Consider the following 65,395-nt stretch of genomic DNA (forward strand, 5'->3'; position numbering starts at 1 on the left):
TTACAGGTTGTGGCTCGCATCGTTCAAGACATTGAAGCTTGCATATAGAACAGCCACAGGCTCAGCACCCACCTACTTCCACTCACTATTATGACTCTACATCCCCTCCAGAAGTCTGAGATCCGCAAGTGAACGACGCCTCATGGTACAATCACACAGAGGCTCAGAATCACTTTCCAGAACATTCTCGTTCCCCATTCTTGGCTGGTGGAATGATCTTCCCACCCCTATCTGGAATTTCAACGCTAATTGACTTATTCTTAAATATTAATTTAGTAAAAAAAAAAAAAAAACTAATAATAAAAAAAAAAAATATTCCTTCCCTTTCTAGCTTGTTCAAGCACTTCCTGTCTCTGTTTGCTTCTTTAAGAAGAATCACTTTATGTATTCCCCAACTGTAAGTCGCTGTGGATAAAAGTGTCTGCAAAATGACTAAATGTAAATGTGTAAATGTAAGGCAGTTTTTACAAAAATGTAAGTAGAAAAATTATGTTTATATGCTACTCCAGTTAGTTGTTAAATTATAATCATTTACACAGTGGCTGTCATAACTTGTTTTCATGACAGATTTGTTTAAACATATGCCTATATTAAATAATTAAGTCCTCACTAACAGGTTAACGGTACACATGCGTACAGAACCAAAAGTTTTCGGTACGTTACACCGCTAATACTAAACATATGAAGTACTGTATACAATGTTTTACCTTACTGCAGTCTATTTGGAGTTTCTTCAGGCTTTGAAAAACTTTTTTTCTCCTTTTGACAACAGACTCTTCCTCCTTCATATGTAGAGAGTGTGCGATTCTCATCTCACTGCTCCAATGGAGATATAGACAGACATACTAATATTTCATATATATATATTTTTTTTATGTTAGATTTGAATACAGTTAACTTAATTATGAACAGATCACAGGATGATCCAGTTTGTAATAGACATTAACTGTGTTTATGCAGTACTAATGTACAATTGAAATCGAAATTATTCAACCCCCTGGAGACCTGTTTATTTTTATATTTTGCCTTGTTTCATGTTCCTGTCTTGTGTTTTCCTACCCTGTCATGTGATCCCTTGTCTGTGTGTTATGTTCTGACGGTTCTTTGGTTCATGTGTCTTGTTACCTTACCGGTTGGTTTGTGTTATGTGACCCTTTTTGTTTGGTATATATATAGCTCTCATGTTCCCATCGTTCTTTGTCGTGTATTAATGCTGTAACCTGCTGTCTGTGAGTCTAGTCTGGTTTTGTCAAGTCTATTCAAGCCTAGTCAAGTCTTTTGGGATTTTGCTTTGTCTTTATGTTAAAAAAACTGCACTTGGGTTCATCACAACGCTCGCCTCAGTGGACTATTCATTACAAGACCATAATAATTTACAAATGTAAGCTTTTCTAAAGATTCAGATATTTATTTATTAATTTATTTTTTAAATTGCAACTATAACAGTTTAGTAGCAAATTAAAAGTGATAATGTAAATATATATAACGTAATGGTTTTGAGGTTTGGGATTTATTATTATTTTATTTATTTTTTGTAATACAGCTATGTCATAATTATTCAACCTCTATTCAAAAGTTGCTTATTTGTACAGTGTGGTACAAAATTGTGTTAAAGCACAATTAAGCATTATGGACATTCTGGATTCTAAGTATCAGGCTATTTTGGCAAGAATTGTGATTTTATTTTATTTTATTTTTAATTACTTTATTTTATTTTATTTTATTTTATTTTATTGTTATTATCAATGGACTGTCTTGCAGGACAGCCTTCCAGAACTACAAATCCAAATCTACTTATGCTTAGTTCAGGGATCCGTCTTAGAATTTAAATCTCAATGAAAATATTTGGTAGCAATGTGTAAACCAAAGATCATCAGTGATCTGGATGCTTTTTCAAGTGAGGAATGGGTCAAGAATACAGTCGAGAGGTGGCAGAAGCTTCTAAGCTCTTACAGGCAGTGTTTATTTGACTTTTGGTGGTTGAGTAATTCTGTACATGAATGTTTAGAGCCAGTTAGATTTTTTTTTTTTTTTTCATCAGCTTTACGTTCACAGAATCACTCAAATGTGTGTTAATAAACTTTCTCAAACAGTTTACTGATGCTTTGGTTAAATTGTTTTCATAAAACTCTGCAGGCGGCAGCAAAATATCTTGCAGCTCAAGGGGGTTGAATAATTATAATGAAGTGCACAGAGTTTATCATTGCTGGAATATGAGCAGGATTACAGACCTTTCCTGGAGTTTGGATGCACTCATCTGTAAAACAAGGGTCAACATTCAAGTTACACATTTCTATCTAAAATATAAATTATTAAACCAGTGTTTTTTTTTTTTTTTTTTTTTTTTTTCTTTAAATGTAAGTTGCTAACAGTGGTAGTTCTAGACTTAACTAAAAACTAAAGCAATAATCCCCAAGAAGCATTTGTTTTAGTTGATTTTATAATAGATAAATAAGCCCTGTGATAGCGTGGTTTACAGTTATTTTTTAACTGTTAAGGATTGCTTTACGGGGCTTATTGCATTTATAAAACAGTTGTTCCATATATGTTTCAAGGTTTCACAAAATAAAACAAAGCAAATAAAATTTAATGATATTAATAAAAACATTATTCTTCCGCCAAACAATGTAGTTCCTCAGAAACGGTTGTGGTTACAACAAAATGGTTGCCAAGCAACACACAGATGCAGAAACAAAGATAGTTTGTAGAATAATTTACACCAGCTTTGAGCGCGGCTCAACCAATCAGAATCCAGGACCAGAACTAACCATTTTGTAAATCGTGTAAGTCATTGGTATTGGCCAAGTTTTATTTAGAATTAAAGCTCATTATTGAAAAATACATTACATTTACATTTAGTCATTTAGCAGTCGCTTTTATCCAGAGCGACTTACAAATGAGGACAAAAGAAGCAACCAAAACCAACATCATTTACGCTATTGTTGTCACTTAGAAATATTAAGACATCAAGACTTTTAATTGCCTGTTGTTAAAGCTTTAAAACATATACTCACTATTCTTGTCTAGTCTTGAAAATTCCAGAGGTTCACCAATAACAACAGCAGCTGTTTTCTCTCGGATCAGGCAGAAGATGCTCTTTTATAGGACTCTAGATCTCACCATGAGGGGTGGAGATGATGAAAGTGGACTTCAGACAACAGGAAAAAAAAAGTTCTTCCATGGAATTTCTTTGTAACTGGAGGGTAGGGTGGAGCAAAAAAGCTTCATGTGAAAATGAGGTAAATGTTAAGGTCTAGGTGGTATTTACTTGTCTCCCTTAGGAGAAATAAAGAGAACTGGTGCACATCAGCACACACACAAAAAAAGAACATTAACAGCCAGTAATCCTACATCATAAAAACAGTACTGTGTAAATAATTATTTACTTTACAACACAACCCTCAGTTATCTGATATACCAACTATTTTATAAAAACATTCTTTATCTTTCCTTTTAAACATCCTGACGTAATTGGATAATTAATTTAACAGAGATTGGGACAAATTAATATTTATATTGATTATTCCTACATAATGGAACCCTGTATCCTCTGCCAGAATTCATCAGCACATACTCAGGGTACAACACATGCGAAAAGTAGAATCCAGTAAAATCTTGTTGGTCTGCTGGATCGTACACAACTCAAAAATGTCTTGTAAAGAACTGAGTGTCTGTATCCCCATAGTTTTTCCTGCCACTGACTGAATGAAAATATTAGTGTGCTGTCACTGGAACACAAAAGATTTTCAAAAAGGTATTTTTCAGCATAGAATGACATTATGCTTGGTGTATTGTTGTTTTTATTATAATTGTTAATATGGAAAATAATTTATAGATTGTGTCATGGTTAGTGATCGTCCTAATGATTTACATGAAGTAGGCTATGCTCCAAGTAAATGAGCCTACAACTATTAAGGATTTTTTTAATATTCTTATTTTACCTGGAAACTCCCTAAAATGTGTCATTTAATAACTTTGCCAAAATCTATCTTTTGTGCCATAATAAAATTTGTATGATGATTATTCTATGCCATTCCAAATCGTTTGCTCAATCATTTAAAAACGTTTTTAATAAGTAAGCGAAAACTGATTTTTTATTTTTTTTACACACATGAACTGGAATATAAACATTCTTAATCCTTTTTTTGTTTTTTGTTTTTGCCCAAAATGATACATTTAATAGACAAAATGCACTACATAGCTAAAAAAACGTGATTTCTTTCTTTAATCATAAACTGCATTGTGGTGAACTTTGAGATGAATTTGAGATTCAGATGAAAATCATTTTGACTCAAATGTGTGTTGGTCAAGTTGTGAAATCAGCAACCTTGCAGTGCTTTAACAGTGTTTTACTTATATTCTTCAGACTTATAACAATTAAAATGTTTTATAGTTTAATAACAAATGGCTAAATCAAACCATACAGTAATTTGTATATTTTCATTTTAAAGATAAATGTAGATTCCTTTTGCAGAATAAAGACAGCAACTGACTTTGTGTTTAAAGTTTTATCCAGATGTGGTGAAGGCATTACATAAAAGAATTTTACAACAAACCTGTATAAATATAAAATACATGGTAATGTTAAAAAAAAAAAAAAAAAACTGTTAAAGCTACACAAATGTCTACTTTGTATAGGTGTTTAGGGACAGGCCTACTGATCAACACAAGCAAGCACATGTCATAGGATTTCTGTAGTAAGTAATCTCTTATGGATCTAAAAACTACAAAATAGAGATTTATACATCACGAACAAACTCAATGAAATCAGTCTAAATGTTGGGAGAAGAAACATACTTCCAAATCAATGGGACCAGATTGTTTATACCCATTGCAGAATAAGTCATTCAAGAATGACCCACATGTTTTTAATAATAGTAGACCAATAATAGACCAACATGTTCTTTTTTTTCGAAAACACTTTATCCATTAAACATGTTTAATTAGGTCGTGCTTGGTTTGATTACCTTTGATTATGTTGATTCCAAAAGTGTGGATTTCAGGAACAATTTGCAGTGAAACTTTAAATAATGCAACATTTGTATCAAATAGTATGTGTTTTTTTTTATATTTTGCATTTGATTTGTTTTACTACTCTATTACAGTGATAAACACAATCTGTTCGTCATCATCCATCATCTCCTGCATCGGATAAAAATAAAATAAAAAATTCTGAGAATGTTTACATTATAATACTGCATTACTGATGTTCTCACTCTTACTTCCTGATTTTATGGTATTGCTTTGGGAATTTTTTCTTTATTATAGCTTGACTTATGCAGTGTGTCTGATTAATGCAGTGAAGCTTTCTGAAATATTAAGAGGAAGGTCAAACTGAATATTCACATTGAAACTTGGTGTGGAACGTCCAGAGAGAGAGAGGAAAAGTGAAAAAGACCAGATTAAACCAGTGCACTTTTAATGTAGTCTAGAATTGGGAAAATCTGCACTAGGGAAAATGTATCTGCTTAGCCATAGAAGGGTGTGTATTCAATATTTTAAACAGGCGCTGCTTATTTTACTTGCCTGTTTTGATGTTGATTTATCTGAAGATTCTCAGACTATGTGAAGGTTTTAAATTGGTGGTAAAAGTCTTTTTTGAAATGCATATCAGCAATTAAATCAGTTTCCTTGGAACTCACACATAATAAACTCATGGACTGTATATTAACTCAGCATTTTGATTTTTGTTAATCATTATATGTAGTATTGAGTTAATTTACGATTACCAGTGTTCATGTGCTACTTTTAACACCAAGGCTTTTCTTGCTAAATGCAATAAAGTTTTAATGCAGCCCAAACACTTTAAGATCGAAGTTCAATGAGGAATTGCCTAATAAAAAAATAATCTTCCTGTTTCCACAATCACACAGATTTATGTAACAGAACATGTACTAACCTGAATTCAGTGTAAATTCATAAAAGGTCTATAATTAATGTCACAATTGTATATTATTCACATTAAATTAACAATTACCTCAATTTTAAACAATAAAGACATTTTAAATAAATGTTTCCCTTTGTTATTGTATTTTGTCTTGGTTTTGTAAAATGTTGTTTGTAAAAATTTATTGGAAAATACATTATGTACTAAATGTTATGTGATGTGACTTATCCAAAAAAGTAATTATAAAAAACAAAATAAAATAAAAACAAAAACAGGCACAAATAAATGAATCAAATTCAAATCCTAGATAAATAAATAACCAACCAACCAAGTGGCACAGATATTATCACTAAACGTTAAATTGTAAGTATATGTAATTTATATGTAAAATGTATATATTTACAGTGCATTTATATATGTATTGTTATATTTATATTCATTGTTTTTATTCAATATTTATATTTAAATTGTTTTAATTTTAATATATTTTTAAATTTATGAAAGCGTAAATTGTATTTTTTGTTTTAATTTTAATATATTTTTAAATTTAAAAGATGACTCTACATCAAAGTCCATCTGTACAATAAAATAATGGAATTTGATTATTTTCATAACTTTTTTTTTTATTTTATTTTTTGTAATGTTCAGTGAAAATTTTAATATATTTTTAAATTTATGAAAGCGTAAATTGTATACAGTATAATGAAATCATTTTTAAAAAATGTATAAAATGAAAACATTTTAAATTATTTACACACACACACAGAAAGATTTTTATGTGTGTATGGAAGTTTTTTTTTTTTTGTGATAGGTGTAAATACACCGTTGGAAAAATGAATGAAACAATAGTGAGAGTGCAGGTTTATTTTTACAGAAACATCTGTAAATCTATTTACACATCATGTTATATAATTGTCACGAATTCGGTCTACTAACTTCAGTTCACTCACCACCAGAAGTCACCCGCACACTACATGGTCTCTCACACTACACAGACTGTTCCACTATACCCTGGACTACTGTACATTTCCCATCATCCATTGCACTGATTGCACAGTGCTGTAACCAATCACATGCTCACCTGAAAGCTATTGCACACACTATATAACATCCACCCAGATTCTGCTCAAGTTGCCGAGATTTGTTTTGCATGTTTCACTCTCGTAGTGTTAGCTACTTTACCGAGCCATTCCGTGTTTTCTGAATATTGCCTGTTTATCTTGGATTAACCCTTTGCCTTTCTGTTTTGGTCTGTATTTGCACCTCGCCATGACTATTGCTCTTGTTATTGGATTCCCCTTGTGTCTAGCCCTCTGGATATTGTTCACCAATCATTGAACCACGCTTGTCCTAGGAATACTCTATGTCTTGCCTGTTATGTACATGCTTGCCACTGTTTGACCCAAGCCTCTTATGACCACGTCTCTGCTGAATAAAAAGCTTGCAAATATATATGCACGTCTCTCGTCTCGTCAGCCCCGTTACAATAATACTAAAATTCTACATTATATTTTAGATATAATAATGTATTTTCTATATTATACTCTATTTTCTTACATAGTTTCTTACATACATTATTCTTGTTTTCTTATTCACTACATCTTACAAAATTCACAACACTGCTCCCAAAAAAATATTTTACAGTTTTTGTGTATTTGGTGTAATGCAATGTGTTTATGTGGTTTAAGGTTAAAAAAATACATTATTTTCCACATACTGTACATTAATTTTTCTCCTCTATGCTCCGCCTTCTGAAACGCGTCGATTTTTACAAAGCTCATCGTTCTGAAAAGCGAGGTGTGCTGTGATTGGCCAGCTATCCAGTGCGTTGTGATTGGCTGAATACCTCAAGCGTGTGACGGAAATGTTACGCCCCTTAACATATTGTGATGCCCTGTCCGACCAGAGCGACGAGACATAAACATAAAACCTATTAACCTGATATAAACATGATTTCTAGTCGTGTCCTCTTTTGGAAGGCCAAACAAAGTAGTTTCACTTTCTTATCGAAACCGCGTCACACACCGCGGCCTTGTGTGAGCAGAGGCCGGCTTGAGAACGGCACGGCTGGCGGATTCTACGAAGGAGCCTCCATTGGCCTTTCAGCAACCACATGTGACACCCCCAGGCTGGACTCTGCTTCGTCCACGGTAAAAGCCGATTCCGGTGATCCACAGTGCAAAGTTGATGTATTTACTCAGCGACCAGCAAGGATCAGCTCCAGGGATGATGAAGTGGATATCGTCCTCTTTTGGAAGGCCAAACACAGTAGTTTCGCTTTCACAAACAAACACACAGCGTCTATACGACATGACAGCGGCAACAACAATACTACAATGAGAATAAAAGGTAAGCGTTCTTTCTTTGCGTGAAAATCTGCTATGCAAATCTTTCCACATAGTGATGTAGAGATGTGGGGGCGTGTTTGAACGAGCCGTTTTAGGGGGTGTGGACGAGTCTTAACTTTTATAAATAATATCTCTTTGGATTTGAGACTTTAGTCTTTGCAACTTTACAGATCTTCTTTATGCACCAAGAGCTTGGAACACTCCAAAGAGAAAGCATAAACAGCATAAACACATTTCATTACACCAAATACACAAAATAATGTTCTTTTTAGCATCATCATATGAGGCCTTTAAACAAAAATAAAAAAGAAAAATTAAAAAAAATTCTTATCCCAAACTTTTGACTGGTAGTCTATACTAAGCAAGAAAATAACATTTTTATGTCTATTTTACTTTAATTTAATTAGAATTTCCTATTATTGCACTATTAACACATACATTAGACGTTTCTAGTCATTTCTAGTTGCACATAATCAACACTTAATGTGTTAAAATTACGTTTCAGTGTGTTAAAACTTTTGCATATATTGATGCGGTTTTATCTTTATATTTTTATTTCATATAAACATTTAAAATATTTAAACTTTACTGTATTTTTGCATTTGGATTTGATTATATGGTTTACTGAACATTAACAAAATAGTGAACTGAATTGAACGCCTTTATTGTCATTATATTTTTCTGCATACAACAAAATTAGGAGCACTGCTCCTGACTGGTGTTAGAAAAACAAACATATAACCACAGACAATAAACTAGACAATAAGACTGTACAGTAAAATAAGTGACTGAGTCATGATATTCACATTGTGCAATCTGAGTAGAGTGACCATTTATAGTATTGCACGTTGTCCTTCACATTGATATGCACAGTATGTTTATACAAAAGTACAATTTAAATGGAATGAGTAGCTGTAGAGATTAAGTGACTAGATATAGTATTGCTAATTGACATATAGTGTATATTATTGCACATTTACTGCAGATATTGTGTTTCACATTTAGTAACCAGATATGGTCATTTCACCATGACATACTATTTTTTTTTTTTTTTTGCATCTGTTTGAAGTTTCGATAAGTGTCCAGACAGTGGTATTGCAGATTGACAAACACTGCATTTTGTACAATATTGTATATTGCATGTTGTATAGCAGCAGTATAGACAATAGAGATTTGAATGAAATAAGTGACTGCAGTTAAAAGAATAACATGGTGGAAATAGTATTTTGGCATAAGTGCATTTATGAGTTTAAGGTCCTGATAGCAACTGAGAAGAAACTGTTCTGTAACCGAGTGGTTTTTGCTTTTAAGGATCTGTACCGCCTACCTGAGGGCAGAAGATTAAACAGGTGGCGTCCTGGATGGGATTTGTGCCTTGAAGTTGTTTTTGGCCCTTGAGAGATAATGGTAGTGAGCAATGTTTTCCAGAGCAGCCAGTGATTTTTTTGGGGCTGTGTTGATTATTCTTTGGAGGGTTTTCTTGTCTGGTGCAGTGCAGCTGCAGTCAAGGGCATTGCACAAGACCCACCCCCCCCCATGAAAATATCCAGGTAAAATAAAATATATTCCAGACATTTTAAGGGCCATGTTTTCCTTTGGGGCCCTGGTAATCAGTACTGGTTTTACCCCCAGTCCCCCTGGCTGGAGTACCACAGTGAAATGCAGTACACTAATACACTCTCTAAGGTAGAGCAGTAAAAGGAAACCAACTACTCAAATACTATGAATGGATGGCTTATAAATGACTTCTGCATGATTTGTAATGCCACTTTTTTTAGGTTTATAGTTAAGGCAACTTCACATTGATGATAATGTAAAAATGTTAAAGAAACAGGATGAAATATAACTTAACCTGTGCAACATTTGACTTTGTGTTTTACAGCAAACATGCATGAAGCTTTTTCCTTTTTAACATTTCAGAGAGAAGACAGTCTATGAATGAAAATGTTCAGTGAGAGCAACCTTATGCCTGCGACTCAAACTCCTCATTTTTAACACTTATTTTTAACTCAGATTTTAAATTTTTAACCCTCACCCACACACTTATCTGATGGCTTGGCCATGCTTTGGTTTTCATCATGTGAAAGTTGATTTGTGCATCTCATTTGTAGTACATAAATTTCCAGACACTGTCCATAGCTGAAGTCGGCTGACAGCAAATGAATGATCCAACCCTGTGTAATGAAAACAAGCCAGAGCTCTCAAACACCAGACTCTTCCTAACTAGGAACAATCCATGGTCTCACGTCAAAAATACCTTTAAATCCTATTGAAACTGGACCATGATGTGGTGACCTCACCAATAAAGAGTCCTTCAAAAATGCATACAAATACACCGCCTTAAACTCTTAGCAACAACCCAAACATAGTCCATTAATATATGTACCTTCTCTGCAAAAAACATCAGCAATGTACACTTTTTAAGCAGAAAAATAAAAATAAAAACTCATTTAGACTGGGCTTGAAATGACACATTTCTCAAGAAGGACACAGCACAATGTTTTCAGCAGGTGAGCCATGGTGTCTATGGCTGCTTGCTATTACTAACTCTCTCTACCACATGTGTTTACTTAAAGAAACCTAAAACACCCTAGCGGTAAGGAAGAAAACTGCCCACAAAATTCATATTAACAGGCTCAAATCTGGCCCACACTGGGCCATTCTTGGATTAATGTGGGCAGTCCCATAGTGTTGCCTGCTCACAGAGAGCCTGTGGTGAGCCCAAAGCTATGGGCCTTGCCTGTTTAGGTTTGGTGTGGACTGGCCCTAGCCCTCTGTGTATATTATATATGGGGAAGTCATGGCCTAACGGTCAGAGTGTTGGACTTGCAACCCAAGGGTTGTGAGTTCGAGTCTCGGGCCGACAGGAATTGTAGGTGGGGGGAGTGAATGTACAGTGCTCTCTCCCCCTTCAATACCACGACTGAGGTGCCCTTGAACAAGGCACCGAACCTCCAACTGCTCCCCGAGCCCGCCCTTATAAATGATACCCACTGCTCCGGGTGTGTGTTCACGGCGTGTGTGCACTTTGGATGGGTTAAAAGCAGAGCACGAATTCCAAGTATGGGTCACCATACTTGGCTGTATGTCACGTCACTTTCACTTTCATATACATAACAGGCATGGGTCAAACAATGGAAAAACAGGTATATAGAGGGCAAGACACAAGAATAATCCTCAGGCAAGCGTGGGTCTTTGATGAGCGAACAATATCAAGACAGGGTAATCCAAAGGGTAAATCCAAAAATACGAAAGCAAGAATCAAAACCAGGTAAACAATCCAAACCAGAACACGCAGGCAAGACAAGGCAGGAAACAAGACAACAGGCGCTAAACAATACTCAGCAGCGAATGGGTGGTGTGAGACTGAGTTATATACTGACAAGATAATGAGGTAACGAGGAGGGAGGAGCTAATCAATTACTATAGAAACTAACAAGATGGGCAAAGGAACGAGGGAACACAGAAACAATGGGGAAAAAGAACATTTCAAAATAAGAGTCCACAAAACCAAAGACAGGGGAACATAGACTGGGATCATCTTAACTAGCTCAAGCTTAACTATTTTATTCATTTAATCTAATGTCAATAAAACACAAACAAAACATATTTATGAAGACCTTTTTTTTTAATTCACAGTGAATTCGGATTAGTATGTGTTCAAGTGACATACATTTTTGGCTAAGCATATACATTTTACCTAGTGCAGATATTTCCCAATTCTAGACTACTACATTAACATTGTGCTGGTTTTATCTGGTCTTGACCTTCCTCTTAATATGTCAGAAAACTTCTCTGCATTTATCACACACACTGCATAAGGCAGGCTCCATAAATGAAAGGATGTTACCACACAATCATGAAGTGAAAGTATTAAGTGAGATAAAGTGTGGTATTATAATGAGACTCCCGGAGAGACTGGTTGAGAGGAATGCTGTAGCTCTGCAGAAATAACTTGTTGTAACATGCAGAAATAAACATATTAACATTATATATCTCACTATAGGAAACAACACATAGAAGTATGTTTTGAAAAAAAAATTATGGACTTTCATGGGCTTTAGTTTGTATAAAATAATATCATGGGTTTTTGTTTGTGGTGTTTAAATAAAATGTTTTAAAATGATTGTTTTTATGGATGTTTGGCTTTATTTTTTTATTAAAATTTTAAATTAGATTTAATTTTTATATTTTCCATTTTAACTTGTTAGTTCTATAATTTCTTATTTCAGTTTTAGTTTAGTATTTTTGTACATCAAGTTAAGTTAATTCAAAATAAGAAATGTCAGAGACATATATTAAAATGAGAAATGTTGTCAGCTAAAATGAGAAATAAATAAGCTTTTTGTCGCAATTTTTACTTGTGTAACAACCCTCGGCTGGATTCATGAAAATCTCCCTAATTAAGAAGTTCATTTTAAAGTTACATTTTCCATATAAATTTAAATTATATTTTTACATTCACGCAACAAAAATTATTTTAATCATCTTCACATATTTTGTTTATTTTAATCTTTGTTTAGATTATCATGGTTTTCAAAATGCAGTAATAGCCTGTTTTTATGATGGATTTTCATAGTTTAAGATTGAAAGTCTGGAGCAAATGAAAAACAATAAAAAATCTACACATGAAAGTATAAAATATCAGTAATAACTGAGTGCATAAAGGCATTACATTTTCAGGATAACAAGCTTTAAAGGGATAGTTCACCAAAAAATGAAAATTCTGTCATTAATTTCTCACCTTCATGTAATTTCAAACATATAAGACCTTCGTTCATCTTCGGTACACAAATGAAGATATTTTTGATGGAATCTGAGAACTGTCTGACCCTTCTTAGACAGCAATGCAACTGACATGTTTCCAAGTCCAGAAACATAGCAAGGAGACCTGTGAATGAAACCATGTGACATCAGTGACAAGAAAAAAAAATAAAGACTTTATTCAACAATTTGTCTCCTCTGCATCACCCTGGTGACATTTTTGAGAATATCCGCTGGATGTATGCTGGTCTGTGTCAGCTGCGTCACGCCGGATCTGTTTCCTACATTGTTGTGATTTGATCTTAATGGAAACAACGTATCGGTGTGTCGCACCGACACTTCAATTTCAATTTCTCTGAATTATTTTTTTTTCTCTTTGTGCACAAAAAGTAGCTTAGTATAATTGTGGATGAACCACTGATGTCACATGGATTATTTTACAGATCTCCTTGTTAGTTTTTCTGGACATTTCTGAACATTTCAGTTGCGTTGCTGACTATGCAAGGTCAGACAGCTCTCAGATTCCACCACAAATATCTTAATTTGTGTTCTGAAAATTAGGCCAGAATAATGCCAGAATTTAAATTTTTGGGTGAACTAACCCGTTTAATGTGATCTGAAGACAAAAGCTGAAATATGTTAAATCAAAATTAAACTGTGGGCCATAAAAGTTATTATTCTGTAAATTATAATGTACAGTCATGACTCTTAGATAAACACAATCATGGATAAAATGCTATTTAATCTGTGCAAGTCTAATGTGCAACAATTCACAACAAGTCCCCACATGATTTTTCACTCCTCCCATCGTCCTGTTATCAGATTTCTGTTTTTCATTCATGTTCATCCCCTCCACCCCCCATGATGATCGAGAGTCTATAAAAGATGTAACGTCTGATTTGAGAGACAAACTGCTGTTGTTATCATTTAACACAGTTTTTTACAAGACTACACAAAAACGGTGAGTATATGTTTTAAAGCTTTTATAAAAGAGCAACTAAAAAGCTTAATGTCATTTTATTTAGAGTGACGACAATAATATGAATTAATTTAATTCTAATTAAAACTTGGCCAATACCAATTACCTGCAAGCTAAAGACTATACTAAAAAAGTTGCCTAATAATTGACATTTGGAGTATGACTTGTGTAACTCTTTAAGAGTTTATAAAAGATTTTCCCTAATAATATTTGAATGATAGATTTTAACTTCAGTGTTAACTGTTGTTTTACAGATGAGTGCATCCAAACTTCAGGAAAGGTTTGTAACCCTGCTCAGATTTCTAGTACGATGGAAGCTGTGCACTTTATTATATATAAATACTGCCCTGCATAACCTACATAATGTCTATTACAAACTCGATCGCTCTGTTAATGACTTCAAAATAAACTTTAGTTAATTGTATTCAAATCTAACATCAAAAATATATTAAATAGCACAAGGTCATAACCAGGGGTGGATTTAGTGAATTGGGGGCCCAAGGCAAAATATGGAATTGGGGCCCCTACATTTGCACACATTTACCTGGATCAACCTTGAAGTTCCTTTTTTTGTTATTGTTGTGATGCTTGCTGCTGCACAATGGTGCCTCATAGTTGTGTCCAATGTTTCTACATTTTTCATGTGCATGTTATGATGGCTTCCTTTCATGTTGTAGTCCACGAAATAATAATAATAATAATAATAATTCCTTACATTTTATAAAGCACTTTTCTAAGCACTCAAAGCACTTTACATTGTCAGGGGGTATCTCCTCATCCACCACCGGATGTAGCCATTGATTTACAGTTTAGATGCAGGTTTTCACAAATAAATAAATAAATAAATAAATATTAAAATAATAAACCTCACAACTGAGCCTTTAAACCAGAAAAGGGATGAGTCATAAGTATAAATTATTCTATTAATTTAAAACGGGGTTATGTATGTGGATTTTCGTGCACATTCAGATTTTACTGAGTTACAGTAGATGTGTTCCTAGGTCAATATATTTTGTTGACCTTGAAACAACATTATTATCTAAAAATGTAGTCTTGACCATATCCCTACACCTAAACCTAACCTTAACCATTAGTATTCCCTAATATCTGAGGAAATGATAGATGAATGACACTAATGTACAAGCAACAAACACTGATTGTAAGCCTAAACTTCACAAAAACTATAAACTGGTTCTGATGAATGACACTAATGATCACAATGTTGTTCAAAAGTAAACAAAGATATTGATCCAGGAACATGTCATACTTGGTAAAATCAGGTTCTGCAGATTTTCGCATTGGTCTGAACAAAAACTGCAAACTGGATTATTGAAAATGCACATTCATTCTCTGCCAGTAGGAGGTGCTTTTTGGAATGTCAAAAAATATAGTGGTTTCCCCCGGTAACACAGCAGTGCTAGGCTCATAAAGGCTACTTTATCAGATCAAATGAAAATGCCATCAGAACTTTTTGAAGACAGTCGGTTCCCTTCAGAGATTCATTCATATAAAAACTTGAATTAGTGAGAATGAGAAAAGTGTGATAAATATAGCCTATATTGCGAGGAAAGTCCACTGATGAGTTAAGCCTGTGTGCATGGCTGTCTAATTCTAAACTTTAAAATAGCCTACATTTATTTTTAGTTATTTTGACTATTAATAAAAAAATTATGAAAAGGAAAGTATACATTTACATACCTAAGGATTATATCAACCACAAAAGTAACTGCTCATGCGTCCTCTAATTGGGTCCTTCTCATAAATGAGCAGCATTTGAAACAATAAACATTTAATACACACTGTTGCTCAGTATTTAATTACAGCTTCAGATGCATGATATTTTCATTTAATACAAGCAGGAAACACAAGAAGCACATTCAAACGCAGACACGCAGGAGGTTGCCATCATAATTAATACCTAAACAGCAATTGCTCGCATGTCCGCGCTTAATGAGCATCCCGTAGGCCTACTGTATATGAAAACCATTTCATCTGCCACTGAATAAAATTTAAAAGGTAATTATGAATTTTTATCTCACAGTTCTGAGTTTTTTCTCAGATTTTTTTCTCTAATGTGATTTTGGGATTGCAAGGTATAAATTCGCAACTGTGAGAAATAAAGTTAAAATAGTGATTTTACATCTTTTATGAGTTTATATCTTTATATCTATTGTGAGATATAAATTCGCAAATCTGACTTTTTTTCTCAAATTTTGACCTTTTTATCTTGCAATTGTGAGTTTATATCTTGCAATTCTGACTTATTTTCTCAGAATTGTGAGATATAAAATCGTTTTTGTGAGATATAATGTCCACTTCTGAGGGAATAAAAACTGACTGTTTTCTTACAATTGCATAAATGTGAGATAGACAGGTAAAAAGTCACAATTACCTTTTTTTCAAATGTTTTTTTTTTTTTCTTTCCATTATTAAGGGGGATTTGCCCCCCTCAATCTGGTGGTTGTGGCCCTAAAATAGTAAGTGATATTAAATTCAGCACTTATCTGTTTATCTGTCTTTATGCAGTGGTGAGGTGAGAATTGCACACTCTCTACATATGAATGAGGAGGAGTTTGTAGCCAGAAGGAGAGAAACTGTTTTTCAAAGCATGCAGAAACTCAAGATACACTGCAGTAAGGTAAAACCTCTTATACTTTATATTTCTGCCTGCTATTGTTTTCTACAATTACCTACAAATGTTTCTGTAGCTGATCAAGGATGTGCATTTCAGGATGAAGTGCCAAACATTGCATTACTGGGTTCTGGAGGAGGACAAAGAGCCATGGTGGGTTTGCTGGGATCCCTGGTTCAGCTTGATAAAGCGGGTCTTCTGGACTGTGTCCTTTATCTGAGCGGAGTCTCTGGATCCACCTGGTATGAACCCTGAGAAATAACAAACACACAGAGATTGAATTGGGTTGAATGTCAAAAATGAGAGCAGTATGTTCTTCTCTGAAGGTGCATGGCCTCCTTATACAAAGAACCAGACTGGTCCACTAAACTAGAGACTGTGAAGGACCAAATCATTGAGAGACTCAGCGGACCAGGAGTCAGCTGGGGAGACGCATTTGCCAAACTGAAGAAGTATCACAAGAAAGACTTTTTCAGCTTGACTGACGTCTGGGCAGCGATCGCCATCACAACATATGTGAAAGAGGTCTGTAAATATTCACAACACAACCCTGCATGATATACAGTAATTACAGTCTTAAAGTGCTGTATTTTTAATAGATTGTTGATCATGGAATGCTGAGGAACTTGAAACACATATAAACACAAGTAAAATTGATTTGTTTAACCCAAGCTAAAGAGTAATAATGTGCATTTGATCAGATATAACTGCAGTACAAGATTATGAGATGCATTATTTGAATGCTTGGCCCAAAAAGATAGTTTTTTTAATCTAGATTTAAATAGAGAAAGTGTGTCTGAACCCCAAACATTATCAGGAAGGCTATTCCAGAGTTTGGGAGCAAAATGAGAAAAAGCTCTACCTCCTTTAGTGAACTTTGCTATCCTAGGTACTACCAAAAGTCCAGCGTTTTGTGACTTTAGGGAGCGTGATGGGTTGTAGCATGGTAGAAGACTAGGTTAGGTACGCAGGAGCTAAACCATTAAGGGCCTTATAAGTAAGTAATAATAATTTGTAACTGATACGAAACTTAATAGGTAGCCAGTGCAGAGACTGTAAAATTGGGGTAATATGATCATATTTTCTTGACCTGGACTCTAGCCGCTGCATTTTGGACTACCTGTAGCAGTGCATTACAATAGTCCAGTCTAGAGGTCATGAATGCATGAACTAGCTTTTCTGCATCAGAAACAGGTAACATGTTTCGTAGCTTGGCAATGTTTCTAAGATGGAAGAATGCTGTTTTTGTAACATGGGAAATATGATTTTCAAAAGACAAGTTGCTGTCTAATATTACACCCATATTTTTGACAGTAGAGGAAGTAACAGTACAGCCGTCTAGTTGCAAATTGCAATCCAAGAGATTCTGTGTACTTTTGTACGTTTTTTGTACGTCTTATCTCACTAATGTACAAGCAACAAACACTGATTGTAAGCCTAAACTTCACAAAAACTATAAACTGGTTCTAAATTTGGAAGTTTCATCTGGTCTTGTTGAGATATATAGTTGAGTATCATCAGCATAACAGTGGAAACTAATCCCGTATTTTCTTATGATATTACCAAGGGGCAACATGTATATTGAAAATAGCAGAAAACCTAGGACAGAGCCTTGTGGCACTCCATATTTTACTGGTGATAATTAAGATGACTCTCCATTTAATGTTGTAGCGATAGGACAGGTAGGATCCAAACCATCTTAAAGCATGCCCTTGAATACCTGCATAGTAATCTATCTATGAGTATGTCGTGATCCATGGTGTCGAACGCAGCACTTAGATCAAGTAAAACTAGCAATGATATGCAGCCTTGGTCTGACGCAAGAAGCAAGTAATTTGTAATTTTAACAAGTGCAGTTTCTGTGCTTTGGTGGGGCCTGAAACCCGATTGAAATTCTTCTTTATGAAATAAACAGAAGATTTAAAATGGTTCTATAATTTGCCAGTTCACTCGGATCTAGTTGTGGTTTCTTAATAAGAGGCTTATAATAACCGTAATTATTAACTATTAATTAATAAACTATTAATTATTAATTAATAAACCGTAATTCCATATGAGCATAGGCCTATTTAATGCACTTCATGTTGTTAGTTACAATAAATTAAATATATTTTCTTTTCCTTTGTATTTTTTTTAATATCAATATGGTACAAGATCATCTTATTTAAATCAACAAGTTAGATCAAAGGTAATCTAAAAGTAATCAAAAGTTTTCCTAAAATGTGTAATGTAATTACGTTACTAGCTACAATTTTATCATGTAATGTAGAATCAGTAACAAACTACAATTTGTAAGTAATCTAGCCAGCTCTGCTTGTAAACATGATTTTTCTGACAGGAATTAAATACAAGCCCAGAGTTTTCAAGTTGGGGGAGTGTGGAGAAACATCTGTATTAATGGTAAATTTATAAAAAATAATTAAACTATTTTTTTTTTTTTTTTTTTTATTTTTTAAATTGGTTGTAAGATTAGTTTCGTTAACATATTACAGATTAACAGATTACATACATTACCTTTAGAAATTTAATAAAAACATAAAAAACACTGTTCGTATAACTGTAATGCGGAGTTTGGGTTTTGTTTGTGTTTCTTGTTCATTGCTTTCGTGTCTTTTATTTTGGAGTTTAGTCTTGGTCCTTGTTCTGTCATGTGATTCCCTTGTCTGTGTGTTATGTTCTGATTGGTTCCTTGGTTCATGTGTCATGTTCTGATTGTTTGTTTTAGTCATGTGTCTTGTGCTTATTGGTTTATGGTCTTGTCATGTGGTTCTCAGTTCTGTTTGTTCATTGGTTGGTTTGTGTCATGTTACCCTAATTGTTTGCCATAAGTAGCCATGTCATTGCCTTTGTTCCTTGTTGTGTATTAATGTTGTAACCCGCTGTCGATGAGTCAAGTCTGTTCTCGTCAAGTCTTTGTTTGGATCACTCTGTAAATAAACTGCACTTGGGTTCTCACTACCCTCACCTTCAGTGGACTCATTACAATAACTTACCGACTTGTAAATACAAACTTCCCAGAAAGACTTGAAACCATCTGAACTCGAGGCAGAGTTGATCAACTCTGACCTCGGTGAAGAGAGACGCATCATTTGGTGTCACTTCAGTGGTGGCTACCCTATGTCAAAATTAAAAACAGACTTTAACATTAGACTTTACATTCATTTAACTTGTTTATATAGGTAGAAAACATTTATATTACTTAGTCCTCATTTGCTCAACATGTGAACATGATGTGTAATCAACTGGAACCCGGTTAACCAATGCAGACTGAAAAACCCCAAGACTTGCTGTTTTGGATTCTGACCCCGTTGTCTATCCATAAGTATTTAGCCCTTGACAAAGTCACTCAGACCCTTTTTGCTTGTCCATTTTTTTCCTGTTTCCAAAAATTCAAAAACTGAATGTGTCCCAAAGCCTTTTCTTTATGATGGTGTTAGCAGAAAAACTGCTAACAGTTTTGTTCATCTTCAGATGTTTCCACCAGTGAGATGAAAAATTAAAAATATATATTCTCTACAGATTGACGAACTCACACTCACAGATCAGTGGGACCATCTCAGTAAAGACCCGTTTCCCATCTACACAGTGATTGACAAGCAATGCAAAAAGGAGAAGGAGAAGGGAGGAGGTCTGTGTTGGTTTGTGTAAGAGAAAGAAGCAGTGTTATTGTGATCATATCAGCTGTTATATGGTGGTGTTTTCTGTCTGCAGACCCCTGGTTTGAGATCAGTCCACTTGAGGCTGGTTATTCTCTCACTGGAGCGTTTGTGGAAACATCCAGCTTCGGCAGCAAGTTTGAAAATGGCTCAAAGAAAAAACCTCAGGATGAAATGGACATGCTGTACCTGCAAGGTAACAAACTCTGTCACAAGAGAGTTCATTAATATTTGCGATATCAATGTACACTGAACTTATAATGTGTGTGTCAAAGCTGAGATGCAAACAACATTACAATTAGAAATGTTAAAAATAATTTAAAGCAGTTTTAACAGCATATTGGTTTTTTTTTCAACATAAAACTTCTCAATAAACAGTGATGTAAATAAAAGATAATTTATGCTGAACAATTTAAGAGCTCAAATTTGACAAACCATCCATTAAGACTTCTATTATAGCCATTTTTTTTTTAATTATGTTTTTGTTTCATTTATTGTAAACACTTTTAAATGTATTTTCTACAGCTCTGTGTGGCAGCGCTTTAGCTGATCGAGGCGAGAACTTTAAATTCCTCTGGGAAATAATAAAAGGTGAAGCTGCATTTGAAGATTCAGTTCTGCCTAAAGTTAACAGTCATTTCATTATCATGTGAACTCTGACTGTATTGGATTTTCCCCCCAGGTCTCTTTGAAGATTTAACACCTGTAATAGAATCGGACACGTTTGAGGAAATGAGGAAAGGTACCGTATTCTTTGTATTTCAGCATTTATTTGTAGATAAGTTTTATCTTTTGTGTCTACTGATATTTTCATGCTTCCAGCAGAGAAATGAAATGTCAAAGTGAAAAATAAAAGATGAGCTATAATGAGGATAATCTTCATTCCGGTTTTAAAGACCAATAGTTATTTCTGTAGCACTTGCTAGGTATAAACATATTGTAACAATTTAAACTAACATTCTATTTTCTAAAGCATTTATTAATCTAAAGCTGTATACATTTACTTTTACATTAAAAACAAAAATATTAATATGCAAATAACTGACCTGAGCTAACAAAGATCTGCTGTTTTTAGCTGCTACATCAACAAAGATTAATAAATGCTGTAAAGTGTTACCAAACACAAAAAGATTTTTGTGTGTATGTTTGCTTACTCTTGTAGGAAACTCCTGATATCTGAACATTATGATTTTGGGGGTGTAAAGCACTTACATTCAAGACATTCTGCAGTGTGTTAATGTTTGTTTAATGTGTGTTTTCTTCAAAAGAACCAAAAGCCCCACCTGCATACAAGTGTTACCAGGTGCTCATAGATCTTGTGGAAGTGAATCTCGCTGTTTTAAATGGGAAAGATCCTTCTGCTCTTGTTCAGACCATCAAAACAACACTGGAAGGTGAGATTTTCCTAAAGTCTGCTAGAATTCATTTAGAGACGTCTAGTTTTTTTTTTTTTTTTTTTTAGCTAATTTGAGTCTCTACAGTGAAGTTAGTATGAACTTGTTTGATTTGCTCATGTCCCTGTGATGTTATGTTTAGGGCTGGGCCTTCATGCTTTTTTTTTAATATATACACTGTCAATTATAGACCTCAATAATGAATGTTTCCCTCATTTGCAGAGCTCGGTGGAGGCAAAAATCACCTGATTATCCCAGGGGAAAAATCTACTCTCGCTGAAAAACAAGCTGCAAAATTTGATGTGAAGAAATTCACTGAGCATGTAATAAAGGATTTGAGTTGTTTATTCAGTTCGGATTCTTTTGGTAAGTTGAATTGTCTGTACAACTGATTTGTAGTGTACTTCTTCTTTGATTTTCTACCCAGATTAATGCATAAACTGAGAAGTGCTTTAGATTCAATAAAGCTTCAAATTTTGCAACAAAACAGGTCTTAGCAGACTGATGCCACAGAATAAACCTTTGCTTTAGACAACCAATTAAGTACGATTATGGCCAAATAAATAAATAAAAATAATTAATGAAATAAAAATAATAATCAGGAATATTTAAAGGGGCAGTTCAACCAAAAATGAAAATCTGACTTTCATTTATCTTCTAAGCACAAATGAAGATCATTTTAATGAAAGCTGTGATATTTCTGTCCCTCCATTAAAAGTCCATTGACCCAAAAACTTCAAAGCACTCATAAAGAATAGTAAAAAAAAAAAAAAAAAAAAACACCACACATTTGTCTCAATTATCGTATTTTAATAATCAATGAAAGCCGCAATTGAAACTAAAATTTGATTATTCACAGAGCCCTACATTAAAGCATAAAGATTATGAAACATCAAAAATCATCTCCAAAGAATCATACAGTCAACTGAAAAACAATATACAGAATATAAAATATCAGAAATTAGGAACCATTTACTAAATTTAAGAACCACTGTGTATTTGTATTTCAGATCTTGTGTTTGAGCATTTGTAAATGCATGACTCAGTGGATCTGGGGCAGGAATTATAACTTCCTCCACAAAATGAAAAGTGAGAACAGACCTGCTATTAACTAGAAATTCAATGTGAATAATATAATATACAGACTCATTTCATGTTGTGCTCCCTCAGATGAAACAGTGCCTCCCGGTCTTCTGAAAAGTGAGACGAGAGACTATATAGACGCCGGACTACTGCTGAACTCACCCTACTTCTCAGTGCTGAGAGAAGAACGAGACATTGATCTTATCATTTCCCTGGATTTCAGTGAAGGGGATCCTTTCATGGTATTATACACATTTATAACACATACTCTAATAAAAGTTAAATGTTTAGTTCACTCCTCAGTGAAAACTCTGTGATTATTTACTCACCCACATCGTTCCAAGCCCACAAGACTTTGGTTCACCTCTGGAACACAAATGAAGACCATTTTAATGAAATCTGAGAAATTTTTATCCTTCCGTTGAAAGTCTGTTCACCCAAGCCTCTAAATAAATAGATCATAAAATAAATCCATATGAATCAAATTGTTAAATCAAAGTCACTTTACATGATGAACAAACTTATTTCCGCCAGTCTCTTTATACACATTTTGATGCATCAAAGTTTTGGGTGAACAGCAGGCCCTGGCTCCATGGGCCAAATAACAACTGATTGCAAAATTAGTGTGACATTCAATTTATCTCCAGATTTCAAGGAAGATAGTGCTCTTCAGCTGCTTGTTATTTAAAAACTAGAATGCATATAAGTCTTGCAGTTTAAGCATTCAAATGATTTTAAAGGGGTCATACGATGTTGCTAAAAAAGAACATTATTTGGTGTATTTGGTGTAATGAAATGTGTTAATGCGGTTTAAGGTTAAAAAACACATTATTTTCCACATACTGTACATTATTGTTTCTCCTCTATGCCCTGCCTTTCTGAAACACTTAGTTTTTTACAAAACTCATAGTTCTGAAAAACGAGGTGTGCTCTGATTTGACAGCTATCCAGTGCTTTGTGATTGGCTGGATTCCTCAAGCGTGTGACGGAAATGTTACGCCCCTTGCCATACTGTGATGCGTGTCCTGGTCAGAACACCGGCGCAACAACACAAAAACAATAAAACCCATTACAAAAGGGCCGTCTGTTGCATCCAGTAGGGACATAATTATGGATTGTAATGACTTATACTGTGTTTGAAACTGTCAGAAGAATCACTGTCAGAGAAACGACAAACAACAGGTGCTACTCTACACCAGCGGTTCTCAATCCCAGTCCTTGCGCCCCCCAGCTCTGCATATTTTGCACGTCTCTCTTTAACACAACTGATTCAGGTTAATCAGCTCGTTAGAAGTGAGCTCTGTGCATGAACTGTGTTCCCATTGACATGGTCCCTACACAGTGTTCATTGCTCCCTACTCCCTGAGCAGGGGATATCTGTTGAAGTTTTAATCAGCTCGTTAGATTTGTTCACGGATTTGCGCTGCGCAACGTCTTCACACACGGAAACAAGTGTGACATCATATATCTCTGTAAATAAATACAATTTAAATTCACGTATCGCATTTTATGTTGTTGACATCAAAAAATGGAATATATTTTCTTTTTCCTTGCTTTTTTATATAATATTGTAAGTTTAATAGTAAGTTTAAAACAAGTTTGATCAAGTAATCTTAAAGAATATATTAACAACCTAACAACCCTAGATTACGTTACTAACTACAGTTTTTTTGTCATGTAATCTGTAATCATTAATGGACTACAATTTGCAAGTAATCTACCCCACTCTATTTGCATCTTATCACACTTAAACAGATGTATTAACACAAAATTAAATCAAATTAGTTCCCAATTTGGTGAGTATCCTCATAAGCACAGCCTTAACTGTGTTAACATTATAAACATAAACAGCTGTGCAAAAAAAACTAGTAAGGGTGTCAGATCAGTGCATTTGGTCTTAAAGTGACAGCAACTTTATATCCCTGTTCTGTCTTGTGTCTTTAAAGGGTTACTCCACCCCAAAATGAAAATTTTGTCACTTACTTTTTAATCACTTACCCCCATGTCGTTCCAAACAGGTAAAAGCTTTGTTCGTCTTCGGAACACAATTTAAAATATTTTGGACGAAAACCAGGAGGCTTGAGACTCTCCCATAGACTATCCCTGTGTACTGCTCAGATTTTACAAAATGGTGCTACACTGATTTGGAGAGACACAGAGAGAGATTTTGAGTACAAAAAGTATTCTCATCGCTTCATAACGTTATGGTTGAATCACTGATGGCAGATGGACCATTCTGACAATGCTTTTCATACTTTGCTGGACCCTGACTTTGTTATTTATTTGGCAGTCTATGGGACAGTCTCAAGCCTCCCGGTTTTCATCCAGAATATCTTAAATTGTGTTCCGAAGACGAACAGCGCTTTTTACCGGTTTGGAACGACATGGAAGTAAGTGATTAATGAAAAAAAAAAAAATAATAATTGGTAGGGAGTATCCCTTTAACGTCAATTAAAAACAAAAGAAAAAACTGCTCAAATCTGTACTTGACTGAAATTCTTCAGCTTTAATAAGGGTAAATCAATATTTAATTTACACATTATAGGATTTGTACCTGAATACTACTGATATCTGACAGATACCATGTCTGCAGAGAAAGAGACCCCAAACTTGATAGGCCTAGAATACAATATCATGACACCAGTACTGTTGGATCTAGCTGCAAAAAGTTAAAGCACTCATTACTTTTGTATATTGAATTTATTTGTGCTATTGCTTGTTTTACTAATGACTCGTTACTTGTATTTGATGTTATTAAAATACTTTTAAAAAAATAATATATAAAAAAAAAAAAATTATGGTGGGGCCAGTGAAAACATTGACAGATAATTACCAATACTGTAAACGGATAAAAAGCAAGTAAAAAATCTAATTAAACTCAAGTGCATCTGCTTTAATTTAAACAATATTTACCTAGAGAGCCTGGAGAGAGAGCATCCGCTAGCATTTCTATTCATCTCAACCTGACAATTTCAGTAAATAATAAATTGAAACTTCAAATGAAATGTTTTTCTAGCCCTTTTAATAAAGTGATACTGCTATGCTATTATATTGCAGACAGTGAAAAAAACTCAAAAACTGTGTGAAGAACTAAACACACCTTTCCCTGAAGTCATTCTCAGAGAAAAGGCAAAGAACCCGAAGGACTTCTATGTGTTCAAAGGCAAAAACGCTGCAACCGTGATTCACATGCCTCTGTTTAATGTGGTCAACTGTGGAGGCAAGTTCAGATTGTCTAATTCAATAAAACTGAAACATTGGCTATGTTCTCATTTAAGTGTTTTACTCTTTCCTCAGATAATATTGAGGCTTGGAGGAACAAATATGATACCATTCAAGGTTCTTACAGTCGTAAGAAGATCACTGATCTTATGGACATTGCTGGAAAAAAAAACATCTCAAACAACAGAGAGAAACTGCTGGAGCAGATTCAAGCAGTCATTGACCAAAAAAGACACAAATGATGACAATCTGAATACCAGTGGCATGAGCACTCTGAAATTACTTAAAAGACAAATTTTTAAGGTTAAATAAACATGACTTATACCATTAAAATAATGTATAAAAAAACTAACTATAAACTTATGCTCTGTTTATTAAAATAGAAGATAAATTTCATGATAGAGCATTTATACATTTATTCCAAAAATAGTAACTAAAAGAACTGTATGAAAAGTTATAGTAATGCACATTTTATTTGTTAACCGATGTTAAGCTGTTAATTTTAATGGTCAATTTATTTTTTGGACTACATACCTTTATTTCACCAAGCTGATAGGATTTCTCAATAAAAACACCCATACAGATGATGTTTTCTAGTAATTTAAAGTCTGAATGTGATGTAACTGTAACATTTAGTCCACTGAAGGTGAGTTGAAGTGAGAACCCAAGTGCAGTTTAACAAAGACAAAACATAATCCAAAAAGACTTGATTTGAACAGGCATGACTTGGCAGTACCAGATTAGACACACCAACAGCGGGTTACAGCATTAAAGCTAGACAAAGAACAAAGGCAACATGAGGGATATTTATTTCAAACAATGAGCAGAAGTAATCCAGGGGGCAGGATGGAGGGTCAGGCCCGTGAAGGGGTATAGGACCTGAATCAAGACGTGGACCGTGGAACGATGGCAGACAGTGATACAATGCTGGGGGGCAGCTGTGGCCTAATGGTTAGAGATTTGGACTTGTAACCCAAGGGTCGCTGGTTCGAGTCTCGGTGCTGGCAGGAGTTGTAGGTGGGAGGGAGTGAATGAACAGCGCTCTCTCCCCCCCTCAATACCCATGGCTGAAGTGCCCTTGAGCAAGGCATTGAACCCCCGGGTTGTTACCCGGGCGCTGGATCTGTAGCTGCCCACTTCTCCTCCGGGTGTGTGTTCACAGTGTGTTCACTTCTCACTGCTGTGTGTGTGTGCACTTGGATGGGTTAAATGCAGAGCACCAGTTCCGAGTATGGGTTCCCATACTTGGCAAATGTCACGACTTTCACTTTCACTTCACTTTGGATCAGATCCAGAGAAGCGTGGAGCCAGCAGAGCAGGACGGCCAAGTGGTGCAGGTAGAGCAGGAATCCATGAGGGAGCACAGACATGGACCACTTCTCTGTGACAGAACAGGCAGAGAGTTTCTGAGTAGCCACCATAGCCACGACATGGCAGGCAGAATGTTCATAGACAGCATCTTTGGTCATGAAAGAACAGTCTATGAGTTTATGAATGGCCTCCATGGCCATGACAGGACAGGACAGACAAAGAGTTCAGAAGTGGACACCACCACCTCAGGAGGTTCTGCAGCTGAAGCTACTGTACCACTTTTGGAGGCACTGAATTGGATTCAGAGACAGGAGAGGCCTTTGGAGCAGACTCGTGGATAGGAGAGGCCTCTGAGACAGACTCATAAACAGGAGAGGCCTCAGGAGCAGATTCATGGACAGGAGAGGCCTCTTGAGTGCAATGTGTAGCCCACATGCTGAAAATGGTGACCGCCATTACAGGAAGGGCAGTAGAGGGTGGCAGGACCTCTAAGATGGCGGGGCTTGAGAGCACTGACGTCATGGGAATGGCATCTTGTGACGAGACTCAGGTGTGGCGGCCATCTCGGCCGGGGACTCAAGCATGGCAGCCATCTTGGCCGGGGACTCAGGCATGGCGTGAGCAGACTAAAGAAAATGGCGGCCATGATGGGATGAGGCTCTGAAATGGTGGCCAGGTCGTGACGAGACTCTGGACAATCAGCTGCGATGTCACAAGACTCTCATGATCAGTTGAGATGTGACGAGACTCTAGAAGGGCGGCCATTTTGCGAAGAGACTCTTGTGTGGTGGCCATCTTCCGAAGAAGCTCTTGTTGAGAAGAATGAGAAGTTCTTCTCCATGTTGAGAAGAATCTCTTAAGTGGCTGGCATGACATGAGCAAGCTCTGGCTTGGCAGACGTGAGTTAGAGTGAGCTAGAGTTCTTACTAGAACCAGGAAGTATGATCATATTAGCCCAGTCCTGTCAACACTGCACTGGCTCCCTATCAAACATTGTATAGATTTTAAAATCTTGCTTATTACTTATAAAGCCCTGAATGGTTTAGCACCTCAGTATTTGAACGAGCTCTTGTTACATTATAGTCCTCTACATCCGCTGCGTTCTCAAAACTCAGGCAATTTGATAATACCTAGAATATGAAAGTCAACTGCGGGCGGCAGATCCTTTTCCTATTTAGCGCCTAAACTCTGGAATAACCTACCTAACATTGTTCGGGAGGCAGACACACTCTTAGAGTTTAAATCTAGATTAAAGACCCATCTCTTTAACCTGGCTTACACATAACACACTAATATGCTTCTAATATCCAAATCCATTAAAGGATTTTAAGGCTGCATTAATCAGGTAAACCGGAAACAGGAACACTACCCATAACACCTGATGTACTTGCTACATCGTTAGAAGAATGGCATCTACGCTAATATTAGTCTGTTTCTCTCTTATTCCGAGGTCACCGTAGCCACCAGATCCAGTCTGTTCCCAAGTCAGAGGGTCACTGCAGTCACCCGGATCCAGTACGTATCCAGATCAGATGGTGGATCAGCACTTAGAGCGGACCTCTACAGCCCTGAAAGACAGCGGAGACCAGGACAACTAGAGCCCCAGAGACAGATCCCCTGTAAAGACCTTGTCTCATACGACCAAGACGGGAAAAGACCACAGGAAACAGATGATTCTTCTATACAATCTGACTCTGCTGCAGTCTGGAATTGAACTGCTGGTTTTGTCTGGTCAGAGGAGAACTGGCCCCGACTGAGCCTGGTTTCTCCCAAGGTTTTTTTCTCCATTCTGTCACTGATGGAGTTTTGGTTCCTTGCCGCTGTCGCCTCTGGCTTGCTTAGTAGGGGTCACTTCATTTACAGCAATATCGTTGATTGCAGATGATTGCACAGATACTATTTAAACTGAACTGAGCTGCATGATGACATCACTGAATTCAATGATGAACTGCCTTTAACTTGTCATTTTGCATTGTTGACACACTGTTTTCCTAATTAATGTTGTTCAGTTGCTTTGACACAATCTGTTTTGTTTAAAGCGGTATGTAAATAAAGGTGACACACTGTTTTCCTAATTAATGTTGTTCAGTTGCTTTCACACAAACTGTTTTGTTTAAAGCGGTATTTAGACATGACTTTATCAGACTTTAACATGGTGGACATGACATGAGTAGACTTTGACTTAACTGGCATGAGGTGAGCAGGTTCTTGCTTGACAAGCATAATGTGAGCAGGCTCTGGAGTAACGGACATGAAGTTAGCAAGCCCTGTCTTAGCAGACATGATGTTAACAGATACAGGCTGAACAGGCATGTTGTGAGCAGGCTTTCACTGTTCACGCATGATGTGAACCACCCCAGATATGACGGTTGGGGTGTGAAGATGATCTTGTTTGGTGGATACTGTAGAAGAGTGGCATTCCTCATCCGTGATCTCCACAGTAAAATCAGAGCCACTCATCCTTAAAGCAAAGTTAATGAGTCCAGTGAGGGGTCTAATGTGGCATTAAATGGGAAATTTCTCCAGTTAATTCATACCGAAAAATATATTTGAGGGCAATGTCATTAAAGTTCATCTGATAGCACAGGTCAAAAAATTCCTCAAAATAATCCTCTATGGATCTGTTAAATTGGCGTAGTCCAAGGAGGGCAGAGGGTGTCTGCTGCACCCAGAAGTCAGAAGTCAGTTCGTCTGTACTCCTGACTGGTATCTAGCGTGGAGGCCCTTAAGAACAAAAATATATGTGAAATATACTGCAACATATAATGCGATATATTACATAATACATTTCCATATATTGGAAACTAGTACTTATATTTTTCAATATACAGCAATATATGCATTGACAATATAATGCTATGTATTGATACATACAAATATATTTAGAAATGAAGAAATATTCATTGTTTGATTCTTTATTTAGTATACAGTATACACACATTCACTAAATGAGGTAAAGCAGATTTCTAATTGAAGCATGCTTTGCTTCTGGCTGCCAGAGGAGAGTAAAAATAAAGTAAAGTGTTATTTCACGTTTTTGCTCAATATCAATATGGGAGAGATCTGTTAGTGTTTAATTTTGTAATTGAAATGTAAAAGGGTTTCTCTGGTGTGTGCAAGTTTGTACCATTGTGCAGAGGGTTAGAGCCTGTGTTTAGGATGACTGGACAAATATCATTAGATTATACATTACTTAATTAAAATAAATAAATAATGGTTTCAAAAACATCACCGGGTGTTCCTCACCGTCGTGGCCCTGCGAGAGGACGGCTCCCAACCCGCTGTCTGACGCATCAGTCTGCAGCAGGAAGGGGCGGTTGAAGTCGGGGGCACGGAGGACCGGTTCCGTGGTGAGGGCCGCCTTGATCGGTGGAACGCTGCTTCCGTCTCGGAGGTCCACGAGACCTTCTCCGGCTGCCCTTTCCTGGTCAGGTCTGTCAGGGGAGAAGCTAAGGAGGAGAAGTTAGGGATAAAGCAGTGGTAATACCCCGCCAACCCCAAAAAGGCCCGCACCTGTGTTTTGGAGGTGGGCCGCGGCGCGGAGAGGATAGCTGCCACCTTCTTCTCTTGAGGTCTGATGAGGCCCCGGCCCACCTGGTACCCCAAGTATTTAGCTTCGGCAAGGGCCAGATGACACTTCCGGGGGTTGGCGGTCAGGCCAGCCCGGCGTAGTTCCGTCAGCACCCTCCGCAGCAGCTCCAGATGGCCCTCCCAGGTCTCCGAGTGAATTACGACATCATCAAGGTAGGCCACAGCGTAGGCCTGGTGCGGCCGGAGGAGGACGTCCATCAGCCGTTGGAAGGTGGCCGGGGCCCCGTGTAGGCCGAAGGGAAGGAAACGGTACTGCCAGTGGCCCTTGGGGTAGAAAAGGCCGTTTTCGGTTTTGCCTGATCCGTCAAGGGGACCTGCCAGTAGCCCTTTGTAAGGTCGAGAGTGGAGATGAACCGGGCCCTTCCCAATCGGTCTAGTAACTCATCGACACGGGGCATGGGGTAACAGTCGAACTCGGAGACCTCGTTCAGGCGGCGGAAGTCATTACAGAAGCGGAGGGTGCCATCAGGCTTCGGAACCATGACCGATGGGGCTGGACCTTGGGCTGCGTGATGGTTCAATTACCCCTAAACCTCAGCATCTCCTGTACCTCCTCCTCGATGGCGTGTCACCGAGCCTCCGGGACACGGTAGGGCTGCTGCCGGACGGTGGTCCCTGGTGGTGGGTGGGCCAAGACATGGGTCCGCCCAGGCTGGGGGAGAAGACATCCGGAAACTGCACCAGGTGCTGCAGCTCCGACTTCTGGGCAGCCGGAGAGTTTGGGGGTCACGGGAGTCGAGCTGGTGTAGGCGGAGAGCTGGGGCCCGGTCCCGACCCAGCGCTTCAGCAGATTAATATGGTACAGTTGCTCCGCCCTCCTTCTCCTGGCTGCCGTACACAGTACGTAACGGGGCGACCTTTTCCGTAAAGGGTGTAGGGACCCTGCCAGGTGGCCAAGAACTGCAGGCGGCCCGTGGGCACCAGCACCAGGACGTGGTCTCCTCGCTGGAAACTCCCGTGGTTGGGCCGCCCGGTTATAATGCCGTTGCTGCGCCCTGACGAGGTGTTCCCGGACGATGGGCATTACTTTGTCGATCCGTTCCCTTATCTCACGCACGTGTTCGATGGTGGTCCTGTGTATCGCCGGCTGTTGTTCCCAGGCCTCTCGGGCAACGTCGAGCAGACCTCGGGGCTGTCGGCCGAAGAGCAGTTCAAACGGGGTGAAGCCCGTGGAGGCCTGAGGGATCTCTCGAATGCCGAAGAGCACGTAGGGGAGCATCTGGTCCCAGTCCCGTTTGTCTTCGGCAGCCACTCGGCGCAGCATCTGCTTTAGGGTCTGGTTGAACCGCTCGACGAGCCCGTCGGTCTGGGGGTGGTACACCGTGGTGCGGAGTTGTTGGACCTTGAGGAGCTTGCAAACGTCCGCCATCATCCAGGACATGAAGGGGGTACCCTGGTCAGTCAGGATCTGGGAGGGGATGCCTACCTGGCTGAGCAGGGAGAATAGCTCCTGGGCTATGGCCTTCGTGGTGGCTTTAAGGAGGGGAATGGCCTCAGGATACCGGGTGGCATAGTCCACGATGACGAGGATGTGTTCGTGCCCCCGGGCGGACTTCGGCATCGGCCCCACCAAATCCATCCCGATCCGCTCGAAGGGCACCTCTATGATGGGCAGCGGTATCAGCGGGCTGGGGGGAGGGGTCCGAGGCGACGTCCGTTGGCACGTTGGGCAGGCCTGGCAGAAACGACGGACTTCAGCCTCTAGGCCCGGCCAGTGGAACCGGTCACGGAGGCCCTGGACCGTGTTTTGAGCTCCCAGGTGGCCTGCCATTGGATGGGCATGGGCGATCTCGATCACCGCCTCCGTCTTGCTACGCGGGACCACCAGCAAGGTTTTCTCCTCCCCCTGCCACTGGGCGACACAGTAGAGCAGGCCATTTTCCACGATAAAGTGGGGTGTTGGGTGGGGTGCCGGCTGGAGCTCCTTCCCTTCGGCCACCCTCACCTGAGCCCAGCAGTGTTTGAGGCGATCGTCCTCGTGCTGCTCCCTGGAGAAACCCCCTTCCCCGGTCACCTGCTGAAATAAGTCAAAGTAGAGGTTAGGAGGAGGATGGGGTGACTCACCACCCCTGGGGCTGTCGGAGGCCAGCAGCACGGGACGTCTTCGGGCTTTCCTGCTGGGCTTCTTGGTTGGGCGGTTCCCGGCTGGGCTGGCGGGCTGGGTGACGGAGGCGAGTAGGCGGTCGAACCCTGGCCAGTCCCTTCCCAGTAGGACCGGTACAGGTAGGTCTCGGACGAGCCCGACATCTACGGGCCAAGCGCCGGTCAGCGCCGCGATGGTGACTTCGCTGCGCAGGCACTTCTCTGGTGTCGCCGTGCACACAGGTTATAGGTAGCTTGGTCTTCGTTTCGGTCCGCGGGGGTAGTATCGATGTCCTGACCAGACTGACCGCACTGCCGGAGTCCAGAAGGGCGAGGAACGGGCGGCCGTTTATTCTTACTTTCCGCCCGTGGAGCGTTTTCGGTATGCACGGTGCAGCCCGCCAGCCAAGGTCGTCCTGGGGACCACCTGGACCACCCTCCGGGAAACGGCGGCGCTCTCTCCCCTGCCTCCCGGTCATCCACATTGGCCGGGTTCCGCATGCCGGCGGCCTGCTGCAGCGGGCGGGGAAGAGCACGTAAGAGGCGGTCGACCACGACGCGCTCCGCTACCTGGTGTACGGTGGGACCCCCGCCCAGCAACCAGTGCTGGGCCAAACGGGAGAGGCTAGCGGCTTGGGCCCGGGCCGGCTGCCGAGGGGTCGAAGGTCCATTCATTAAACAGCTGGGCAGCGCTGATCGGAGACAACCCCATCCGTCCTAGGATCTCCTTCCATAAATCCTCGTAGGAGGTGCTTTGTTCCAGAGGAAGCGCGAAGTACGCTCGCTGAGCCTCTCCCGTGAGCAGCGGTGCCACTTTGCGCGCCCATTCTTCCTTGGGCCACGCCTCCCGAATGGCTACGGTCTCAAACATCTGGAGGTACATCGTCACATCATCGTGGACCGTCATCCGGGGCAGCAGCTGGGTTGCCTGGACACGGGGGTCAGGTAGCGGAGTTCGCGGGGCTGTGGCGAGGCGGAGCGCGGCCAACTCAATTTCGGTTCCCCCTGCCGGGCGGCCATGTGCTCCACGATTTGCTGCTGCCGGATGCTCACCTCGGTGAGGTGCTTCAACAGCTCTTCCATCGTTGGGGGAGGAGCTCCACCTGGGGAACCAGAAAAATCACGTGAGGTAAGGAACGTGAAAAAAAAATAAAAAATCAATCCAAACCAGTCCAATTCGTAGCACACGGTCCGGGGTCGGGTCGTCGGTGTCCTCTTCACTGTCCTGCCCGCATTCTCCACCAGTGTGGCGGGGTGAAGGAGGACACGACTCGAGGATGAGGGTAAGTTCCCCGAAGGGTGGGTTTTATTAAATATGAAGGGGGGTGATAGGCGTTGCTGTGAGGCGGTTTGGTGGTCGGTGCTCGGCGTCTTGGCTGTCGGTGCGCTGGTGCAGTGTGGGGCCGTGCTCTCCCGTGGCTGGTGGGGCTTGCGGTCACACGCTGCTCTCTGTGGGCAAAAGGAAAGACCAGTTTCAGCCGAGTCTTGTGGAGACATCTCTCACCTCTGTGCTGGTTTGCAGGGCTTATGAGAACAGCGTCTGATGGGGCGCAGGTGTGGCCGCTCAGCCCGTGATGAGCAGGTGCAGGTGTGCCTGCTCCGTTTCCAGGGCGACGCTGACGAGAGCTCGGGACACGTGTCACAATATGCAACGTATATCATAAATTATAAATATAAGAAATATGTAGCCCATTTCTATATATGTGTGTATATACTGCATGAGTAAATACAGTATATGTTTTATATATTTCACTAACGCAGTACCATATATTATCTACAGTGCCCTCCATAAGTATTGGAACAGTAAAGACAAAATTGCTTTCTCTGCTGTGGACGGAGTCAAGACTTTTGCAAATATGATTAAAAGATGAATATGCGACAAAACTACAGAATGTCACATTTTATTATTAGGTCTTTTGACACATACATGTTTTACCAAATAAAAAGGACAGCACTTGGAGTTCATCCAACTATTTGATGTGAGCATAAGTATTGTAACAGTTGAATTAAAGGCAGATGTAAAAGATTAAAAGCTAATATTTAGTTGCAGATCCCTTGCATGCAATCAGAGCAGTGAGTCTGCAACCCATAGTCATCACCAGACTCTTGGTCTTATGCTTTGAAATGCTTTTCCCCAGCATTTAATGCAGCCAATTCCAACTGTTGCTTGTTTTGGGGAGTTTCTGTCTTTAGTTTCCTCTTCAGGTGGTGAAATTAACGTTCAATCAAATTTAAATCTAGAGATTGATTTGGGCAGTCTAAGACTTTACATTTCTTTGCCCTGATAAAGTCCTTGACTGAACTGGCAGGGTGTTTTGGGTCATTGTCCTGATCCAATATGAAGTGCTTTCTAATGAGTTTGGTGGCATATTCTTGAATATTGGTAGCCAAGATGATTTTGTACCCTTCCAAATTCATTATGCTATACTGCCATCATACATTAAAGAGCAGGTCATATGGGTTTTTGAAAAATCTCTCTTTTGCAGTTTATAACGTAGCTGTCCTTAAATGAAAACAATCTGCAAAGTCGTTAATCAAAAAAGTGCATGATAAATAAAGATATTGTCTCTCAAAAGAGAGAGTCGGTTCTGAATCGCCGTAACGAGCCGTTATATTTTCGACTCTTTTGCCTGATACCGGTGTACGTCACTGGGTAACACATTTGCATAATCCCCGCCTGCCCGCGAAATACGAACAGAGTCTGACCTGCCCACAAACACTTTTGCTATTAGTGCGTTTATGTTACGTCCTGTGGACGTATTTGTGAATTGTGCGCTCTTGGGAGAGTGATTTCACCTACTGGGCAAGTTAGACATTGCATGTTTTCTTCTCCTGCTCTTTCTGTCTCTCTCTGTTATAGATTGCTAATTGGATTCCAGCTGATGTCCATCATTCATCAGTACTGAGTGAATGCTACAGAGATCCAAGGTGTATAAGACGGCAAAGAAATAATGTTGGAGGACTGACGGCTACGCGCTCACTCTTTGTCCTGATCCAGATGGGTGTTATTTTGGGTATCTCAGTGGGACCAAGTGTGGTCTTTATTATCTCTGAACTTTGTGAATTAACTTGTTAATTACAAACTATGAGAGTGTGTGTGAACGTTATGGTGGGTGTGTTTATGATTCTTTTGTGTTATTTTCTAATTTATGTAAATACCTTTGTTTGTCTTTCTTAGGAAGCGGTAGGGAGAGGGTGCCATTTGTTTTGGATATAAAATTTTGTTTATGTTTATGGTAGACAGGGAGATAGGTAAGACTCTGTCATTTATTTTCTTTTGTTTTAGTTAAGGTTATTTAGAGTTTTTGTGTTTAGCTAGAGGGTTTTTTGTTTATGTTGGCCTGGCCCTCTCCTGAAGATTTGCTTCCTTTTTGTTATTAATAAATTAAGTTGTTTGCTTAATTTAGTGGCTGTGCTTTTCTGGATCAGGGGATTGATGTGACCGTCAGACTTTTTATTTATTTACATTTTGTTACGACTTCATTTAACCCCTAGACTAACAGTGAGGTTTGTAACAAGTGGGGGCTCGTCCGCTCGTTTTTTTTTTTTGAGAAGTGAGTTGGTCCCAGAGGCTTATCGGCAGAAGTTTCGGGGGCATATGAAAACAGTCAAACAAACTTTTGTTGAATTTGTGAGAGAAAAGAGAGTGCTTTTCGAAAAGTGGTGTCTTTTTAGCAAGGTTACATCCCTGGAGGAAATACAGGAGTTAATCTTGTTAGAAGAGTTTAAAAATTGCGTTCCGGCTAACATTGTTGTGTATTTAAATGAACAGAAGGTCACTTCTCTAGCTGATGCTGCAGTTTTGGCAGACGAATTTTGTGCTGACACACAAGAATGTTTTTTCTTTGGGTGCAAATGTCAAAATGCAGGTGGAAAATTCGGTGCAGCTTGTTGCACGTCCGTTTAAAAAATGAAGTGACTCGTAAATCAAATGGGGGTGCTGACAAGCGAGTTTGTTTCTTTTGCCTAGATTCAAATCATCTGATTGCGGATTGTAGAGCATGGAAGCAGAAGAGTGGTGCTTCTAAGACTAAAAATGTTGCACTTGTTGATTTTGTACAATCTAACACCGATAAAGAGATGTATCAGCCTTTTTTGTTTAGGGGTACAGTCTCGTTATCGTGTGATTCGGAGTTTAAGCCTGTAACAATTCTGCGTGATACGGGGGCAGCTGAATCGTTTATATCTGCAGGAATCTTGCCGTTTTCCGATACTACTTTTACTGGTCAGGAAGTATTGGTACGTGGAATTGAGATGCGTTGTGTGAATGTACCACTTCATATTGCATACTTGAAATCTGATATTGTTAGTGGGGTAGTCAACTTGGCTGTGCGTGAACAGTTACCTGTAGAGGGGTGTTGACTTGATTCTGGGGAATGATCTTGCAGGTGGCCTAGTTTTCCCTACACCTATTGTGACCCGCATGCCTAATACTTCCCAAAACGATGATTTAGCTGATAAGTTTCCGTCTGCGTTCCCCTCTTGTGTGGTTACTCGTGCTCAAGCACAGAAGTTTAAAGAAATAATAGATCTGTCAACCTCTTTTATAGCTAATGACGTGCCTAAGACTGTGGAATGTGCTCTGTTTATACCACCAGATTCTGATGTTGATGTACCTTCTGGAATGGAGGAGGGTGAAATGGAGCCTTCCTTGAAGGTGGGGAGAGACTCTTTAGCTGTTGTACAGAGAGCAGACCCTTCCTTGGCCAAGTGCATAAAGGCTGTTGAGAATAGTGTCCATGATTCTAATTCAGGGGTGGGTTTACTTTTGGGAGGAGGGCTTGCTGATGCGCAGATGGAAGCCACCGAAGGAAGAGCTTGGCTGGCAGGAGGTGCAGCAAATAGTTTTTGCCATCTACTTATCGGCAACAGGTTTTGAAAACTTGCCCATGAGAATTTTCTTTCTGGACATGTTGGTATAACTAAAACTTATTACCGCATTTCTAGATACTTTTTCTGGCCTGGACTTAAGAACTCTGTTTCTAAATACTGTAACTCATGCCATGTCTGCCAGATGGCAAGCAAGCCGAATCAGAAAATTCCTCCCGCACCCCTTTGTCCGATTCCTGTTGTAGATGATCCATTTGACCGACTGATTATTGACTGTGTCGGACCACTGCCAAAAGGGAAAGCAGGACATCAGTATATCTTCACAATAATGTGTGCGACCACCCGTTTTGTTGAAGCAATTCCACTAAGTACATTGAGGGCTAAGGTGGTGGTAAAAGAGCTTCTTAAGTTCTGTACAACGTTTGGATTACCAAGGATTATACAGAGTGATCAGGGCTCGAATTTTACCTCCAAGGTTTCCAGGCAGGCTTTAGGGATGCTGGGTATTGGCCATCAAATGTCTAGTGCCTATCATCCCGAATCCCAGGGGGCCTTGGAAAGGTTTCACCAAACCCTCAAAGTGATGTTGCGACGTTATTGTATTGAGACTGGTAGAGACTGGGCTGAGGGTCTTCCTTATTTGATGTTTGCAACCAGAGAGACTGTACAGGAGTCTCTTGGTTTCAGCCCTGCTGAACTCGTGTTTGGGCACACTATGCGGGGTCCGTTAAAATTACTAAGTGATCAGTTGTTAAGCCAGCCATCTAGACCTGTGCCTGTTGATGAGTATGTTACCTCCATCCGTGAAAAGCTAGGTAAAGCACGAGACCTGGCTAAGTTACATCTGTCTGAAACTCAGGTAAAAATGAAAGGAACGGTTTGATGTAAAAAGTGTAAAACGAGACTTTTCACCTGGTGATCAGGTTTTAGTTTTTTGCTGCCAATGCCTGGGTCGATTCTACATGCCAAATTTGCTGGTCCGTATTTGATTGAAAGGAAGTTGAATGAGACCAACTATGTTGTTGCTACACCGGACCGAAAGTGCAAGAATCGTGTATGTCATGTGAATCGCCTTAAAGCTTATGTGAGTAGAACATCATCTGATAACAATAGCAAGCAGGTTGATTCTCTCTTAACTTGTGCTGCTGCTACTGTGAGTGTAATAGCTACGTCCTCTACGGACGAGGATGAACTGCAAGGCGGAGGGCTTTCCTATTTCTCCCACCCGCCTTCAGAATTCTGCTATATTACAGGATCCCTCTTGTTTTCTTTCACATCTGACTGCAGAACAGTCTCATGACTTGTTGGAGTTGTTGAGTACTTTTTCTATCTTGTTTAGTGATGTCCCCGGTAGAACATCTGTCTGTGCTCATGACATTGATGTGTGGAATGCCAAACCAATAAAACAACACCCTTACAGACTAAATCCCACGAAAGCGGGAAGTTATAAAAGTAGAAGTTGACTACCTGTTAAAACATGGTATGGCCGTGCCCAGTCAGAGCCCATGGAGCTCTCCCTGCTTGCTGGTACCGAAACCAGATTCAACCTTTCGATTTTGTACGGATTACCATAAAGTCAATGATGTAACAAAGCCTGACTCCTTTCCTCTTCCTAGAATTGAAGACTGCGTGGATAAAGTTGGTTCAGCTAAATATGTTACTAAGTTGGACTTATTGAAGGGATATTGGCAGGTGCCCCTCACTAAACGAGCCTCTGAGATATCTGCATTTGTAACCCCTGATAGCTTTCTACAATACACCGTTTTAGCTTTTGGGATGAGAAATGCACCTGCTACATTCCAGAGGATGATGCATCAAGTTCTTTCGGGAGTCTCAAATTGTGAAGTGTACCTGGATGATATTGTGATTCATTCAGATGATTGGGTACACGTGAACTAAGACGTTTTCTGGGGATGAGTGGTTACTATCGAGCTTTTTGTTCAAATTTTTCCACCTTGGTCTGTCCACTCACAGATCTCCTCAGTATAAAACGAGAGTTTGTGTGGTCTACCGAATGTCAACTTGCTTTTGAAGCAGCAAAGGATCTCCTTTGTCAGGCTCCTGTTCTCTTTGCACCTGATTTTACAAGGACTTTTAAATTACAGGTGGATGCGAGTGACAATGGTGCTGGAGCTGTATTGTTACAAGAGGATCAAGCTTGTGTTGAACATCCTGTCTCCTATTTTTCTAAAAAGTTCATTGGAGCTCAACGGAATTATAGTGTAATTGAAAAAGAGGCCCTTGCACTGTTGTTAGCGCTCAAGCATTTTGATGTGTACCTGGGTAGTAGTATTAGTCCTATTGTGGTATATACTGATCATAATCCCCTGGTGTTTCTCTCTCGTATGTCAGGTGCTAATCAACGGTTGTTATGGTGGTCTCTTACTCTACAAGAGTACAGCTTAGATATTCGTCACAAGAAGGGGGTGGAGAATGTTATGGCAGATGCCCTTTCAAGAAGTTAAGAGTGGTACCCGATTAATGTATTCACCATCTAGGAGATATTTGGGTCGACGTCTTATTTTGTTTCTTATTTTTATTTATTTATTTTTGCATTCTTAGTGGTGGGGGTGTTACGTCCTGTGGACGTATTTGTGAATTGTGCGCTCTTGGGAGAGTGATTTCACCTACTGGGCAAAGTTAGACATTGCATGTTCCTTCTCCTGCTCTTTCTGTCTCTCTCTGTTATAGATCGCTAATTGGATTCCAGCTGATTGTCCATCATTCATCAGTACTGAGTGAATGCTACAGAGATCCAAGGTGTATAAGACGGCAAAGAAATAATGTTGGAGGACTGACGGCTACGCGCTCACTCTTTGTCCTGATCCAGATGGGTGTTATTTTGTGTATCTCAGTGGGACCAAGTGTGGTCTTTATTATCTCTGAACTTTGTGAATTAACTTGTTAATTACAAACTATGAGAGTGTGTGTGTGAACGTTATGGTGGGTGTGTTTATGATTCTTTTGTGTTATTTTCTAATTTATGTAAATACCTTTATTTGTCTTTCTTAGGAAGCGGTAGGGAGAGGGTGCCATTTGTTTTGGATATAAAATTTTGTTTATGTTTATGGTAGACAGGGAGATAGGTAAGACTCTGTCATTTATTTTCTTTTGTTTTAGTTAAGGTTATTTAGAGTTTTTGTGTTTAGCTAGAGGGTTTTTTTGTTTGTTATGTTGGCCTGGCCCTCTCCTGAAGATTTGCTTCCTTTTGTTATTAATAAATTAAGTTATTTGCTTAATTTAGTGGCTGTGCTTTTCTGGATCAGGGGATTGATGTGACCGTCAGACTTTTTATTTATTTACATTTTGTTACGACTTCATTTAACCCCTAGACTAACAGTGAGGTTTGTAACATCATGTTGAGAAGACGCAGTGTTCAAGGATACCACAGAAATACAATTCGAGCCTTTTATTGTGTGCTTGTCATTTTATCAAGAACTGCTTCTCTAATCTGGGCTTTTATCTTCCTTTGCTTCTAATCTTCTTAATTTGGACTAACAAGCTCTCTGAACCACGACCTGTAAGTAGTACGATTGATACGTTAGGTGTACATTTTCAATTGAGTGCTCAAAATATAATTTTTTTTGTGCCAATATGTGATGTATACCTAGTGCAGCTTTAGGTTTCCAGGGAAAGCACGATATTACTGTCTTACTGAAGTAGTTCTAAAAATTCGCAGCGAACCTAAGAATATGTCAATTATTGTAGACTGACATTGTTCTAATTACTTTGTTTAATAATAAAGAATGTAGTGTAGCACACATACTTTATAATAATTGTGAAACTGCTGTTTATTGTGCTGCACTGGCAGTTACAGGGTTAATGCGGGAGAGATGAGTGATTTCGGCTGGTGCTCCTGTGATACAACTGTTCTGCGTTCTGATTAAAAGTTAAGACCAAGCGTCTTTTGTCTGTCATTCTTCAAACATTACAGTAGACATATTTTGGTTTACAAACTGTATTGTTTAATCAGTTAGTCACGTTAGCACTCGGCTAACGTATCCACCTAGTGTTCACAGTTTAGCAGCTAAACTTTAGCTGTGGGCACGATTCGCTTGCATAAGTGTTTTTGTATTTTATGTCATTATAAGAACGGATTGACTATATTATTGTTTTATGTAAAGGTGCTTTGTCAATGGTAGCGCTCGCTAACTGGCTCAAGGACTCATCTCTGTGCCAATCACAACAGGTTTGGCCAGCTGACCAATCAGCAGCAGAGTAGGCTTGAGGAAGGGAGGGGCTTGCTCCGAACTTGCTCGAAACGAATCATTTCCTAATCATTGGCAAATGACTCTAATATTAAATGTATATTCTGAGAAAATTACAATGTTTTCTGACCTTAGATGCATTTAAACCTGATGTAGGGGACTCCAATACAATATTGGGACACTTTAAAATAACATATGACCTGCTCTTTAAGTCATCATTAAAATGAAGAGGTCCTGTTCTAGAGACAGCCATGCATACCCATGCCATGACACCACCTCAACCAAGCTTTACAGATGAGATTGTATGCTTAGGATCATTTGCAGTTCCCTTTTTCTTGCATCCACACTTTTGCTTTCCAATCACTTAGATCAGTGGTTCCCAAAGTGGGGGTCGCGACCCCCCGGGAGGTCGCGGGACCCTGGCGTAGGGGTCGCGAGATGATTTCTATAAAAAAAGTGGAAAAAATATATAGGCCCTATATATTTTTGTTACAATTAATTTAACCCTTTCGCACGTACGATCACACCGGTGTGATCAGTCTAGGCTGGTCCCTGGAGTGTACGATCACACCGGTCAGTGCATGACGTGAAATTCAAAATGTGCTCTGGCGGGTTGGCTGGCGCTGAGCCAGAGACAGGCGCGCTCAGAGCTGTCATCAGAACTTTTCAGTGTTTTCAACCACATAATGTTTATTTTAGGTTTCAGACATATACGTACTAAAAAAAACAATACATTTAGAGTTTGTAAAATACACACTGATGTCAAAGGACGAGGCAATAATAATCCTTTCCATTATAATTAGACACGTTTTATGCATATCAGATACACATTGTGTAAGTAACTTTAAAGTTTACTCTATTATTCTCCCAGTTCACCATCCACTTACTTTTATGTATTTCGGGAGAAGTGGATGAATTCACGTGTTGTAAATCCAACAGATCCGATTCTCTGAACTGCGTCTGCGGCACAAACTAAGATGGCGGCGCCCATCGCGCATACAGCTCAACTAGCGTGATCGTTATAAAGGTGTTTAAACAACAAAACACTTCCACTTGCATATATTTGAAAATCGGAATATCAGCTATTTCATGCCATATCTAACAAATTTGTGAATATTTTTGAATAAAAAAGGAAAAATGACATAAAAGCAGATCATCATTCATTCAGCTCTGTTGTTTCTGCGGTCTTGTGTCACGTGACAAGTAATGACGCGTCACCATGGAAACCATAAAGTGACACATCTAAATAACGATCGCCTTGAAAAACTCACGCTGGGGGGTCAGCCAGAATATTTTAAACTTACGTATGAAAGGGTTAATTCAATACTTGTTAAATGGTGTTTGCAGAAAAGTCTGACACAAATAATATATATATATATATATATCTATATTTATATATATATTCTATATATATATATATTTTAATTCAATTTGTAATTTTGTCCCAGACATTACGAGATTACGTCAGCGTCAATCACAATCAAGTTACGTACGTACATCACGCGCAGCAACAACACAACGTATCCCGCTGTTTGCTAAAGTTAAAGGTGTTTGGAGGCTCCAAAAAAAGGGGTTGTTGAGCTGGGGGGGTGGGGGGGGGGGTTGCGGGGTCGCGGGGCAGCAGCGCATTTATCATGGGGGTCGCGGGCTTAAAAGTTTGGGAACCCCTGACTTAGATAAAGGTTAATCTTTGTCTCATTGGTCCATCAACTCAGTTCCAAAACTCTACTTGCTCACATTTGTGAAGAATCTTGCCTTTCTATTTTTGGTGCTGATCAGAGGTTTGCATCTTGCTGTGTATCTTCTGTAATTCTGTGTCAAATTCTCCTGTGGACTGTAGATTGACAGAGCATCACCCAGCTTTCTGGAGGTTGTTGGTGATTTTACAGACATTTATTTTTATGGTTCATTTTCACAGCTTTTATGATTTGTCTGTCATCAACTACTGTTGTTTTTCTCAGCCGATCAGGTCGTCGTTGGTTGCTGATGTTGCCGGTAGTTTCCAAACTCTTGATTTCTTCATACCCTTTGTTTTTCCTATAGTTCTAATTGACTTTCTCTTTTATTTTAGCATTCAAATTGCTTGCTTTTCTTTCAGAGTCGGCTTCCTCGTCTTCATCCTGGTTTGTGTGTGTCATCATCTAATGTAAGACTTAGAATGCAGAAGCAATGGATATATCTGATAAGACTCATTTCCTGCTTTTAATATCTGAAGAATTAATGCAACAGGACACAGCTGAACACTTAGAAAGACCTGTGAGGCAACTGTTCCAATACTAATGTTCACATCAGATAGGGAGATGAAACTGTAAAAGTGCTGATCTTCTTAGCTGGTAAAACATCTTTGTGCTGAATCACCCAATAATAAAATGTGACATTCTGTAGTTTTGTCTCATATTCATCTTTTAATCATATTTACAGATTTCTTGACTCCATAAGCAAACAGAATAATTTTGTCTTTACTGTTCCAATACTTATGGAGGGCACTGTATATGTTATAAAGTGTATTACTGAATATAAAATTACATATATTATAAGTAAATATATTGTCACATATTTTTCAATATATGAAAAGCGTCAATTCCTCATATTATTCAATATATTGTAATATATTTACACAATATATTATTCTGTATAATTTCTAATATATTGTTATATCATTTAATATATTGATCATTCATATATTAGGAAATATATTTTCTTTGTGTAAGGGCAGATCCACCACTGGTGTCAGCAGTCGCAGCTGATATCCCCAAACCCACTCACTCTAGCCGACCTGTTCCTGAGCTAAGTCCCCTGTCTGTAGCGCTTCCCACTATGGGGATCGCTTTATGGTGTATTTGGGCTGCATACACCACCACTTAAACTCTAGAGACAGCAGCAGCTACTATGATGTTCCCAGAGGTGGCAGCTGACACTGCAGAACCTCCCGAAGTAGAGGTGTTTGCTGCTGCGGTCCCTGAGGTGATAGCACCTGCCACAGATTCACCAGAGGTGGCAGCACATGCTGCAGATCCTTCTGAGGTGGAGGCGCTCGCTTCAGCTCCTTGCATGATGGTGGTGCCCAGCAACGCACCTTCAGCCTGTCTTGTCACGGTCGAGGGACCCATTACTGAACTCTTCCTGTATCCTGATGGTCCTACTGTAGAACGTCCAGAGGTTATGCACCATTCACTGCAGGAAGTAGCTCCGCCACCGCTCCACCACCATCCTGGATGATATTGCTTTAGCAACAGCTGAAAGGCGCTTTGGGAGGGTGGGGGGGTATGGGTCTTATGGGGGGCTCTGTCACTAATACTGTCCATGAACTTCTGCCCGCCTGCCACCAGAGGCTGCCCTCCCATTATATCGACACCACACACAGACTGTTACACTGTTTCACAACGCCAATGTATTCATAAAATAATTTAAGACAAAATTCAAAATGGCTTACATGGGTAATTGGGAATTGTTTGACTTGGTATGTCACCAAATTTTTGGTCAAACCATTCATAGGTTATAAGCTAAAACAGGCATTTTCCATGTCTCCCAACGACTTGGTGGCGCTATGCTGAAACTGTGAAGGTCGCCTCCGGTCATGGTTGTTATAACACACACCAAATTTGATCCAAGGAATCAGAGGGGAAAAAAAAGACTTTTTCTAGCCCTCACGGTTCAAAAGTTAGCATAAACTTGAGTGCACCTTTGAACTGTTGGTAGCGCTAAATGTTTAAGTTACAAACTTTAAATTTGCTATGGTTAATGTTGAGACTGTTTTTCTATCTGTGTGCCAAATTTCATGACTTTCCCACAAGTGGTTCAATTGGCTGCCATAGACCTGTGACACAAGAAGAAGAAGTGTGCTTGGCTCGTAAAAAGCAAAGGAAACTGGTGTGAATCTTGGCCCAACATATTGGCAGGGCGCCATGCACCACAAGGGGCTGCTATTGTAAGGGAGTAATATGACATTATAAGTGATATTCCTGTAAATATTCATTGGAGAGGAATGTTGTATCCCGAAATAACTCTGTTGTAACAAACATATTGAGCATGAAGCAATAAATACAGTACTCAGAATAAATGAGAACAGCCCCTCTGAAAATGAACAAATTCATCAATAACTCATTAGTCAGAAGACCAATTAGGATTAATTGGAGATAAAAAGTTCCAGTACATCTGCTTGATCAGTTACCAAAGAAGCATGTCAGAAATATTCAGGGAAATTAGATTTTGTTATAACGTGTTGTGTTGCAAAAATGAGCACACCCTCTGAAAGTTACAAAATAGTACTAAATAAAATCTTTCTGCGTAATTTCTCATCAACGGATGAGAAAGTTGAACTAAAACAGTTAAATAAGAGGCAATTACATAGACCACTGAATCATACTCAGACTGACAACTCGTGAGAACTGTCAGGAGACTTATTTCTTTACACAAAGAGGACAATGGGACAAGAGAAATATCAAATCATTGATTAGAGTATGAATATAAAGCAAAAGTAACACAGAAACTCTAAAACAACAGACTTGGGAGAAGGTTCCCGAAAAAAATCAGGCATTCACTTTAATTTCATTTAGAGATAAGGGTTTTTTTTTTTTTGCTGGGAAAAGACTGGGAAAATGCCAAACAAGTGTCTCAGAGATGGAAAGAGATGCAACATGCAGCAGTGAAATGCATAGTTGTTGTCCATATCGGAACTGCCTACTGTAGTCAAAGCACATGAAACTCATTTAGCCTTTTTCAAGGCCCATATTTCCAAAAATAGACCTCTGGGAATCCATACTCCAGTCTTATGAGACCAAGTCAATCTAACAGCATGCTGCCAAGATGACGACGGCCCGCTCTGCACACTTTGAGCTTCAAAACGCTCTTCAGGAGTCTACGGATGACGTAACAGACACTATGTTCATGTTTTTATACAGTCTATGGTTTTAACATGATCTGAGACACTATATGCATTCTCCCGTGGTGGCAGTTCTTCAGTGGGCAAGTATTTTCACCCTACCTTAATACTCTTGAGTAACTTTGGGGGATTTTGTAGACAAGTTGAGCAACACTTCTCATGAAAAATCAGAGCGTTTAAGGTCATCCTCCATGGCTTTAACAAAACTGGCTATTTTATCATTTTACAGACACTAATGATATATTTATGTTTTTATGAAGTATATGTTGAACAAATAACAATTATATATACTCTTTGTTCAGACCACCATGGTTTTAAAAATGCAGTAATACCCTGTTCAACAATTCACATCAAGTCAACACATGCAGCTTTTTCTGATGTTTTCTGTTTTCCATTTCATTGAATTTCATGTTCATTATCTCCACCCCTAATGATGATACAGAGCTCTATAAAAGAGCATTTTCAGCTGATACGAGAAACAATGACTGCTGTTGTTATTTATTGGTGAATCTCAGGATTTTACAAGACTACACAAGAACAGTGAGTATATTGCTAATATAGTTAAAGCTTTTGCAACAGGGCAACTATAAAGCTTAATATGAAATTAACTCTGATTAAAACTCATTCCAATGACAAACTAAAGACTATATACAGTACAAAAAAAAAAAAAAACAGTGACTAAATAATTGATATTTGAGGTATGACTTTTATAATTTTTCATTAGATTTTGCTGAATAGTTTTTGAATTATTTTAATCTAAATATCAACTCTCTTGTTTTACAGATGAGGTCATCCAAACTTCAGGATAGGTTTGTAATCCTGCTCAGATACCTAAAGATTTAAGGTGTGCACATTATTATATATGAGTTCAGTACTGCATTACTTACGAAATACAAACTGGATCATTATGTGAACAACTTCAAAATAAACATAAGTTAGTTGTATTCAAATCTAAAATCATAATTATATTAAATAGCACAAGGCCATGAATGTGAGTGTGTGGGTGAGGTTTATACTACCATAAGTGTAAAACAACTTTTTCCTCTCTGATTCTTTATTTTTAGAACAGAGTGGAGCACTGTTATTATTATAATAGTATTGTATTATTTGATTACCCATATTCCAGTAATGGTGATGGGCGTTCCTTTTCCGACATGCTCTGTATGCAGTAGACCAATCACAACAGACTGGGTCATCGGACCAATCAGAGCAGAGTAGCCTCATGCAAAGTAGGGGTTTGGAAAGATGAATCTTCAAACGAATCGTTTGAGAGTCATTGAGAAAAAACGCAAAAATCAAATGCATATTATAAGAAAATGGAAGTGTTTTTTGACCTTGCATGCATGTAAACCTGTTTTTGGTGGTTCCCAAAACCTAATTATAAACAATTCAAATCGCATAATAGGGTCACTTTAACATTTCTGTCATAACAGTTGTTATATGTTAAATGTTTAGCTACTTACATTTTACCTCACACTCTCTGTAATGTAACTTTTTTTTTTTTTTATCAAACATTGGATGGGACAATTTGGCCATTTCTAATTATGTCTATGTTGGTTAACTTACAACCCTTAAATAGCAAGTACGAGATGTTAAATTCAGCAATTCCGGGAAAAATTAAGATTGTGAGGTAAAAAGTAACAATTCCCTCATTCATTATTAAGAGGGATTTGCCCCCCTCAATCTAGTGGTTATGGCCCTGAAATAGTAAGTGATGTTAAATTCAGCACTGGTCTGTCTGTCTTTGTGGCTAATGCAGTGGTGAGGTGAGAATTGCACACTCTCTACATACAAATGAGGAGGAGTTTGTAGCCAGAAGGAGAGAAACTGTTTTTCAAAGCCTGCAGGAACTCGGGATACACTGCAGTCAGGTAAAACATCTTATACTTTATATATCTGTCTACTATTCTTTTTTAAAATGTCCAATAAATGGTGTTGTAGCTCATGTTTGAACAATCAAGCTTGTGTATTTCAGGATAAAGTGCCACATATTGCATTACTGGGTTCTGGAGGAGGACAAAGAGCCATGGTGGGTTTGCTGGGATCCCTGGTTCAGCTTGATAAAGCGGGTCTTCTGGACTGCATTCTTTATCTGAGCGGAGTCTCTGGATCCACCTGGTACGAACCCTGAGAAACAACAAACACACAGAGATTGAATTGGGTTGAATGTCAAAACTGAGAGCAGTGTGTTCTTCTCTGAAGGTGCATGGCCTCCTTATACCAAGAACCAGACTGGTCCACCAAACTAGAGACTGTGAAGAACAAAATCATCAAGAGACTCAGCGGTCCAGGAGTCAGCTGGGGAGATGCATTTGCCAAACTGAAGAAATATTACTATGAGAAAGATCACTTCAGCTTGACTGACGTCTGGGCAGTGATGATCATCACAGAATATGTGAAAGAGGTCTGTAAATATTCATACCACAAACCTGCATGATTTGGAAGTCAAATCCAGTCTTAAAGTGCTGTATTTTTAATAGTTAGTTGATTATGGGATGCCAAGGAACCTGAGACACATGTAAACACATACTGAAACATTCTGCTGATTACAAACTACTGTAAATCGACCTACTATAGGCAAAATACATACAAAGTCTGAGACCACATTGAAAATCTGAGACTGATTAATTTAAGTGGTAGCTAATAAACTTTTTGGGACAAATAAATAATTTGTGATAACTATAAATTTTGAATGTATATTATCCTGCTTATTTCATGTCTTCCTGCCACAATAGTAAATAATTGGACACAAAATATTGATTTGAATTGAAATATTTTATTAGCTTCCGCAAATAAAAACGGCTCCTAGCAAGTGGTTTGGAAGCAAAATGAAGAAACAACATAAAATAAGACGAACATTTTAAGGAATAATGTGGTTATACCACATATTTTCACCAATCAATTATGCGGCATGAATTATTGATTTGAGTTGAAACTGCTTTCAAATCTTACCTATTTATTTTGGTACAATCCATTTTAGAAAAAAAACACACAAAAAAAACAAGACGAGCTCTTCAACAGTATAAACGTAGCGGATGGCGTGTTGAAACGGCTTTACAACTGGTTGCAAAAGCCGCCGCCTTCTTCTTCTTTTGGTTTTTATGTCAGCTGGCAGTTCAACTTGTGAAAGCTGCCTGTTCTATATGAAAGCTTAAATGCTATTTTTTGTTTACGGTTTTTAGGTTTAGATTGTTGTTTTGTTTGTTGTTATTTTTTTTTAATAATCATCATAGTTGGTGGTCATCATCCCTAAGCCCAATTCCATTCTTTTACTGTAGGGTTATACTTATATTAAAATTACTAAAGTATCTTCAGATCTTTCAGACTGAGAGTAAATAAATTTTTTTCTTTTTTTTTTTTATTTTTTATTTTTTTTATTGTGCATTTTTTGATTTTTTTTTTTTTCTTTTTTTCTTCTTTATAATCAGGGGTGCACATAAGTGGTACGCAGGTGCGCATGCGTGGCTAAAATAAAAAAAATTGCTGTGTAAATAAGGTCACACCTCTCATTTGCATACCAACGTGGTTGACAGCTGTTAATGCAATATTAGCATTTTAGATAGACAAACTATAATACCGTATAAGATTTCTATTCAAACCATCCTGTCCATCGGTCTCACATGTTTGTAGTCTTTTAACATTTTTTATGCGTGTTTGTAGTTCTAAACGAATCCTGGTCCACCGCGCAATGTGTTGTGGGCAATATTGACCATTAGAGTGTGCACAGATCTGCACTTAGAATTTCTACCTGAAGTAGTAAACCATCCGGGTACCTTTGGAATACTCGTTTCAACATACCACGATTTGGGACATACTAATTCTACTTTCGAATACTAGGATGGATAGTATGCGAATTTTATAATTGGTAATACAGCTCTTTCTGACTTCTGAGGTGGTATGGCAGAGAGTTAGTGACATCATCACCACCGAGCGTTTGCTTTAGTCTTTTTCTATTGTATTGACTTCACTTGATAGCAAAAACATATATAAACATATTTATAATATATATTATTTTTTTATTTATATAATCTTAATTGGGTTTCATTCTTGTGAATTGGGATAGCGATCGACAGGCTCAAATCTGATTGTGAATTATTATTGAAATGTATCTGCTTCCATAGATGAGTGTTTTTTTTTTTTTTTTTTTAAACATTAATTCAACTTCAGATTGGTTTTAATTACTGCACACACACACACACACACAAAAAAAAAATACACAATCTTTATCCATTTAAGATTGGTTACACACGGAAGTCGTGGCCTAATGGTTAGAGAGTCGGACTCGCAATCCAAGGGTTGTGAGTTCGAGTCTCGGGCCGGCAGGAATTGTAGGTGGGGGGAGTGCATGTATAGTGCTCTCTCCACCCTCAATACCACGACTGAGGTGCTCTTGAGCAAGGCACCGAACCCCCAACTGCTCCCTGGCCGCCGCAGCATAAATGGCTGCCCACTGCTCCGGGTGTGTGTTCACGGGTGTGTTGTGTGTGTTCTGCTGTGTGTGTGCACTTTGGATGGGTAAAAGCAGAGCACGAATTCCGAGTATGGGTCCCCATACTTGGCTGTATGTCACGTCACTTTCACTTTTTTTTTTTCTTTTCAATTCTGACTGGGTGGGCAAGACAGTCATTTGCCAATGCCTGGAGCCGGCCCCGATGCATATTGACAATATAAAAAAAAAAAACCTTGTCCTACTGTCAGTGTACTGTTTTAGGTACTTTCCAAGCAATGTTCAGTGTACCTTAAATGTTTATTCTCACGAAAAGTTACATTTGTATTACACACAGGATTTCAATTAGTCAAATATGTTATGAAGATGTTGATCAGATGAATGAAATAGTCCTTCTTTGCCATGAAAATTAACTTAATCCCAAAAAAAAAACCTTCCACTGCATTTCATTGCTGTCATTAAAGGACCGATCGTGAGATCATTTCAGTATCATCTTGTTAACTCAGGTGAGAATGTTGACGAGCACAAGGCTGGAGCTCATTATGTCAGGCTGATTGGGTTAGAATGGCAGACTTGACATGTTAAAAAGGAGGGTGATGCTTGAAATCATTGGTCTTCCAATTGTTAACCATGGTGGACCTGCAAAGAACGCGTGCAGCCATCATTGCGGTGCATAAAAATGGCTTCCCAGGCAAGGATAATATTGTGGCTACTAAGATTTTGCACCTAAATCAACAATTTATAGGTTCATCAAGAACTTCAAGGAAATAGGTTCAATTCTTGTAAAGAAGGCTTCAGGGCGTCCAAGAAAGTCCAGCACGCGGCAGGATCATGTCCTAAAGAGGATTCAGCTGCGGGATCGGAGTGCCACCAGTGCAGAGCTTGCTCAGGAATGGCAGCAGGCAGGTGTGAGCGCATCTGCACGCACACGTGAGGCCAAGGACTTTTGGAAGATGGCCTGGTGTCAAGAAGGGCAGCAAAGAAGCCACTTCTCTCCAAAAAAAAAACATCAGTGACAGATTGATCTTCTGCAGAAAGTATAGTGAATGGACTGCTGAGGACTGGGGCAAAGTCAATATTCTCCGATGAAGCCCCTTCCGATTGTTTGGGGCATCTGGAAAAAGGCTTGTCCGGAGAAGAAAAGGTGAGCGCTACCCATCAGTCCTGTGTCATGCCAACAGTAAAGCATCTGACACCATTCAGTGTGGGGTTGTTTCTCATCCAAGGGAGTGGGCTCACTCACAATTCTGCCCAAAAAACACAGCCATGAATAAAGAATGGTACCAAAACACCCTCCAACACAGCAACTTCTTCCAACAATCCATCAACAGTTTGGTGAAGAAACAATGCATTTTCCAGCACGATGGAGCACCGTGCCATAAGGCAAAAGTGATAACTAAGTGGCTCGGGGACCAGAATGTTTGAAATTTTGGGTCCATGGCCTGGAAACTCCCCAGATCTTAATCCCATTGAGAACTTGTGGTCAATCCTCAAGAGGCGGGTGGACAAACAAAAACCACTAATTCTGACAAACTCCAAGAAGTTATTATGAAAGAATGGGTTGCTATCAGTCAGGATTTGGCCCAGAAGTTGATTGAGAGCATGCCCAGTCGAATTACAGAGGTCCTGAAAAAGAAGGGCCAACACTGCAAATACTGACACTTTGCATATATGTCATGTGATTGTCGATAAAAGCCTTTGAAATGTATGAAGTGCTTGTAATTATATTTCAGTACATCACAGAAACAACTGAAACAAATATCTAAAAGCAGTTTAGCAGCAAACTTTTTGAAAACTAATATTTATGTAATTCTCAAAAATTTTGGCCACGACTGTAAATGTATTTTCTACAGCTCTGTGTGGCAGCGTTTTAGCTGATGGAGATGAGATAAAGAAATTCCTCTGGAAAAAAATAAAAGGTGAAGCTGCATTTGAAGATTCAGTTCTGCCTAAAGTTGAAAGTCATTTCATTTCATGTGAATTCTGATTATATTTTCTCACAGATTTCTTTCAACATTTAATACCTACAAAAGAAATGAAGATGCTTGAGAAAATGAGTGAAGGTAAAGCATTTCTGCTTTTATTTAAAGCTAAGTTCCATCTTTGGAGTCTACTTAACTACCAACATTGCTAACAATAAAAAGATTAAGTACTGTAACAAATGTATTGCTCATGCACCTTATTGTACCTAATAGATCATGAGAATGCCATCAAATTCAGTTTAGCTTCAAATCAACACATCTTAAATGTGTATGTTTGCTTGTGAACATTAGGGATGGGAAGATTACCTTATTTGCTCGTTGCATCGGCATAAAAAGTTAACAATGGTTTAGAAAGTGTGCATCGACTACAAGTTGGCATTTGTATCACGATGCATCGTTTCTAACATATTTTCAACAGTAAAAACGATTTATTTATATAAAATTACTAATGGATGCACTATAGCATACTTTCATTATTTAGAAAGTGACCAATAATCTGTGACCAATATTTTATATGTAGATTGATTTTTCCTCTCTAAACTGTTTCTCTCATCACCACTGCTGCATGAATGAGATGCACCACAACAGCACGGTGTTGCTGGGTGAATATGGGGATTTAAGTACAAAACCTGACCTGAAATAACCTAACCAATCAATATGGGCTAAAGCGGTTCCATAAACCACAAATTAAGTTCACACAATCTCACTAATTTGTGCACGTTTATTTTTAAGCAGCTCTTAATGTCTCAAGTATATTTTTTTCATCTGTAAATGTTAGAAAGTCATGCAAACATATTCATTTTGCTGTCAGGAGTCGGTGAGTGAACGAGCGCTGCTGCGCGCAAAACAGACAGAGCGCAATAAAATAGTACTGCAATAATTCCGAGTAAAATATACATTTTGCTAAAATATTTGTTGAAATATGTCTTTTGTAGAATTTACACCTACATATAAGTGTATTATTTAATGATAGCAGTAACTGTAAAGGGACTATTGTAATGGGTAAATTAAATGTAAGCTAGTACAGCACTAACTACTAAGCTGAAATGAGTTAATGTGTGTTTCTTATTCCAGTTAAAATAGTAATTTTCTTTATTATTTATTCTCATTTTTAATTCATTGATTTGAACCTTTAATTTAGTTAATTTAATGCTTTAAAGAGCTATTTTACATTGAAATGTCCTAACATTTTGCTATCTGTTCTGCAAATTATAGAAGGTCAGAGAAAGGCTGCATGGCTAGAAAAAAATAATAGTCAAATAATAGTATGTGAGAGAGTGGTACTATCATTACATTCCTATTGGTCAGTGTTAGAGGAACTCAGCTTAGTCTGACAGTTAGCCTGCGTTAGACCAGGTTAGTTTCCCAGCATAAGTTGCCACAGTGACTGGCTTGATCTAGGCCTGTGTTAAATTTGCTTTATGGAACCAAATAATTTGACAAGTAGTCAGACTAACTGAAATAAGCCTGACTTATTTGGTAAATTTGTTTTATGAAACAGGCCTCGAGGCATTAAAAGTGATCATATTTTCTCCATTGCATCGAATCGCATTGTGTTGAATCGAATTGAAATCAGATTGCACTGCATCGTAAAAGGGTCATGAGATGCACATCCCTACTGAACATGATGAATTTGGGGATGTAAATCACTTTCATTCAAAACATTCTGCAGTGTGTTCATGTTTGTTCAATGCATGTTTTCTTCAAAAGTCCCAAAAGCCCCACCTGCAGAAAAGTGTTACCAGGTGCTCATGGATCTTGTGGACATGAATCTCGATGTTTTGAATGGCAAAGATCCTTCTGCTCTTGATCAATCCATCAGAACAATGCTGAACAGTAGCAATGTGTTACAATTTATATAGAGGAGAGTAGTTTAGTTCATCTTAGAGTCTAGTTATTACACTTACTGCAGTCAATATTTCTCAGGGTTCAGTTTCTGAATACAAACAATCCAAATTTTTTTTTACCTTAATAACCATAATTGTCCAGAAAAAACAACAACAACAACAACAAAAACAATATGATTACGATGTAATCCCTCTTTTAACAGAGCTCAGTGGAGGCAAACATCAGCTGATTTTTCCTACAGAAAAACTGAATCTCGCTGATAAACAAGCTGCAAAACTGCATATGAAGCAATACACTGAAGATGTGTGTAATAATTTGAGTGTTTGGGACAGGTTTCATCCTTTGGGTAGGTTGAATTGTCTGTACAACGTATATTATTTGAACAGTATATGGTTCTTCTCTTTTGATTTTTCAATGCATAAACCGAGAAGTGCTTTACTCTAAGATTCAGTAAGCTTCCAATTAACAACAAAGGTTTTAACAGACTGATGCCACAGAAGAACTTTTACTTTAGATAACCAGTTAGGTATGATTATGACAAAAATCATAAGCACAGTTCACTCATCATTTATTGACCCTCATGTCGTTCCAAACGCGTAAGACTTTTGTTCATCTTCCAAGCACAAATTAAGATAAATTTAATGAAACCTGAGTGATTTCTTTCTCTTCATTGATAGTCTGTTCACCCAAAACTATGACTGAAACTAAAATGTACATAATTGCACACACACCTACTTTACAGCATAAAACTTAAGAAATTAAAATGAAACATCAAAAACCTTTCTCATCTCCAAATATAGTCAACAGAAAAACAATATACAGAATATTAAAGTATAATTTACTAAAGAACTACTGTGCATTTTTATTTCAGCTCTTTTCTTGAGCATTTGTAGATGCATGACTCAGTGGATCTGGGGCAGGAAATATAACTTCCTTCACAAAATGACAGGTGAGAACAAGCCTCATAATAACTGGCAATTCAGTGTGAATAATATAATAAACAGACTTATTTGCTGTGATCCCTCAGATGAAACAGTGCCTGCTGCTCTTCTGGAAGGTGAGACGAGAGACTATATAGACGCCGGACTGTTGCTGAACTCACCCTACTTCTCAGTGCTGAGAGAAGAACGAGACATTGATCTCATTATTTCCCTGGATTTCAGTGAAAGCGATCCTTTCAAGGTATTATACACACATATAGCACATACTATAATTAAAGTTAAAAGAATAGATCGCCTAATCATCATTTACTCCCCCTCATATCATTCCAAACTGTATTTCTCTCTTTGTTCAGTAGAAAACAACAACTAACCAATTCAGATGTATAATAACTGTTTTTCCCAAAGACTTAAATTATAGAAGCTGAAAAGTATTTAAAGTGAAACAGATGTATTGTTATAGATCAGGGGTGAGACCTGGTCCTGGAGATCAACCTTCCTACAGAGTTCAGCTCCAACCCTGATTAAGCAAACCTGTCTGTAATCATCAAGTGCTCCTTCAGATCCTAATTAGTTGGTTCAGGTGTGTTGATCAGGACCAGGTTGGGCACCCCTGTTGTAGATTAATAGTGTGGGGTAAGTAAAGGGCCAACATTTTGCCAATGAGCAAAATATCAGAGGCCCTGCACTGGCAGCCCGCTGGGGGCCCTTAGGATAGCCCTCAATGGTGGTTTGAAGTGAGATTTAAGTAAAAGCATAACATTAGTATTAATGTTATTACGTCCTGCATCTAGGGTTTGTAAGAAGAAAACTCTTAACAGGGCATAATAAAACTGGGTTGTGGAATCCCAAGCACGAAGAAAAGTGAAATAAAGAGCATTCTCTTCTTCCTGTCCCAAAGACCCAAAATAACAAAACAAATCTAGAATGGAAAAGGGGGGAAATAAATAACCTGATCAAATAACAAAATAAAAATACATTTTACTTCCCTAACTGCCCAATACAAAACAGAACCCAAACAAGATAAAAAATAAAAAATAAAAAAATCGGCAGGACACCCCCTTGCTCCATGTTCTTAAAACACAATGTTGAAAATGAATGACCGTGATCAACAGGTTTTACACTTAACTTGAATTTAACAAATTTTGATCATTGGCCGGAGGAGGGATCCAGGAGCTCTCAACCCAAACATGACCAAACCAATAACGAGCTCCCCATTGAATGCCTGGTGGCATCCTTATAAAGACCACGCCTCGTCTAAACCAACAATGGCGATCGTACACCCCATCAGTGGAAATCCTATCAGAGATCAGACAGAACAAGAGGGGGAGGAGAAAGAACACAACACAGCACAGCAGATTCAGGAAACACAGGTCATATAAGTTATAAACAGTCTTTTGTTTCTTAATGCTAATGTTAGCTCTAATGCATCTTTTACCCTGCTGCAATTAAACTTCATGATATATTCTATCAGAAGAATTCACGTAAGGATGTAAGAAAATGTTTTGTTTTCTAGAAATACACATAATAAGTTGATAAATGTATATTGGATCAAAGAGATGTGCATGGACCAGGAGACTATAAGGAATGAATATTCAATTATATTGTGTTTAACAACCTAATGTTATATGTTCATGTTCACTTATACTGCAAAAGGGCCCCTTTTAGCTGTTATGTTTTATTTAATTTACTGTTATGTTGTATTTTATTTAATGTTCAACTGGTTTGTATTTGTAAAATATAACTGGATAATTGTCATTTTGTTTAATCATCCAATTATTAGAACACCTAAAATATGTTGCATGTAAAAAGCATATTTTTCAGTCAGCTGAAGGGTGGGTACAATATGTACACATGATCAGGATGGCACCACCACCGCTTCATTTTGAGCCAAGAAAAACCCTGTGTATAGAGAGTCCCTGTCAAGACCTGCCCCTTTGGTTATAAAATAAAGTTACAAAATCTGTTACAGGGAAAAATAAAATAATGTTAAAACTCCAGCCCACCTGGAATGTCACTTGCCCACCTGACATCTCAAAGCTGGACCTGGGCCTGATGAGCAGACTTTCAATGGAGGGACAGAAATCTCATTATACTGCATTCAAATATCCTCATTTGCATTCCAGAGATGAACGAAAGTCTTATGGGTCTTATGGCTAGAAACAATCAATTACTCCCGTCATGTCGTTTCATATTACTTTCTTCAGTAGAAGACAACAGGAGATTTTTTTTTAAATAATCTTGCTGCTTTTTTTCTTGTGACCAACAGAGGTTACACTAACCTTAAAAACACTGACAGATAATTACAAATATTGTAAACAGATAAAAAGCTAGAAGAAATCCAATTAAACTCAAGTGCATATGCTTTCATATAAACTATATTCATCTAGAGAACCTGGAGAGAGCATCCACTAGCATTCCTATTCATCTCAACCTGACAATTTCAGTAAATAAATAAATAAATATATAGAATGAAATGTTTTTCTAGCCTTTTTAATGACGTGATACTGTTATGCTTTTCCATTACAGACCAACTCACAAACTGTGTGAGGAACTAAACATCCCTTTCCCTGAAGTCAACATTCCCAGTGAAGACGTGCAGAAACCGAAGGACTTCTATGTGTTCAAAGGCCAAAACACTCCAACCGTGATTCACATCCCTCTGTTTAATGTGGTCAACTGTGGAGGCAAGTTCAGATTGTCTAGTTCAATAAAACTGAAATATTAATGATGTTCTCATTTAAGTGTGCTACTCTTTCTTCAGGTGAAATTAAGGCCTGGAGGAACAAATATATCACCTTTCAAGGTCCTTACAGCGCTGAGATGATCACTAATCTTATGGAGGTCGCTGGAAAAAACATCTCAAACAACTGAGAGAAGCTGCTGGAGCAGATAGGTGCAGTCATTGAGCAAAAAAGACAACTGATAACAATCTGAATACCAGTGTCACGCAGCACTCTGAAATTAAGTAATTGTTTGTATTTTTTTAACGTAAATTCATGTTCCAGTTACACTTAATATTGACACATTTTAATGACATTTTAAATAAACATGACATACTATCAGAAAAAAAAAACTACTATATAACTACTGCTCTGTTTATTAAAACGGAGGATACATTTCAGGTTAGTGATTTTTAAGTATTTATACATTTATTCCAAAATAAAAAACTATAAGAAATTTCATAGACCATGCATTAATGTTAAATCATTTCCAAACCAGAAACCATGGGTCAACGGCGAGGTGCGTTCCAGGTTAAAAGCATGAACTGCTGCCTTTAACTCTGGGGATCTACTGTAACTGCTTACAAGAAGTCCAGGTATGACCTTCAGAAAGCTATCAGATCAGCAAAAAGAGACTTTAGGGACAGAGTGGAGTCAGAATATCATGGCTCTCACCCCCAATGCATGTGGAGCAGTTTGTGATACAGTTTATCACTGACTATAAATGAAGGAAAAACAGTGATGTGTCTTTGTCTGCCTTCTTACCGGATGAGCTCAATACATTCTACACTCGCTTTGAGACAGGCAACACATTCCCTGCTGTGAAAATACCTGGTGACCTTGACACCTGCCCTTTGGTTCTAACCACACTCGAATTGAGTAAGGCTTTCAAGAGAGTCAATGGCCGGAAAGCTCCAGGTCCAGATGGCATACACGGACATGTCCTGAGGGCCTGCGCTGTCCAGTCAGCAGATATCTTCACCAACATCTTCAACCCCTCCTTGAGACTAACAGTGATCCCCACATGCTTCAAGCAAACTACCGTCATCCCTGTTCCCAAAAAAACAACTGTCTCCTGTCTGAATGACTCCCTGGACCCAATCCAATTTGATTCCAATTTGATTACGGGTTTACAATGGCCGTACACTCTGCCCTGGAACACTTGGAGGAAAGAGACACCTATGTGTGGATACTGTTTGTTGATTACAGCTCTGCATTTAACACCATCATCCCTACCAAACTCATAGCCAAACTGAAAGATCTGGGTCTTAACAGTCACTTATGTAACTCTGTCCTGGACTTCCTGACCGGAAGACCCCAGGTGGTTAGAATTGGCAACCGCACATCCTCCTCACTCACACAGGGTGTGTACTCAGTCATCTCTTGTACTCCCAATTCACTTACGACTGCTCTGCTAAGCATAGCTCTAACATCATCCTCAATTTTTGCTGATGATACAACTATCCTAGGACTCATCGCTAATGGGGATGAGACATCCTACAGAGATGAGGTTAATGCACTCACAGCATGGTGTGCTGATAACAATCTCTCTTTAAACATCAGCAAGACCAAGGAGATGATCGTAGACTACAGGAAGTCACAGAGAGTTGGTTCTGTTCCCATTCACATCAATGGAGAGAAAGTAGAGATAGTTAAGAGCTACAAGTTCCTTGGCATTCACATCTCTGGAGCCTACACTCAGAGACCATAGTGAGAACAGCCCATCAGCATCTCTACTTCCTGCGGAGACTGAAGAGGTTTGGCATCTCCTCTAACATCATGTCAAATTTCTACCGCTGCACTATAGAGAGCATTCTGACCAGCTGCATCACTCTATGTTAAGGTAACTGCTCTTCTTTCGACCACAAAGCTCTTCAGAGAGTGGTGAGAACAGCAGAGCTCATCATTGGACATAAACTCCCAGCCTTACAGGACATCTATGAGACTCGCTGCTTGAGAAAGGCTCGCAATCAAATAAACTACAAATAATATGTATATATGATAAACTAAGCCATAATATCGCATTAAAATAAAAATGTATAATTCAGAGATTTAACTTAACTTCAGTGCCTTATGGTGGGGTAAGTTAAAATGGTGACTCAATTTACCCCACAGCATTTGGCTCACTTTGCCCCATAACAGCCATTTTGGAAAAAATAGCTATGTAGCTTACCAGTTCAGGGTAATATTTAGCTAAATGATTTGAATGGTTTTATATGTTGCTAAATCACCTATATGTATCATAAATATTTTTAGACCTTGATAAATTTGCTTTGTTGTAACAACCACTACATCTGTTCTGCTAAAATTTTACTTTGAAAATCCAAAAACAGTTTTTAAAGTAAATTGGTGCCTTCCACTCCCCCCATGTGTTTCTCCTTTTCACAGTCTGGCAGAAATGATGGGTGGTTCCAAAATACATTGTCACATGACAGTAAAAGTGTACAGTTGCCAAGATGCAGGGGGTGGGTCAACTTACCCACTGGCTCATCTTACCCCACTCTCCCCTACTGCCACTGAAGATGATGCAGAAGCAGGCTCAGAGAGTGTGGGAGAGCCCACTCTTATCAAAACATCTACAATAAGTGTGCTGTCTTCTTTTTTTAATTGTACATTTGCAACAACTGGATAATTTGTATTAACAAGCACCCACCCCCCTAGTGCCACTTTTTTGGTTACGGCCACTGTCCCTCAAAATGTCTATATATAAATATATATATATATATATATATATATATATATATATATATATATATATATATATATATATATATAGCGCTTTATTATTGTGTATTGTTGTACACGCAAATTGCTTTACACTCATTAGGGGGTCTCTCCTCAACCACCACCAGTGTGCAGCATCCACTCGGATGATGCGACGGCATCCACAGTACAGTAGCGCCAGTGTGCTCACCACACACCAGCTACAGGTGGAGAGGAGAGAGAGATAGTGATAGTTCAGTGGATGGGGATTATTAGGAGGCCATGATTGACGAGGGCCAGTAGAGTGAATTTGGCCAGGACACCGGGGTTACACCCCTACTCTTTATGAGAAGTGCCATAGGATTTTTTTAGTGACCACAGAGAGTTAGGACCTTGGTTTAACGTCTCATCCGAAGGACCGTGCTTTTTGACAGTATAGTGTTCACGTCACTAAACTGGGGCATTAGGACCCACACAGACCACAGAGTGAGCACTCCCTGCTGGCATCAGTAACACCTCTTCCAACAGCAACCTAGTTTTCCAAGGAGGTCTCCCATCCAGGTACTGACCAGGCTCAACCTTGCTTCACTTCAGTTGGCAAACAGTCTTGGGCTGCAGGGTGATTTGGGTGTGGCTGTCAAATAAAATTATATGCCAGTGTGGTAATAAAAAAGATCTTAATGCAAATGGAAAACAAGATTATTCAGAGTGTCTATAACTAAGTGCAAATCTACCATAGCTCCGCCCTCCAGTGTCACACAAGATTAAATACGATGCGTGTGAATAATGGCTTCAGTGGTGAAGGCAATGCGATGGGTGCGGAGACCTAGCTTGTAATGCGATTGACCTGGTTCGAGTCTGGCTTTTGCCGAGCTCGTTCCTCTCACTTTTCCCATCACACATTAGAATTTATTTTCAATAAAAATGTAGAAAATGTTCTAAAAGTAGAAGTAAAGGGCCTAACGAGTGTTTAATACTGATAAAAGTATTTATAATTTTAATAAATATAATAATTTACAGTCTGTTATTATTGCATCCTGTTAATGTACAATAATACTGAGGTGCAAATAGTATGTATCTGCCAGTATAAAGTATAAATAGCATCTAATTATTATTTACACTTAGCCTATTGCAAAGAACTGCTACTTCTTTTACATGGTTAATAGAATATATCACGATTTTCACTTAGTGTAAATAGCATCTAGAGCTGTTTGCACTTAGCCTACTGTAAGGATCTATTGCTAAGAAAGTATGTTAATTCCACTTAGTGTAAATAGCTGCAGCCGTATTTTTCTTACCCTATTGGAAGATCATTTGTAAAATAAGAAAAATGCACTTAAATTATTATTATTATTGTTATTTTATAAAAAAAAATTTCCCATGAGATACCATGAAAATGAATAGCCTATTAGTTCAGTATACCATTCTGCCAGTTTTCACCCTTTGATATTATAACAGTGATACACTTGTATTGAGTCTGAAGTATGCAGACGTCTTTTTGGCAGGAGCTGTTGCCATGGTGAATCATAATATTGGAGCTCCATTGATCATGGCTTTTCATAGTCGTGGTTCCCTCGTTAAACTCAGAATCAACCTACTCAGAGTTGACTGAACTTACACAATTCAGCTGTTCTGAACCTGAAAACTCAGTGTTTCCCATCTCAGAGTAAGTCAACTCAAGAGTTCAAGTTTTAACTCAGAGTTGGTTGAACCTCCTTATTGAAGCAGGCCTCTGCTCCCAACCAGGTTAGGTTCACAGAGTAACTTAACTATGGTAACTTACCGAGAGGTTTAGTTTTGTCTTTTATTGGAACCGACAACACTGAGTTTCCCTTTTCCTGGGTTTACAAACTCTTGAGTTTCCAACAAATCCCACTTTCTGGAATACACCCCCAGTTTGACCCAAAAAAGGTGGAGCACTTACATTATGTTACTTATGAATGGAAGAAAGTGCAATGCAAAATATGGCGGAATACTCCACCTTTTAAATAAAAAAGTCCAATCATTAATTAGTAAAGTCTTCTTTCTTCTTCTTTTTTTTTTTTAAAGCTATATGAATATAAGAAACTAAATTTATGAGACAGTTGTTGTCAGATATAATTGGTGACTTGAAAAGCTTCAGAGAATTAGATTTTTCCACATTCACATATTTTACAATAATGAGCATAAAGTGCTGTTTGAAATCAAATGACCAGGACAAAAACTTATTTTTAGAGAGCAGTTTATTAATTCATTACAGAAGCACACTGTCACGAACGAGACTCCCGCAGGTCTTCCCGCTCACCACCAGAGGGAACTCTCGCCCGAGTACTGATCTTCAATTCGGACTAGACACACACACACAGACACACACACACACACACACATATACCTGGTCCTGATTACTCCTGCACCTGACGCCCATTAGGTGACTATATAAGCATCTCCCAGATCCTTCCTCATTGTGAGGTCTTGTATTGTCCTGGTGTACCCTTCTGAGTGGTTTCCTTCTGTGCCTGATCTCTCTGTGAATTACCTTGGACTGTCTTCTCTTATCGATTGTTTTCTGCCTGCCCTGACCCTTGCATTCTCCTGACTACGATTTGGATTGTCTTCTCTGTTGTGTTTGCTGGTGTTTGACTTTGCCTGTTTACCACGTTTTGGAATAAATCTGCAGATGGATTCTCACTCTGTTGATGTTTCGTTACAGAAGACTTCGCCACAGCAAAATCCAGCAGTTCTGGTTCAACTTTCCACAGAAGTTTCAGCTCAGGCAAATCAACTCACTGCTCGTCAGCAACAGCTAACTCGACTAACAATGCTCTCGAAGGAGCTAGTGAGTGCACTTCAGAGTATTCATGTCATCTTCGGAGACAACGCTTAGCCAGCCGAGCGTGAACATGTCACCTCCTCTCATTCCTTCGATGAATCCTTGCCTGGCTCTCCCCGATAAATTCAACGGAAACCCCATGAGGTGCAAGGGATTTCTACTACAATGCTCTCTGTACGTTAACCAACAGTCAGCGACGTATACCACGATTCCTCAGGTCCTACTGTCAACAGAATCAGTCTGACTGGAGCTGATACCTCATGTGGGCAGAATATGTGCAAAATTCCCTACAGAAGCCCTCGACTGGACTCACTCTGTTTAAATGCATATTGGGCTTCCAACCACTGTTATTCCCATGATCAGAAGAACCCACTAAGGTATCCGCTGTCAACGACTGGCTCCAAAGGAGTGAAAACGTATGGAACCAAGCTCTCACACACTTACTGCATGCTGTGAGAAGACAAAAATCTCAAGATGATCGTCACTGTCGTCCTAATCCGGAATACACTTCAGGGCAATGGGTCTGGCTGTCTACCCGAGATCTCCGCCTTTGACTTCCATGCAGAAAGCTCAGTCCCAGGTATGTGGGTCCCTTCCAAATTATTAAACAAATTACACCAGTCTCCTACCGTTTGGCATTACCCACTAACTATCGCATTTTTCCCCACTTTTCACGTGTCACTTCTCAAACCCGCCAGTGGTCTGAGAGCAGAGCCAGAGGAGCAGACCAGGGTCCCCCACCCATCATGGTTGACAGCGAGGAAATATATCAGGTTCGAGTACTACTGATTACCTCCCGATCTCAGTCCGAACAGCTGAGTCTTTACTCATTTTCAAAAAACATCTAAAGACTCCTCAATTGTTTTCTGCCTGCCCTGACCCTTGCGTTCTCCTGACTACGATTTGGATTGTCTTCTGTGTTTGACTTTGCCTGTTTACCACGTTTTGGAATAAAGCTGCAGATGGATTCTCACTGTTGACGCTTCGTTTCACACACATACTGCAGTTGTCATCAAGTATGGTTGATTTTGTTTATTAATGATCATCTATTTATTGCTTAATACAAGTCAAGCATT

The 65,395-nt window shown here is 38.8% G+C and overlaps 3 protein-coding genes and 1 long non-coding RNA gene across 4 annotated transcripts; 3 read left to right on the forward strand and 1 right to left on the reverse strand.

The window, feature by feature from the left end:
• Positions 1 to 706: 706 nt before the first annotated feature.
• Positions 707 to 3,113, reverse strand: LOC109082016. The gene is made up of 3 exons (XR_006158431.1): positions 3,015 to 3,113; positions 2,232 to 2,257; positions 707 to 816 (listed from the first exon to the last, which is right to left on the reverse strand). It is a non-coding gene; the product is annotated as an uncharacterized LOC109082016 (long non-coding RNA).
• Positions 3,114 to 13,867: 10,754 nt separating this feature from the next.
• LOC109078942 (cytosolic phospholipase A2 gamma-like) lies at positions 13,868 to 26,481 on the forward strand. The gene is made up of 13 exons (XM_042757239.1): positions 13,868 to 13,960; positions 14,233 to 14,258; positions 16,505 to 16,616; positions 16,710 to 16,852; positions 16,937 to 17,135; positions 20,130 to 20,238; positions 20,322 to 20,462; positions 21,535 to 21,660; positions 21,883 to 21,983; positions 22,671 to 22,749; positions 22,831 to 22,985; positions 25,801 to 25,963; positions 26,041 to 26,481. The coding sequence occupies exons 2-13, from the start codon at positions 14,233 to 14,235 to the stop codon at positions 26,205 to 26,207; spliced, it is 1,521 nt and encodes a 506-aa protein (XP_042613173.1). The 5' UTR covers positions 13,868 to 13,960; the 3' UTR covers positions 26,208 to 26,481.
• Positions 26,482 to 48,562: 22,081 nt separating this feature from the next.
• Positions 48,563 to 49,861, forward strand: LOC122145129 (cytosolic phospholipase A2 zeta-like). Its single transcript, XM_042757240.1, has 3 exons — positions 48,563 to 48,576; positions 48,811 to 48,987; positions 49,072 to 49,861. The coding sequence occupies exons 1-3, from the start codon at positions 48,563 to 48,565 to the stop codon at positions 49,304 to 49,306; spliced, it is 426 nt and encodes a 141-aa protein (XP_042613174.1). The 3' UTR covers positions 49,307 to 49,861.
• A 5,425-nt stretch (positions 49,862 to 55,286) lies between these two features.
• On the forward strand, positions 55,287 to 58,958 carry LOC109097587 (cytosolic phospholipase A2 gamma-like). The gene is made up of 6 exons (XM_042757241.1): positions 55,287 to 55,492; positions 56,018 to 56,095; positions 56,174 to 56,346; positions 58,354 to 58,355; positions 58,614 to 58,771; positions 58,849 to 58,958. Exons 1-6 carry the CDS (start codon positions 55,429 to 55,431, stop codon positions 58,956 to 58,958), a joined length of 585 nt encoding a protein of 194 aa, XP_042613175.1. The 5' UTR covers positions 55,287 to 55,428.
• Positions 58,959 to 65,395: the final 6,437 nt, after the last annotated feature.

The sequence above is a fragment of the Cyprinus carpio genome, chromosome A5 (genome assembly GCF_018340385.1).
Source record: "Cyprinus carpio isolate SPL01 chromosome A5, ASM1834038v1, whole genome shotgun sequence".
NCBI lineage: Eukaryota > Metazoa > Chordata > Actinopteri > Cypriniformes > Cyprinidae > Cyprinus > Cyprinus carpio.

Bases quoted from the DNA above. Each gene is read 5' to 3' on its own strand.
- LOC109078942 (XM_042757239.1), top strand. From the start codon at position 14,233: ATGAGTGCATCCAAACTTCAGGAAAG. The intron at 20,463-21,534 runs GTAACAAACTCT...TTTCTTCAAAAG, and splicing joins GGACATGCTGTACCTGCAAG to AACCAAAAGCCCCACCTGCA. The intron at 22,986-25,800 runs GTATTATACACA...ATTATATTGCAG, and splicing joins GTGAAGGGGATCCTTTCATG to ACAGTGAAAAAAACTCAAAA.
- LOC122145129 (XM_042757240.1), top strand. The intron at 48,988-49,071 runs GTACGAACCCTG...TCTTCTCTGAAG, and splicing joins GGAGTCTCTGGATCCACCTG to GTGCATGGCCTCCTTATACC.
- LOC109097587 (XM_042757241.1), top strand. From the start codon at position 55,429: ATGAAGCAATACACTGAAGATGTGTGTAATAATTTGAGTGTTTGGGAC. The intron at 55,493-56,017 runs GTAGGTTGAATT...TTTTTATTTCAG, and splicing joins GGACAGGTTTCATCCTTTGG to CTCTTTTCTTGAGCATTTGT. The intron at 56,096-56,173 runs GTGAGAACAAGC...GTGATCCCTCAG, and splicing joins CTTCCTTCACAAAATGACAG to ATGAAACAGTGCCTGCTGCT.